This window comes from Arachis stenosperma, chromosome 9 (assembly GCF_014773155.1).
Source record: "Arachis stenosperma cultivar V10309 chromosome 9, arast.V10309.gnm1.PFL2, whole genome shotgun sequence".
Lineage (NCBI taxonomy): Eukaryota > Viridiplantae > Streptophyta > Magnoliopsida > Fabales > Fabaceae > Arachis > Arachis stenosperma.
This window is the reverse complement of record NC_080385.1, coordinates 162389218-162440289: the sequence shown is the minus strand read 5'-3', so window position 1 is coordinate 162440289 and position 51072 is coordinate 162389218. Positions and strand designations below refer to the sequence as shown.

Sequence of the window (51072 nt, the reverse complement as noted above, 5' to 3'; positions counted from 1 at the left end):
AATAGTTCAGTTTGATTTTGATTCTGAATCTATATTTCACCCACCATTGCCAGTTTGCCACCCATTGCCTACCCCTCAACCACGTATTTCCAGAAGAGGTTAATTACTTGTTTATATATTATAAAAGCAACGCGTAGGTGAAGAAAAAGATACATTATTCGGGTCAAATATTTATTTCTCTGAAAAAACTCAAAAAGCGTTCCAATCGTGCGCGTTGTGGATTAATTTGTCCCTTTAAGTAAATGTCAAACTTATTATTGTTTTTAATTTTTTTAATAAAACTTTTTCAATTACTAATTTTAATATATATTATAAAACTATATTTTAATTAAATATTCTCCATTGACAATCTTAATACGCATCTAAAAGAAATATTTTAATCAAATCCTAAAATAAATAATCACAAGATTTGATCCCATGGTGATTAAACGAAACTAACGACTAACGAGCAACAACAATGAGAGAAGAAAAAGAGAGAAAGGTCGTCATAATTAGGCAGCAGCACTGGTTGAACGAAAAGCCACGTGGCAGATCCAAAGTCATCGGTGACGCCATGCTCTCGTCACTACACCCTGGAGTTCCCATTTCCCAACACAAGAAAACACCGTAAGCTCCGTCATCGCAGTCGCAGAACAACAATTCCGTTTCCATGGAGTGGTTCGGTGATTGCTCCTTCCGTCTCGATTCGCCGCCGGACTCGCCCTGCAATGCGTACCGCCTCCTCCTCCGATCTCTCTCCCTCATCCCGGTCTCGCACTACCTCATCGCCGCCGCCATCTCCCTAATCACCTTCCTCTACAACTTCATCGAGTGCCATTTCCTTCAAGACCTCTTCTCCGGATTCGCCGGCGATGCCATCCACCTCACCTACCATCCCTCCTCGATAATCTACGAAGCTGTTGTCTCCAAGTGCCGCATCCTTCATGGCAGGTCCTTGCTTTGCTTCTATGCTTTTCTTCATATATAACAATTCGTGACAATAGTCTTATACTTGTTTGTTTCCACTTGAGTGTTGATGATTTTGCTGTTTCTTGTTTTGTGATGTGAAAACAGGTATTTGGCGACGCCGTGGTTGGCGAGTCCGCATGTTCAGACTTGTTTCTTGAATTTCTTCGGCAGGCCTCCGCGTTTCAGTTACAGAAGGTCATTCTTCATGCCTTTCTTTGGGCTATTGAATTGTTGTTGTTGTTGTTGTAGTAGTAGTAGAGAAATGTTGGGTGTATCTTTCTCATAATTGGGGTGAAATATCCGTGTTGTAAAAGCTTATTACTACACTGTTTCATAATGATACTCACTTTTCATTGTGATGCATTACTTTTTGAATCTATCATTGTGTTGTGATTGCTGAAAGATATACCATGCTGAATCCTCTATGTTATGAAGCTTATGTTCTTCCAGTTGTTTCCCTTTCCTTTTGTATTCTGGTGTTAGTTGAGGGGCATAATTACATATGTTTCAAGCCATTCCCCCACCCGGCCCCCTTTTCCCTCCATATACATCTTAGTAATGTCTCAATTTATTAATGGCTTCATCTAACAACTGCCCATATATCATTTTTCAGACAACTGTTTAATACTCCTGATGGTGGAACCATAGCTTTGGACTGGTTAACAAGTTCTGATGGTATGTATGAAGTATTCATTTAGTTTGGAAAGTCTTCAGCCTAAGACATCCTCCCCCCAAGTTTATCTTTCTGATTTTTGTGTCACGTCACTTTGCAGTTTCTGGTGATGTTCTTCGTACGAATGATGTTTTTTTAGATGAATCGACTCCCATTGTTGTAGTGATTCCTGGTCTAACAAGTGACTCTTCATCTGCTGTAAGTTCAAGGGCTTGTGATCTCTGGGTGTTTTATCCTTGTCTTTTTAGTTATAGCATTGGTTGAAACTTCGCATTCTGGTGGCTATCTGGCTGTTATGCCAAAGGCTTGTGTTTTGGTATTGTAATAGCATTTATTATTACTACATTGCAAGACATGTACTAATAGGACGTCACTGTGTTATCAATTGGGTTTTAGTTTGAGGTCCTTCATTTTTCCCAAATTGAGAGCATATGTTATTTTATTATATTTCCTCTTTTATTATGCTTCAAATAAAACTTTACATATTTTACTAAAACACCTCAAATACTACATTACGCTCATTAAGGTCCTCAAAAAGTGCTGCCTTGCCATTGCCATGTAAGTGTTTCAACTGAAGGGTGGGGACTAGGGACGTTAAAATCTCAAATGATGACCTTATTGACATTTGATCTCCCTATAGTTCAAGCTAATAAGAATTGAAACAAAGACAATACCAGGTTCACATTTGATGCATTGCATATGCTAAGGTGTTATTGCTGAAAAAAAGAAGCACTAAAAACTAGAAACAAGTTTCCCTAAATGATATTTGTCAAAATGGAGAAGCATAGTGGGTACTATTGACTGACTGCACTATCATTTATGTTTTGTCTTTTGTTAGGCATCATCTATATTAGATGTTCCTCTGTACCCTTATGAAATGTTTTAAATTCCTAATTTTCACTTCTTTTTTTATTAGGAGATTCATTTATATTATACTGACATCTTATAGTTTAATTTTCTTTCTTCGTTTTCTCTCTGTTAGTATCTCAAACATCTTGCATATCATACAGCAAAGTGTGGATGGAACATAGTTATCAGTAACCACCGAGGACTGGGAGGCGTTTCAATCACGGTTAGTTATTCTGCAAGCTGGAAATATATATTGATTAACAATAACAATGTGGATACGCTTTGAAATAATAACTTGAAAGCTTTAGTAGACTCATTCACGGCTATATGCAGTTGCCCTTGCACATCTAAATCAACCTAAATTCTTAGGCTATGTTTGGGAGTTTCATAGAGGATGGAAGGGATTGGCTCAATAGAATAGACCATCCTTATATCTGGACATATAACTACTTTGATGAGGGAATGAAACAAAACTGTAATCATTCCTTCCTTGAGACCCCCCCCCCCTTCCTTATTTGGAGGGTCAATGAACTTGAGAGCTTGTGTGACAAGGAAGAGATAAGGTTTGCCTTTGGAGCCACTCCACTCCCACCTTTAAAATCACTCACAAGCACACTTTTAGTAATAAAAGACACTCCCTTCCTTGCCACTCCCTCCATTATTCTATATTATAACATAGTCTTAACTTATTAGATGACATCATATGAATAGTTATTATATATCTACCAATTGTAAACTCAGCACCCTACCAAATATCAGTCAATTAATAATTTTAAAATTGACCAAGTAAGCTCATTAGATAAGAGATTTGGGCTAATCAATGTGCAAGTAAATAGAGAAGGGACTGCTTTTGAAAACTATAAAGAGGTTATGAGAAAACCTTAGAACACGGGATCAACAGCAGCAAAATATGGCCATTCTGTTTTTTCCCCCTGTTCCTTTTATTAGGATGTTGATATTCTTGTAAATCTAAATCTCATGTACATGCTAAGCTATAATAGTTTTCTTGTCTTCTTTCCTTACTAATGCAATCTTTTAATTTAAATCGATCCAGTCTGATTGTTTCTACAATGCTGGATGGACTGAGGATGTCCGCACGGTGGTTAAATATCTCCACGATGAACACCCCAGGACACCTTTGTTTCTTGTTGGTACTAGTATTGGAGCTAATGTTCTGGTAAATTCATTGCTTGAATCTTTTTGCAATTCTTACATCAACTGCCTTCCCATTACATGCAATTCTTAAAATGCTCTAAACCTAGAAATTTCAAATAATGACATGCATCTTCTAGTGCCATTTATACCAAAGACCTAGGAGCAACTGAATTACTGTTGATATTTCTTGCTTTTCAAATTAGTCCATATTTCTTCCAAACTATGACCTATCCTGATAATTCCTACTTTATCAAATTGGTTTAGGGTGATCATGCTCAAAATTTTGGATTGTTGTTATGATATGCTATGATCATTGATACATACTCTATCTACTTTTGAATTACTATTCACCTAGGAGTTTACATTATCATTGATTTATTCTACATTGTGTCATTTGTGGGAAGAACCTGGTTTCAGCACTCCACTGTTTGATTTGAAAAATTATTTTCAGGTAAAGTATCTTGGTGAGGAGGGTGAGAATCTTCCTGTAGCCGGGGCTGTAGCTATTTGCTCTCCTTGGGACCTTTTGGTTGGTACTTTTTTATTTGAAAGTGATTCTTTAACCTTGGACTCTGAATGGTGTGAGCTACTGCTAATATTGTTGGTTTATGGTATAAACATAAATATTTAGGACAGAGATATAAGAAAAATACGTAGGTGAAAGGAATGGGAATCACACATTTTTACTTTACTGAAGCAGTACATTTATAGGATTTTAATCCATGACACTACCACATCACCACTAAACTAGGAAGTGGGATGAACAGAAACTGCCACATACCCACTAGATAAGGAAGTGGAATAACAAAAACTACTTTTCTCCTAAAGTGCAGGAACCACTAATTGACTAAAACAACAAACTGAAACAATAATAAAAAAAAACTTAATGCAGTCCAAAAGCAAATAATTAACACTCCTCCTTGCTTTAGGATCTGCAAACTCCAATTTTCTGCCTCAATAGCTCAAACTTGCTGACAGGAAGTGGCTTTGTAAACAAATCTGCCAATTGATCTTCTGACTTGCAATAAACCAAAGTTATTTCTCCATTTTGCTGCATCTCTCTTAAGAAGTAGAGCTTGATGTTAAAATGTTTAGTCTTGCCATGACACACTGGATCCTTTGAAATCGCAATTGCTGCCTGGTTGTCGATAAACACTTCTGTCTTGTGATTCTGTTGGAGATGTAAATCACATAAGATCTTTTTCAGCCACAAAACTTGATTTACAGCTGCTGTTGCTGCTATGAATTCAGATTCTGCAGTGCAGTGGATTGTGCTACTGTCTCCTGCTTCTTTGTGCACCATGAAAAAACTCCTGAGCCTAAACTGAAACAATATCCGGAAGTGCTCTTCATGTCATCAATGGATCCAGCCCAGTCACTATCAGAGAATCCACACAACTTGAAATTTTGACAGCTCTCAAACTTCACACCATAATCAACAGTACCTTTAATATATCTCAATACCCTTCTTGCTGCCTTTAAATGCATTTCACTAGCACAATGCATAAATCGAGAGAGAAGACTTACAGCAAACAAAATGTCCGGCCTTGTTGCAGTGAGATACATTAAACATCCAATCAAGCTCCTGTAATAGCCTTCATCAACTTTATCAGCACCATCTTCTTTGCTCAGCTTCTCCTTTTGGTTCATTGGTGTGCTAACCGCTTTGCACTCCTCCATCTGGAATTTTTTTAAGATTTCCTTAGCATATTTTTTTTGACATATGAACACATCATCCTCATTTTGTTTGATCTCAATTCCAAGAAAATAAGACATAAGACCAAGATTAGTCATTTCAAAAACTTGCATCATTTCTTGCTTGAATTCTTCAACCAAACTTGTATCATCTCCAGTTACTAAAAGATCATCAACATAGAGGGAAACTATGAGAAATTTTTTTCCCTTATGTTTTACATAAAGAGTGGCCTCAGACAAGCTTTTTACAAAGCCTATGCTCAATAGGTGTTCATTTATCCTACTGTACCAAGCTCTTGGTGCTTGTTTTAATCCATAAAGGGCTTTTTTTAGTAGATAGACTTTATCTTTTTCTCCATGCATAACAAATCCCTCTGGCTGCTCCACATATATCTCTTCTTGTAAAACTCCATTTAAAAAAGCTGATTTGACATCTAAATGGAATACTTTCCAGCCTTGTTGAGCAGCAACTGCTAACACCAATCTAATTGTATCTAATCTGGACACTGGTGCAAACGTGTCAGAATAATCAACACCAAAAATTTGTGCATACCCTTTTACTACAAGTCTGGCCTTGTATTTATTGATAGAGCAATCCGCATTAAGCTTTGTTTTGAACACCCATTTAACTCCAATAACTTTTCTGTCTTGAGGCTTGTCAACCTTTTCCCATGTGTTGTTTTTTTGAATCATTGAAATCTCATCCTCCATTGCCTTTTTCCATTTTGGATCCTTGAGTGCTTCTTCACAGCAACTAGGTTCGCATACTGCTACATTGCATCTTTGATAAATGTCTGACAGCAGTCTTGTGCCTCTGATGGGATGATCATCTTCTAATTCATTTTGACACAACTCTATTGTTTGGTTTCCGCCATAATCATCTTCAATATTGTTACAAGGTCCAATTGTTTTTCGTGGGTTCTTCCAATCCCATTGTTGATCTTCATTGAAATGCACATCCCTAGACACAGTCAACTTTCCAGATTGAGGATGATACACTTTGTAGGCTTTTGAAACAGAACTATAACCCACAAAAATACCCGGAATTGCTTTCTTGTCAAGCTTGTCGCGCTTAACCTGTGGAACATGTGCAAAACAAACACAACCAAACACTTTAAGAAGGGTTAGTGAAGGCTTATATCCATACCAAGCCTCAAAAGGAGTTTTGTCTTTCAAAGCTTTGGATGGAAGTCGATTTTGAAGAAAAACGGCTGTGTTGGCCGCTTCAGCCCAAAATTCTTTAGGCAATTCCTTCTCATGCAGCATGCATCTGGCCATCTCCATTACTGATCTATTTCTCCTTTCACTAACTCCATTTTGCTCTGGAGTGTATGGGGTTGTGAGTTGATGTACAATACCAGCTTCTTCACAAAATTGATCAAATTGTGTTGAGGTGTACTCCTTCCCATTATCTGATCTTAGAAATTGTATCTTGCACCCACTTTGAGTTTCCACCATATTCTTGAACTTTACAAAGACTCCAGCCACTTCATGCTTGAATTTCAAGAAAAAAATCCAGCACATTCTTGTAAAATCATCTATGAAAAGAATAAAGTATAGACTACCTTGTAACGATGGAGTTCTTTGAGGTCCTGCCACATCAGTGTGGATGAGTTGCAGCTTTTGAGAGGCTCTCCAAACTGTTTTGGGAAATGACACTCTGTTTTGTTTACCAAAATGACAGGCATTACAATTTGGCAAATGATCAGAGAGTATTGGTAGACCTTCAATCATATCTTTCCTCTTCATGTTCAGCATCCTTTGAATATGACAGTGACCAAGTCGCTTATGCCAGAGTTCAGTGGGACTGACTTGGGTGATGTAAGCTGTCTGCTCCTCCACAATTGGATCAAATGAGAAGCTTTTTCCTCTCATTTTAACCCTTAAAATCTCCCGACCGGTAGTGTCAAAGATAAGACAATGTAGATTTTCGAAAAAAACTTTAAATCCCTTTTCTAACAATTGACCCACACTAAGCAGATTTTGGTCAATGTCAGGCACATACAGAACATCTGAAATGGTTTTCATACCTGAGCTAGTTGAAATTACAATTGTTCCTTTTCCTTTTGCAGAAATATAGTCACCATTCCCAATTCTGACTTTTGAGAATTTAGCAGGCTTCAAATCCTTGAAAAGAGTTTTATCATATGTCATGTGGTTTGTACAACCACTATCAATCAGCCAGCATTCAGAACTACTCCTTGCTGAGAAGCATGTTGCCACAAAGATTTGATCTTCTTCATTTTGCTCTACAACATTGGCATTAGCTTCATGTTGTTGAAATTTGCCTTTGCAAATTACAGCTTCATGTCCAAGCTGATTGCACTTGTTGCACTTTGCGTCTGGTCTTCTCCAACATCTGAAGGGTGGGTGACCCATTTTGCCACAATGCTCACAAGGTGGGTAATTTTTCTTTTTACCTTTGTCTTTGCTTTGGCTGCTTTGACTATTTCCAACTTCATGATGCTTGGCTGGTAAAGCACCTTCAACCACGTGATCTTGTCTCATAAGCCTTCGCTGCTCTTGGGCCTGCAAGGCATGTAACACTCCTGCTAAGGTGATTTTGGACAGATCCTTCGTATTCTCCAAAGTAGTTATTGATGCTTCATATCTCTCTGGCACTGTAACTAGAATTTTTTCCACAATTCTAGAATCAGTGAATTCGGTGCCGAGTAATCTAACTTTGTTTGCAATAGAAAGCAACCTGTCAGAGTATTCTTTGATTGTCTCAGAATCTTTCATTCTCTGCATCTCGAATTCCCTCATCAAGTTGAGCACTTGCATGCCTCGAATCCTCTCATCCCCTGCGTATTCTTCCTTTAAATAGTCCCAAATTGCTTTTGGTGTTTTGAGAGTCATGATTCTGGTGAAGATTATTGATGAGACACCAGTAAAGAGACATGATCTTGCCTTTGCCTTCCTTGTTTTTTTCTCCTTGTGCAATTTTATTTGAGCCATGGTAGGATTGTTTGGCAGCGGAGGAATTTCGTAATCCTCTTCCACGGCTTCCCAAAGGTCCAATGCCTCCAAATAAGACTCCATTTTAACTGCCCAAAGGTCATAGTTTTCTCCATCAAAGGTGGGCGGAGCAATTTGTGAGAGACTTGCTTCACCTTCCATTTTCATAGGCCCCGTAAGAAGAATACTCTGATACCAGTTTGTTGGTTTATGGTATAAACAGAAATATTTAGGACAGAGATATAAGAAAAATACGTAGGTGAAAGGAATGGGAATCACACATTTTTACTTTACTGAAGCAGTACATTTATAGGATTTTAATCCATGACACTACCACATCACCACTAAACTAGGAAGTGGGATGAACAGAAACTGCCACATACCCACTAGATAAGGAAGTGGAATAACAAAAACTACTTTTCTCCTAAAGTGCAGGAACCACTAATTGACTAAAACAACAAACTGAAACAATAATAAAAAAAAACTTAATGCAGTCCAAAAGCAAATAATTAACAAATATCATGCCATGGAAAATCACTGTAATGTAGGCTTCATCTGAAGTTAGACCCAATATAATTATTCTCATTCTTTTAACATTGAATTGAAAATTGGGAAAAGGGAAGACAGCCGTTTCTGATGAAGTTAAAGATATTCTTGGTATGGAAGCATTGGAACATGATAGAAATTATTCTGAACTTTGGATTAAGGTTGTTCTTTTAGGCTTTTAGCATACAAGTTATATGTGGTTCAGGTTTGAAATTTTGTTGTGCATATTCTCTTTGATACAACTGATGAGGTTTTGCTGAAAGTTTAAATTATTTGTTGTTTTTCCCGATATGCTATCTTAAGTAGATGTTATGTTACCTGTTTTATGTTTGCAGATAGGCGACAGATTTATAAGTCGTAGGCGTGTGCAAAAGTTTTATGATAGAGCACTTGCTTTTGGACTTAAAGGATATGCAAAACTGTATGTTTGCACCTTCTTAATTAAGTTTAAATATATCCTTGATTAGCTCTTGATTTTCTGTGTATCATACTTCATTTTCAGACAGTGGTACTAACTTACATTTTAGTTCTTAAGACTTAGTGAATAATTTGGGCATATACTCAGATGATAAGTTTCTTTGTAGTACATAACTGGACTTGATTTGACATTTTCCCCGTCAATCACTGCAGGCACCAGCCTCATTTTTCTCGGCTTGCTAATTGGGAAGGGATAGAAAAGGTAGCCATCCTCTCTATAATTCTGTATATACTACTACTATCAGTCCAATTTTATGCTAGTCAAGTCTACAGTGACCTATATTTTTACAGTCACTTTCTATTCGAGATTTTGATCACCATGCTACCCGCGTTGTTGGGAAATATGAGGTACTTAAATATCACTTAAGATTTGTTAATCTTCTACCTTTTCTTTTGAGTCTCATCTCTTCCTATACCTCCTATTGGTTTCTTAAAATAATTTTCTGTTTAGACGGTCGATACCTACTATAGACGCTGCAGCAGTGCTAGTTATGTGCAATCTGTTTCGATTCCACTTCTCTGTATTAGTGCTCTGGATGATCCAGTTTGTACTAAGGAAGCTATTCCCTGGGATGAATGCAGGTATGCCACTGTATTGTTTTGCTTGGTTCTAATTCTCATTTGCTTTCTGTTCCATATCTTCAGTTTTTAATGCAATATTCTCTTGTTAGGGCAAATAAGAATATTGTATTGGCTACTCCAAAGCATGGAGGACATCTGGCTTTCTTTGAAGGAATAACTGGATCTAGGCTGTGGTAAGTGACTCATTTTACATCTGACTCTTCAATCTTTTGTTACTTTCATCAAGCTTATCCTTTAATATAAACTACGTTTTGCGTTGATATTCATCAATGTCAATCTTATGTCTTCTGCTTGTGATGGTTTGATGGAGTGTAATTTGTGTTAGCTATCATTTAACTTTTGCTGTGTTAGTTTAGGTTGTGATTGATTTTTATTGTATTTTCAATCTTTGGAACAACCAGTTTTTAAGGGTCCAATTCTTTCATCTCTTTTAAGCGTTAGTACTTGATATCATCCCTTTATTGCTTGGTTTAAGTTGTAACATACAGGAATTTTTACATGGCAATTCTTTAATCCCTCTTGCAGGTGGGTAAGAGCTACGAATGAATTCCTTGATGTGCTACATTCTAGCGAGTATATGCACGTGCAGAAGAAGGTAAAGATAATATCATGTATTTAATCATACAAATTAATAGGTTATTCATCCTCTTGTACTGATCTATTTTTAATACAAAAACGTCATACTTGTTTTCATATTACATAGATGTACATCAGTTAGTTCTGGTTGGAAAAAGAAAAAAGAAAAGTTTATATTCCCTTTGGAGTTTGGAGCAAGACACTAGCATTTCTACTGGCTAAAATTGCTGTTTTCTCGGTTAATGGTGATACAGATCTCTAAACCAAGCACACCATTGGTAACGTCAATTGATCAGGGCCCTTATGTTAATGTTACGGACGACGGAATGGTGGCTGCATTGAACAATGAGCCAAGCACTGACAATGTAGAAGAAGTACATGCAATACAAGAGGATAGTACTCATGGCAAGGTCCTAGAAGATAAAGTTAATGAAAAAGATGATCCTGTCGCTAATGCAAAGCGGGGAGGTTCCTCTAGCATGGCTCAAACGAGTAGCGCACACGACTCGGTACTAAATGATGTAATAACACCTTTCAAAACGTACCTAGGCCCGTTAACTCGACAAAGTCGATGGTCAACGTGGTTGCTTGTTTACATTGCCATTGCCACAAGTTGGCCATTGGTTGGTTCAGCCCTACAAATTGTGTTTGGGAAAAAGCTAAGGAAGACCTCAAGGGGTGGTTCCGTCAGAAGATAAATTCATGGACACAGAGGTTATTGTTGTATTTAGAGGGTGAGTCTTGGTGTAGCAGAAAAGTTATTACCGTCTGATAAGGAGGATTATTCAACCAGTGAAAACTGAAAGCAGCCTCTCCGCTTAGAATTGGGGCAAGGATGCATATATTTATTCTTTTCAAATCCCATTGATCTGGTGTACTAGGTTGCCCTATATATAACTTCTGTAGATTTGTGAAAATAAACATACTTGTACTATTATTCTTTGAGTTGTTAACATGCTATATCTGCATTTCCATGCTTATGTTGAAATTACTCGGGCGTGTTCGAAAAGTTTTTTAACGTGAGAAAAAAATTTAATTCTATTAAGAAATGAATTTATTTTTATTTGAAATTTAATTTCATAGTTTGAAATGATTTAATATATTAGGAGAATTGAATTCAATTCTTTAGTTTGATGACTTTTAAATGAATTGAATTTTCTTTTTTAACAATTTTATCTTTGATAAAACTATTTTCATTGAACACTTATTTATAAGTACAGACATTTCAAATATTAAGTACGATTGTTGCGATAGTTGATTTGAAAATGTGGTCTGATTTATTTGTTTCAAAGCATGAAATAAAAATTTATTTTTGAGTGAATTCTAATTCTTGACAATTCAAACATATTATTATTTTCAGTGATTTATATTTGTCATTCAAGCGATTGGTTTTTAATCTGTTCTCGTGCTTCCCTTCATCCAAGAGGTACAACAATTATGGTCAAAATGATATAAGATTGTGTACCATGCTATACCAAATATGTGAATGGAAAATGTATGTCATGCAAGAACTGTGACCCAACATTTACAAAGAAGTTAACATACAAGGATAATAATATGCAAACTAGTAATCAAGTTGGGTTGGTCTAATAGTTAGTTCACTAGTTTGATTAAGTAAATATTAAGGGTTCGAATTCCGTTATGTGCATGCTTTGTTTGCTGTCTTAACCAGCAATAAACAGAGATACAACAGCTCATAGACAAATGCGGCGGAAACACATTTAAGAACGCAAGAAAGAAGAGTGCGATGATGGAGAGAGAGAGAGAGAGGACCATCGGAGGAGGGAGGCATAGCAGTGGCGATGGGATCTATGGCGGAGGAGAAGACAGAAGAATCTGGACAGAGGCAGAAGATTGATGGAGAAGGAAAGAGGGAGTAGAGAAAGGGGTTAGGATAGGGTTGAGATAGGGATAAAGGCTGGAATTTTTGAAATTAATTAGGGATAAAAGTGAAAAAAGTTGTATCTCAACTGTAAGAAGAGACACTAAAAACATGTATTCTGTATGTATCTGTGTACCACCGTATTTATGTACCAGTGTTCATGTCTAAGCAAACAAATGTAGTCGGAGTGAACATAGATTAACTAACAAGTCATTGCATGGTTTGATTTTGGGACTTGAATTGCCTGCAAAAGAAAAGGGAAAAGGCTCTACTATATAAAATTGGACTTTCTATTTAATATTGCTTAGAGAAGGATGACATATATATGCATATGTAGCATCTTATATGACTTTACGCTTTTGATTCAAGACAAAACAAAAAAGGTTCATCCTGTAAGATAAATAATGACGTATTATTGTTGCAAGGGAATCAAACCACAGCTAAACCAGTCCAAGACAAATATGACGTCCAAGTAATAATAAAATCTTTTAAAGGAATAGAAGTTTCTTAACAATCTTTTATAGAAGGACCCTCAATAAATTAATTATATTATAAGTATATTAAATTTAAGCTAGATTAGTAGTATCGCATTGTTTTCTCAGCCTCTGTCCATTGTGGAAGTTATATATATATATATATATATATATATATATATATATATATATATATATATATATTTTAATCCTTGATGCTTGGATGTATTAAATATATTCTCTCCTTAAGTTTTTGATATTGTAAGGGATCTAACTTTGTTAATCCCTCTTAATCTTTGACTGCATATATGTGAAGTATCAACATTTTTCAGAATATGCTATTTTGATTACACCCAAAATAGCATATCTCAAAAGTGAAGTATTCAAGCACAAGTTAAGCTCTATTTTGGTTTTTGAGATTTATGAGCTGTATTAATTTGATTTTTAATTTTTTAATTGTTCAAATTTAGTATTCTAGATTTAAAAAAATGCACCAATATAGTCGTCAACACCGTTAATGAGATAGCTCAAGTCTTGCCATGTTGGATATATTAAAACAACGTACATGTTTTGATACTAAAATAGCAATAAATGATGTCATTTCAAGATTTGAACAATACTAAATTAAAAGAGAGGAGTATAACGTTTTAGTATTGTTTAAATCCTCAAACAATATCATTTAGTACCTTTTTTAGTGCCAAAACGTATATGATGTCGTTTTAATATGTTTAGCGTGATAAGACTTGAGTTACGCCATTAACGATGTTGAGTTCCGATGATGGAAGATATACGAAAGATTACATTAGTGTACTTTTTTAAATATGAAACCAAATTATGACATTTGAAAAATTAAGGGCCAAAACTGTGTAGCTTATCAATCTCAAAGTTCAGAGTGGAGCTTAACTCACTCAAGCACATAATCTTGTGTTTACTTTAGTTCAAACAAGCCATTTAATTTCTAAAATGTTTTTTCTTTAAATTTACATCGAATATTACTATTTCAACAACTTAAGGTGAATAAAAAGATTAATTAAAAGATTATTTAAGACACTATGTGTCTAATGCAAAATATGCGATACTAAGTATGATTTAATTTTGTTAATTACATATGAGAGATATATACATGTTTTCAATAATTCAAGATTAATTTACATACTAAACTTTGGTGTGAAATTTAGATTTTTTTTGAGAGAGAGTGATTTTTGGGTACTTCTTCCAACATTCTAAGAGGTTATGGCTTCTTCATATATATATATACTTATTCTTACATTTTTTCAGTTTTCTTATCTCTCATTAAAAAGATAAACAGAAAATTATTAAAAGAAAAAGAAATGTTATTCAGCCTTTCCTGAGTTTGTCAAAATAAATAAAATATAAAAACCTGGCGTGGAATGAGTATTGATTATCTCATATCAGTGAACTAAGCTAGCTACTACAATAAATCAAGGGTTTTTTTTTTTAAAATAAATTTTACATTTACACTTATACAGTTTTAAAATTATTTGCATATTTATATTTTATTACTTATTTCGTTTACGTTTATTATAAAAAAAATACAAATACCTTGTTTACACCAAATTAATTATAATTTGTGTTTTATTACTTTGAATTTATTTTTTAATCTCATTATACTAATAAAAGTAATTTTTTAAAAATTTAATTTTAATATACTGTCAATATAAAAAAATTTTACACGTACATCTAATTATATAACGTCATATCAATAAAAATAACTATTTTTTATATTGACAGTATGAATAAGAATAATCATTCAAAAAAACAAATATGATTAAACAACGGTATAAAATAAAATATTTTACACCATCATTCCATCCAAATTAAGGCTAATTTTTTTTATATGAGGTTGACATGTGAATTATGCTGAATTATGGAATATTGGGGAGATATATACAGTTGTGACGGCGTTCAATTTTTTGTTTTAGTGGGAAAAAATCAGACCGTCCGATTTCATTGTAGAGAGAGACACAAATCAGACAGTCCGATTTGTATAGAGCAGAATTTCGTGGATACTGAAATCGGACTCAAAGTTTTCTGTCAGTACACAAATTGAATCCAGGATTTTCTGCCAGTACATAAATCAGACCCAGAGTTTTCTGCCAATACACAAATAGGACCCAGGGTTTTCAGTACCTCCAATCGGACGGTCCGATTTGTCTTACGTAATCCTCATACCTGATGAAACATCATATACCTTCATAACTATGCTATACACCCTCTCTCCATATTAAAATTAAAAAGTTTCCAAATTAAACTTGTCTTTGAAAAGCCAAAAATTAAAAATATTCCAATAGTAATAATGTTGATGAGGCTGATAGTCATAGGCATAGCATCTAATGATAACACAACATAGAGAGTCATGATGATAAACTATTTAGAGAGTGTCAAAGATGCCAAAAGTAAGAGTTGGAGTGCAAGAATCGTAATATATATATATATATATATATATATATATATATATATATATATATGTATCTGGAATATCCCCCTGAAAACTTGTTAAGATCATAATTACACCCACAATATCATAACATCAATTAATTAATATTAATTTAATTTGGAGATAGACAAAGAGCTGTGGAAGCAAATAGTATTGCATCTTAGGATGCAGACAATTAACATCTGGGTGATGGTGTTACAAATTAAATAAATGAATTCTCAACACTCAAGAAAATACATACCCATGATTTCACGGATCATGTCATATGAATTTGAGGGCCACAACTTCACACATCCCTTTCACTGTTTGCTGCAAAATCACATCTATAAGCAATCATACATTTTTTTATTATTATTATTATTTTTTAATTAACTTCTTCACTCTATGTCATCATCATCATTCATGCACGCATTTTGTTTTGCTTCAACTAATAAAGATTCTCATCTTTAAACATGCAAAATATAAATTTTACATTTTTTACATAAATATTCAATGAAGTAGTATTTAATGATTAGATAATAGTGTAAACTTTTTTATGTTATCAATGTAATATAAAATTATAGGTTTTAGCACATAAAAACAAATACTATATATGATCAAGACATGCAATAACACGTGCTATTGAATCCATTGACATACATTAACATATCTTTGTTAATCATATCTCCAAACTAGTACTATGATTCTACTTAGGACTACGTACGTACTAAACTATCCAAATAAAATGAGAAATATTTATTGTTCTTTTGAAACAACCGTGAAAGATGTAATTAATAATATACATGCATATTGGTTTATATAATTTTATTAAAAAAATGTCATTTACTAATTTCTTTATTTTTAATAAACAAATATATATCTTAAAGAATATTAAAATATAAATACAATTTTAAATATTTTTACTGATAAAAAAATATGCACTCTTATTAATTAAATAGAATTTAATTCTTTATTATTATTATATTTTATATCAAGAGTTCATATCTAGATTTAGGATTTAGATGTTAAGATTGGTGTTTTATTTTTTTTATATTTTTAATAATAAGTTAATTTTAAAAAATATTGTATTATTTATTTTTCTTAGTTTATTAAGATTCGTCTTAGGTGAAAACTCAAGTGCAGTCGACTTCACGTGAAGTTGATAACTGAGAGCCGTCAGATGATTTGACTGATTTGACTAAATTTTTATCTAACTATTTTCACCAATCAACTTCACGTGAAGTCGACTGTACCCGAGTTTTCACATTCGTCTTAATATCATTAAAATCTTAAAAATTTTATTTTGATTTTGAGGAAGTAGTGATTAGTATTTTGTGATTTGGAGTAGCAAGTGGTAGATAATGAATGAAGATTGAAGAGTGAGTGAGTTACTTGCTACACTGCTATTTCTCCATCCATCAATTTTTTTCTTTTCTTTTCTTTCTGTGATGAGTGATGACTGACACGATTGCTATGCAGAACCGACCACACCTTCTTCTCTCTCTCTTTCTCTCTTATTATTATTATCTTCTTCACCTTCTTATGTTTATTATCTATGTTATGTATATGCTATGTTAGAGAGAGAGAGAGAAAGATTTCTTCTTTTTTCATTCCAGCACGCAAACATCTCATCCTCACGCAAAGGGACAACAAATACAATTCCATTTTTTTTATTATATTTTTTGGACTTTTATTTTTGTCTCTTTTATCTCATTATCTTTTTTGTTTTGTTTTAAGAAAATGATGAAACCAACAAGAAAGTAGACTCCACAAAGAATTTCTTTTCTTTTTCATTTTGATAAACAAAAATTTAAATTATTTCAGTAATTAAGTTAATAATCAAGTTATTAAAAAATATAAAGATTGATAACTAGAAATCTTAGTGAACAAAAAAAAGACTTACTTAAATTTAATTATAAAAATAATTTATTCATCTAACATTTTTTTATTTAATCAAGTAGTAATATTTTGTTTATATATTCACAATATCTTTTAATCTATCACACTTGTAAATTTTAATTTATTATTTAATAATTCGTTGTTTAAATTATATTATATATATAAAATAAAATTTAAATATTTAATATTTATTTAAACAGATAAATAAATTAAATATTGGACCAATAATTCAGATAATAATTTGATCCTTGTTTTATAGAAATAAATCGGCTCAATTTTATAGATATGAAAAGTTTGGGTGTGCAATTCTCAGATGTGGAGTTATAGTGTACAAGTCAAAAATGTGTGACAGATTTGTCTGAGCCAAAGGTAGAACAACTCGGACCATGCGAGTTTTTTGGAAATGAAATTTTGCTTCACAAATCGCATGGTCCGATTTGCAGCTGATGAAATTTGAAATCTGAAACACACAATTCGGACCCTCCGTTTTACTTGTTCTGGCTAAATTTGTTGAGCAAAACGCAACTTGCAGGGTTCAAATTCTGGTCCCTCTGATCCCACAATGAGGTGAAACACCTCTCCTCTCCATATGCGAGTCCAACACCTTGTTTCCTTCCATATTCAAATTAAAAAGCGAAATAAATAAGTATTACTAATAGTAGATATTGAATAAAGCAGAAAATAGAGAGCAAGAAGAATGAGTAAAGAAAAAACATTTTTAAGGAAGAAGAAAAAGCCTCACGTGGGGTTGTCTGACAGAAGCAAAAATATTGGCACTAACCTGAATGAGAGAGAGAGATTGAAGTTGAAGTACTATGTCCTTCTTGTTTCTAACACTCACCACCCATTCCCATCTCTTCAGTCCACTTCATCCTTTCTATTACACACACGTACCCTTTTGTTCTTTCTCTTAAATAATATAGAGAGTAGTATGTAGTGACCTCACGTGGGTTAATCTGACAAGAAGGCATGTTTTTCTACCTTACCACTTTTCCTTCCCCTTTTTACCTTTCCATTCATCTACTTGAGACAAACCGGGTTTCTTGCACTTGGGTTTTGCTCTTCTTTCTTTCTATATATTCTTACTACCATTTACTATTTTTTTAGTTTAATTATTCTGTTGATTCTTATAGTTTCGTAAAATTTTTAATTAGGTTTCTATATTTTTTTTTAATTAAATTCTTGCACCGATTTTTTTTAATTGGGTCTCTACATACACTTATTTTTCCTTTTATTTAGGTTTTTATACCAATTCTTTTTTTAGTTGGGTCCCTATAAAATTAAGTCAATTATTATTAAAAGAGACTTAATTAAAAAAAAATTTGGTGCAGGGATCTAATTAAAAAGAAAAAAAAGTATAAAGACCTAATTAAAAATTTTACGAAATTATAGCGATCAACAAAATAATTAAACCTATTTTTTAATATTGTTTTCTTTCATAATAATAATTAGAGTAAATATTATTTTCAGCCTTTGACTATTTGTTAAAAGGATAAAACGATTTTTAACAATTTAAAAAATTTTAATTAATTCACAACTATTTAAATAATTAGTTTAATCAATTTATTAAACCGTTGTTATTTAATTTTGCGACGGTTTAAAATCGTTACTAATAAAAAAAATTGCTAGGATATCTCGTATTCTCTTGTAGTGTCAGTAAGTTATTATTTATAGAGATCGCTTAATTCAATTACTTGAATAGTTAGACTAAGCGATTTTTATAAATAATGACTGATTAAATTAATTATTTAAATAGAGATCAAATAATAATTTTTAAATTTTAAAAGAGTGCGATGAAAAATTAAAAAAGATATTTACTCTAATAATTAGTATTTGAATATTTTTATTATTTATAGTATGTGTATGCTTGCTTGCATTGCATGCTCTCCCCATAAATATTGTATACTAAGCACATTATATTATGAAGGAAAGGGGCATATGTCAGTCTCAAATTGCATGAGACATAGCATATAGTAGATGATTTGGAGCATATTAATGGTAAGTTTATGTGTCCTCCATTAACAAGACAATCAAGAATTAAGAACTTTCAATTCCCATGTTTGATGTGACCTTTAGAGGATCTACGGCACTTCTCTCTATGACTATTTCAAACATCAATACCGATTCCATGCATTGATTTGAGTTAGTATTGGTTAAGTAGTTAATTTGTCAGTTAGTTAAAGACGCATTTAATGGTGTGTCTTTAGATCAGAATTATTAGTATATGTCAACTCATATGTTATTTATTTATAATTTATTTTTATGCTAAAATTGAGGTTTGAAATGGATGCTTGCATTGCCTTAGCTTAGTTACTCTATCTTCTGAAGAGAAACCCTACCTAAGTCTTAAATTCTACATTTCATATTTTATTATAACTTTAAAGTATTCCAAGTAGTGTAAAAGAGTTTTGTTTTCATATTTTATATTGTTATCCTTAAATATTCTATATTTGCTTTTGTATGATCTTAATATGATAGTGTGTCAACTATATATTTGTATCAAATCTCATCAGTACAAGACTAAATGTATATGTTATGTGTAAACTCTTTTCATTTAAACCATTAGAATATAAAAGAAATAAAAGACAAACTTATCCACAAATAATGCATGGTTGAGTTTAATTTCTATATATATATATATGTTTGAAAAAATTTAAACGCCAACATTTTTATTAAAATTTGGTCTAACATTTAATCAATAAAAAAAAATAATAACCACATACTATTAGATATAATCTTATATCATTAAAAAAATATTTATAATTAATTGATAATTGTAAATCACAAAATCTACCAATTTCTTAGCACTTCTATTTATGTTTATAGTACTTTTATTTAACCAAATATTTACTATTCTAATGAGACTTTTAAGTTAGTAATGAGTTAAGTCACATATATTTATTTATATATGTATATATAATATATTAACAATAATACGTATACATTAGGTGCAAAAATTGCTCATATATACATATATATGTTTATAATTGGAGAAAGTGTGATACTATTTGGTTTTTCAGTGTTAAAGGCTAATTTATCGTAAATTTAATTTTTTTAAATAAATTATTACATACACAATATATATTTTAAATTCTTAATATTTATTTAAATAAATAAATAAACTAATTGATTAGCTAGGAAGTGTGATATTATAAGACTAGCACATATTTTTGTGTATGATGATTGCACTGCATGCTACAAGACATAAATTAAAGATATATGAGAAAAGTTGAAAGATAATGAATTGGAAGTCATAGCATATGCTTTGTGGTTTAGAGTAAAAGCTTTTTGGCATTGAATCATGGCCCACGTTTTAGTACCAAAACAAGCAAAATCAAGTTGAAGCATGTAGATATATAGTTAGAAATTAGAAAAAAATATAGTTCTTGATCACAAGGGGAAAGTTGAGTCACTTTTTTTGTTAGCTTCCATTTGTCTTGGCATATTATGACGATAAAGCATCAAAAGTTTTTCTTGGCAGAGGATCCCTATGTACTTAAGGAATATATGCTAGCAAAGCCAAAAATCCTTGTAAGAATAACCTCTAAATAGCACCAATTAGAAAAAAAAAAAAAAAAAACTATCTTGAGATCATAGAGAGGAATAAGGGATCATCACTTTCCTTGTTTCCATCAATGGCAACATAACAAGTAATTAAAAAATATAACAAACAAGAACTTGCATTGAGATGCATCTATATATCTCATTGACCATCTATATATTATAGCATGTAGCATATATGTATCTAGCTGAATTTTTATTCATTCAAATAGAAAGACAAGAAATTAAATTAGGAATAGGAAGGTGATTGATGAAGGAGACTTGTTAGGGCAAGAATAATTAAATTAGGATTGAATTGAAAAAGTGTATAAAAGACAATTGTTACAAGGACGGTACCTTTGATTCCCCATTGACACCGCTGTCTCTTGTCCAATTCATATGGCATCTTCCAACCCTTCTCAACTACCAAAGGAAGTAATAACAAAAACACACTCACTCTCATTATGTTCTAATGGATTTTCAAAATCATCCCATTATATATATTTTTTTAATTAATATCAATTTCCTTACCCAAGACACTGATTCTAAAGAATATAAAGATACCCTCCTTAATCTCTCCGTCTTAGCATAGGAAGGGAAACAAATTAACAATCTTTAACAACAACAAAATTTTCTACTTGATTTTCTTGTACTTATTGTATATTCATTATTTTATATTATATATAAGAATTGTTTAAAATATGTGATTGTTTTTATTTTAATTTTTGGTTGTTTACGATATTCCCCAATTCCACAGATTAACAACTAATTTGTCGCAGATTTGAGCTCTATTTAAGGGTCTATTGCTGGCTAATGAATTGCTGCATGCACAAGGCGGAATTCGAACCCCCAACACTTGTTTAAGTGGATGAATGAGCTGACCACTCGATCAACCAAGCTGGTTAGAATTGTTTTTATATGTTTGGTGTGTTGATGGTATATATAGGCATGTGATGAGATGAAAGAATTTTTGTGAGTCTTACCCCATAAAAGCTAAGTCCACTACCATAAAAGTGGGTGATAGATTTATTACCCTCTCACTCCACATACACGCTAACCCTTTCTCTCTCTTTCTGATTCTCAGATCCTCAGATATGGAAGATTCAGAGGAAGATGAGCTCCTGAACCTTAGCCTTTCAGTGCCTGCTGATAGGGAAAGAAAGAAAAAGAAAGGAAAGACCATCTTAGATAACAACAACAACAACAATATCATGATGATGATGAGTTGTAGTAGTAGCACAACCTTTGATCATGAGGCCTATGAAGCTAAGATCTTTAGGCTTCTGCAAATGAGAGATCAAATGCTAAGACAACATCATAGGAATCATGATAATACAAACAAAGGACTTCTTGGGAATAACAACACCAATAATGGCCTCCCTTTGATCCATTTGCTTCTCTCAACCGCCACTGCCGTCGACGGTAACAACTTCGCCGCCGCCTTGAACAACCTCACCGACCTCTACCAGAGCGTTTCCCTAACCGGTGACTCAGTTGAGCGTGTTGTGGCCTACTTCTCTGATGGCTTAACCGCAAGGCTTCTCACAAGAAACTCACCTTTCTATGACATGATCATGGAGGAACCAACTTCTGAGGAAGAGTTTCGTGCTTTCACTGATCTCTATAGAGTCTCTCCCTACTTCCAATTCGCTCATTTCACTGCCAATCAAGCAATCTTGGAGGCCTTCGAGAGGGAGGAAGATCGAAACAACCGTTCCATTCATGTCATCGATTTCGATGTCTCTTACGGCTTCCAGTGGCCTTCTCTAATACAGTCGCTGTCAGAGAAGGCCACTAGTACCAGCCGTATTTTCCTAAGAGTAATTATATCTTACTATTCTCAACTATCATTTTTATATGAAAATATTACGTTGTTACTTATTACTATTAAAAATAATACTTTTCGAAATAATTCTTCGTTTCTTTCGTAAACTCTTTGTACCATGGTAACATAGGTAACTGGATTCGGGAAGAATCTGAAGGAACTGCAAGAAACGGAGTCAAGATTAGTGAGCTTCTCTAAGGGATTTAGCAACCTAGTGTTTGAGTTTCAAGGGCTTCTGAGAGGGTCAAGGGTGATAAACCTAAGGAAGAAGAAGAACGAAACGGTGGCAGTGAACTTGGTATCATACTTGAACACGTTGAGTTGTTTCATGAAGATCTCAGACACATTGGGGTTTGTGCATTCACTTAGCCCCTCCATTGTTGTGTTGGTTGAGCAAGAAGGTAGCAGGACCCCAACAAGGACATTCTTGTCAAGATTCACCGACTCCTTGCACTACTTTGCAGCCATGTTCGATTCTCTCGACGATTGTCTTCCATTGGAGAGTGCTGAGAGGCTCAGGATTGAGAAGAAGCTTCTTGGAAAAGAGATCAAGAACATGCTCAACAACTATGAAAACAACAACGTTGGTGATTGTGCTAAGTATGAGAGGATGGAGGCATGGAAGGCGAGGATGGAGAATCATGGTTTTGTTGGGAATAAGATTAGCTCCAAGGCCATGATTCAAGCCAAGCTACTTTTGAAGATGAGGACTCATTATTGTCCAATGCAGTTTGAAGAAGAAGATGACAGCGACGGAGGCGGCGGCGGCGGCGGTGGTTTCAGGGTTTCCGAGAGAGATGAAGGAAGGGCTGTCTCTTTAGGGTGGCAAAATAGGTTTCTTCTTACTGTCTCAGCTTGGCAACCACTTTCTCTAATCTAATCTGGGATGCTAATAATCTTCATTAAGAGTAATTAATTAATAGTACTTATTGCTGATTTAGGGTAAGTACTAAGTACAATTAAGGAACTAATATGTGAAGCATATATATATCTAATTTATAGGAATGTTAATTAATGTAACCTATTCTATTTTTTTTCTCTTTTTTAAATATATATGATGATGATAACCCTAATTTCCCTTTGTTAAGCCCTAGTTTGATTATTTTCCTACTGCAGTTTGTTTCTCTTAATTTACCCTAAATAAAATGTGATTAATTGTTATTTTTCTTATGTATATGGATCATTTAATAAGTGAAATTGAAAGTTCATGATGGATTCATCATGATGAAGGATGATCATCTATCTATCATACTATTCATTTGAATGTGTTGGAACAGTGGTTATCCTTGATGTAAGTAAAAATAAAAATTCTATAAATGGTAAAAAAACAAGAAAAAGATGAAAAGTATTTATTGCTCTGATCTCTACTACACTTATTTATTATTTCATTTTATATATGTAGGGATTTAAATGAAATTCAAATGAAGGAATAATAACAATAATGAAGCATAAACTATTAGTAACAGTTTAAACAGTAGTATATATATACAAGTGAAAGAATTTGACTTCACTGTATGTACTTAAAGGAATCTTACACATACATAAGAGAAAGCATGTTAATAAATCTATATTATTAAAAACAAAGTATAATATAATGTACATACATGAAATCCACACTTATTTTATATCAATCCATAATGATCGTCAGTGATAACTTTTAATAATTAATAATTAATCCATTAATTGATGAGTTTCATGCAGATATATAGGAATAGGATGTCAATGGCGTGGGAGATCTGTTGCCATTGCCTAAATTAAACCAACTGAAATGACTTATCCATTATTGTGTATTATTTATTATATATAATAGAGATTATTAAAAGAGATTTTTTTATTTTTATTCATAATATTTTTAGATTTTGTTGTCATTTTTATTACTTGAGTTATATATGTACTTATTGTTATACTTGCATAAGGGACCAATGAAACCCTAGCAAAAAAAAATCAATATAACCGGATGATTATTATCAATTTTATTTTCCAAAAATATAATACCTATCAATTGAATCTGCATGGCTATAATATTTCTTATTTGTCACTTGAATTGGTACATATATACTAAATAGTGCATGAAGAAGGGAAAACATTACATTTTGTTTAGTTATTTAACTATATGTTGGGTAACCAAATTTGAATAACTATGTTATCACAAGCAAGATATATATCCTACTTTTTGAATTTTTCACATTTAATTAATTAGGATCCGAGCCGAGCTCCTCTACATGATTTATAACGTAACAATAAATATACAGATTTGTCTGCAAAACTAGTCCATAAAAAGGAGAAACAAATAAGAGCTACTCTTTCAGTCTATGTGATTTATTTTTTGGTTATCCACCATATATTCTAATATGATAGGATAAGAACTAATCCACCACGAATTTGAATTCTATTTAAAAATTTGCTATTCATCAATGGATTGCTATATATATAAAATGAAATTCAAATTCCTAACACTTGTTTAAGCGACGAGTAAGTTAAACACTCAACCAATCCAAATTGGTTGTCTATGTGATTTGATAACTTATCATAAAATTATTTATTCGAAAAAGAAAAAATTTAAGGAACCAACTACAATCTAAGTCAACTCAAACTAATTCTTTATATTTTTAGTTTTGAAATTCGAAAAATTAGGATAACGAGAGGTTAGTTTTTCTTTTTTCTAATACACCTCTTATTTTTCAACTAATTAACTCTAGTTAACTACCTGCTTTTATAATTGGTTCTCTAACGAAATGTTCTAAAAATTCAAATAAATTAAATGCATTATATGAAGGTTATATTTAACACGTTGTTTTATGTAAAATTTTCCTTTAAATTTGTGTATGCCATTATTTTAAAAAACTTTTTTTTTTTATTTGTCAAAATAGGAGTAAGAAAGATCAAATTTCACATCTTTTAACCATATATATAAACTCTGAAATTATATTATGTAATAATATAATCTAAAAAATTAAATTGACATTGATTATTAAAACAAAATTATTTGCAATTATTGGACATGTATAATATGAAATTTAAAATATTTAAAAAATCTACTTCATATATATAATTTAAAATTCATTTATAGCACCTAACATAACCCAAATGACACGAAATACCTTGAATCCAAGCTCCTATATGGCTAGCTATGATTCTTTCTTCAATATCTCCTCTATATGTATATATATATAGCATGTACCTTATTTTGGTTATCCGTGTTAATAATAAGATTGGGTATCCTATGATAAGGCTATATATGAGTGTTGCATTGTTTTTTTTTCCTTCCTTTCTACATGTTTCTGAATGTGTCACCATGATTGATTGTTATATATAAACTCTAAGCCATATTTGGTAATTATTGTGTCATGTTAATTTGTGCAAAAAAGAGAATATATAATAATTAGAATGACTAGTCACACATTGATAAAATTGTGAAAGAATAGGAAAAGCAAAGAAAGAATTTTTATTGATTATTGATTGATTGAATTGAATATGTGTTGTAAATTATGAGGGTAAAACTAAATATATATAGAGCATTGTTCTATGAAAGATAAAAGTAAAGATAAGATAAGAAGAGAAGATAACATAAAGATAAGATAAGATAAATTAATAAAGACTAAAATTAGAACTGAATTTATGTATTCTATTGGACTGAATTTGTGGGCCACAAGACTTCTTTATTGTTATCATGAGCTAATATAGAAAAATAGTTTAATACACATAATAATCATAGAGATATAATTTTGGCTGCAAAGACAAAATTGGTGTTATATATGGATCCAATCCATTCATACTTATATGTAAATGTGTATGGCTGCATATATATATATATATATATATTAGGAAGATTTTCAAGTGTACCGTCATATCGGTGTATCAGTAATTTTTTACTGTTAATCTTAATATATATTTTCCATAATTAAGATCAACGATTAAAAATTATTGAAACACCGATATAACAGTATACTTACAAATTTTCCTATATATTATAATAATTGGATATATAGCATATGACACATATAAATATATAATATCTACATAGAGACTGAAAAGTTGTTGCATTTATTATTTAGTGTATAGGTTAGCTTGTAGATTGCATTTTGCTTGTTCCTTGTGTTGTGTGTGTGATCTCTTTGGGGATTGTGACCCATCATCTTCAGGAGCAGAAGCAAACACTATCCCCTCTATTTAATGTCAATGGAATCTCTTGTGGCAGCGACAAAGAACCACAACATTGTTAGCCATTTGAAGCAATGAAATAGTTAATGCATTGCATGTCTCTATACTGTATAGTACATACAACAATAACCTAAGGGCTCGGCAGAAATAATTAATGTGCTTGTTGTACTACAAGCTAAGGAAAAACTAACAAAAAAAAAAATAATAAATAAAAGATTTAATTATTCGGTTAATTTTTATAATTTAAAAATATTATTTGTATATTAAAATTAGTTATTAATGTATTTGTATATAAATATTTATGTGGTTGAATTTATGTTCAATATATATTTGTATTTTAACATATATTTTATATTAGTGGTTGATTTTGATAGCTGATTTTAATGTACATATAGCATAACTAATTTAAAATTAGGTCTCTGTATTTTTTCTTTTAATTAGATCCATAGACTGTTTCTAATTATATTTTTTCTAATGTAAAAAATATTAGATTTAACTAAATATTTTTCGCAAATTGAAGATATTCATAATTAAAAGCCTAATTTAATCTTTAACTGCATGTATTTTGGTAGAAATGATATGAAAATGACATAACTAACCTAATTAATAATTTAGTAAAACTATAAAACTCAACAGAATAATTAAACCTAAATACAATACAATGCCTTTAGTAATTTAAAAAGAGGTTTAAATTATATTATTTTTTATTATTCTTTTTTTTTTCTGAAGTTAAGAATGACGAAGGTCGAATCCATAACCTCTAGATGAATATAAAAAAATTATATCATTTGAAGTATAGTTCGTTGACTATTCTTTATTATTATTCTCTCGTTGAATTTTTTAGAAAGTTATATAAAACTTTAGTATTTGTTACATATAAGTAAATGGTTACATTACAATGACTAGTTTGGAAAAATAGTTAAGCCTAAAATGAGTAGATTTCTCCAAAGACCTTGGACCCTCAAATCTATCCCACCATAATTATAGAGAATGAATATGTCATTTTTGCAGCACATCTCAGACGTGAGAGTATGAATTTATATATCGAGCATATAAGTTGGCGTATATATGCATATAGATCTGACCATTTTGACAGCTGAAATTCATTTCCTTAAGCATCTATATGACTATTGGAAAGAAAAGTAATAATAAATTTATATTTAATGGGGCTGAATTTTTTTTTTTTTTTTTGGGATAATCTATATAATAAGGATGATTTTTAAAATAGTCTATTTCGATATTTAATCTATAACTAAAAACTAAGTTGTAATTTAATTTCTATTTAATTTTTATAATTAAATATGAGTATCCAACTCAAAAATAGATTATTCATCAGACAAAGACTAACCTATAAAAAATAAATTAAATATAAAAAACAATGACACACAAAATCCAAACATCAGTGCTGGTCTAGTTGTATTTATCCAACTAAGATTCGAAACAATTATATCTTTTAATATAAACATACAAAAGAACATGCCAACGGGCTATAAGTATAATCTTTTTATACTCATTTAAAAATTATGAGTTCAAATTTTAAATTTATAAAAATAATATTGAATTACAAAAAATATGTCATAATACGGAAGCATACTTTTACAAGGCGGCTTTTGGTATATGGGGACCGAAACTCTGAAGGTCTATTTATATTTGAACATGGCACTCATTAAACCCTAAAATCCAAATAAAATAGTATCTAGTTTAAAAGATAATATATCTAAAATTTAAAAGATAATTATCTATGGAACAAAAGATAATATCTGGTTTTATTCTCATTTAATTTCAAATCAAAAACTTATTCAATTTAACATCTATAATAATAAATGAGATCATCACCATTATATAAGTCATTTAATTTGAAATAACATAATTTATAATTATAATTAATATATATTGCCCACAAATAAATTAAAAAATTAAAATAATTTCCTAACATAATATTCTTAATATCTTCTATAAGATAACTTCTTAACTATTGATGATTTTTTTTTTTGCTAAAATTTTCAGATGTTTGTACTTTTTTTTTTTTTATCATTTCTCTTACTCTTCTTTAATCTTTATGAGTGAATAGGAGAATTAGTATATGGTATTTTTGGATTTAATGACAATGAGTATGTTTCAATTGCATTGACTTTGGTTCTTTTAGAATTCTCTCTTTAATGTCAAAAAAAAAAAAAAAATTCTCTCATTTGTATTGATAGTTGGCTTTTTTATTTTATTTTAAATAAAATATATTTCAATACATCTTAAAAGCAAATTTTTTTACCATAATTTATAAAATAAAATTTATATGCCACCTCTTTTATATTATTAGAGTTCGAATAACTACTTTTTATGTTTCGAGTAATTTGATTATAGTAATTAATAAATTGTGTACTGCTTTGTTAATCTTTTAACATCATCATTTCTTAGTTGTAACTGTCTTTTTTTTATGTTTGGGTTAAATTTTTTTACCGTAGTCATGAATCCAATTCCAAAATATTTGATCTTTCTAGTCAATACCGACTACAAAATTTGTTAAAACATTCAACTAGACACTAATAATAAGCATCTTATCTTCTTTTTATTACCAATGTTAAATATTATATTGTCTACGATTTTTAATTTTATTATCATTGAAGTTGATAGTATTTAATCCACGAAGATTCACAAAATTTGAATATTCTAAATTTGGACTAAAAAGAATATGAACATAATTTTGGTTGGAGAAATTTAAAAAAAAAAAGATAGGAGAAGATTGAAAAAGTTATTAAGAATAAAAATGTATATAAATAATATTTATAGAGTAATAAAATATTATTTCATTAATTTCAACGGTCTTATAATATTTTTTCTGTTGAATTATGATAATTTTTTATTTCCTACTCCTAGTATCAACGGTCATCCCACTCATTAACTATTCAATATCTATTTTTATTTAATGTTTTTAATTCGAATGACACTTAGCAAAAAAAAGATTAATTGCTTCTATACTTTATGGAAATCCTCTGAAGAGGTTTTTCATTACCTTTTTTTTTTTTCCAACGGATAAATTGCTCTTTCCCTTGACACTATAGTAATTAGTAAATACTAAATAGGACTTCAAAATTGAAGTTGTTGGAGATGCTTTTAATACATACATGAAACTACATTAAAATTATAAAAACTATTTCATATTACTCGATATTTAAGTGAATTCAACCTATATATATAATTGATTTGTTCATATCATGTTTTTTTTTCTCAATTTTGTTGATAATGCTAAATAATTATCATACAACTATTTTTCTTTAATTTTTACTCATTGTAGTTGTTAAAATAAAGTAAAAAATATATATTTCTAATTTTGCTCACACTTCCTACGAAATTGAGACAAAATTACAATATACAAAACATAATTATGTTTACTATCATTTAAATTGGGAAATATATAATCTTTTATTTAAATAAGAAAACAAAAAACAAAAGAGACTTTAAAAATGAAAAGAAATGCTAATATATGACAAGGAAAATAACCCAAAATTCCTGCCATTGGCCCATTTCTCATCCAAACACAGTTAAAGTTTTCAGAAAGCATCTTTGTCTCAGCTCTAAACCCAAAACCAAATCATTGGTTTTTCGATCACTATTTGTTTTCTGGAGCTTTTTTTTTATGGAAAAACTATATTCTGAACTTTGAAAGACCAGATTGTAAATTCAAATAATCAAAAATATATCAGTTGGTTCACAAATAAAGACTAGTAACAATTGGGAGAAATAAAAAAAAATATAGAATTTAAAAAGAATTTTTGGTTTTAGAAAGTGTATCTAAAAAAGCACTTAATTATAGTAGTAACAATAATAATGATGATGCTGAACCTTATTCAATTAATAATAAGGATCATAAAAAATTCTGTAATCTTCAGCAAAAGATTTTCTGACAGAAGCAAGAGATTAAGGAGTTAAAGGAAAAATCTTTGTGGATGCGATGGTGTTGTTTTGTTGCTTGTTAGGTTTGTTTTCACTATGTTAACAATAGGGATGACAATACCATCCAAACTGACGGATATCCACCCTGCCCTACTCTTTTGAGACGGGTAATTATCTGCCCCATACAGGAGTGGGTTCTTGGGTAGGACCAGGACGGGTTTAGGTAATATTCGTCTCGATATATATATAATACATATAATTTTAATATATAATATATGTAATATATGTGAAATAATTAATAATATTGTATCATATTTAAATTTTTGTTTTAATTTATGTTATGTATGTGATAATAGTTATATAAATTTTGAAATTTAATTTTATTTATTGAATTTTAATAATTATAGGGGCGGATAGGGACGGAGCGGATTAGGATTCAACTTTTTACTATTCGCGAGCAGGAGTAGGGCGGAATTTATGCGGGTTATTATTGGGCGGGACAGGATCGCGTAGAGCAAAAACCCACCCCGTTACCACCCTAGTTAGCAAAGATAATTAAGGTTGTGTTTGGAATTAGGTATTGTATTCTTTATTTGTCTTGTAGTTTATCAGCTTCAGCCACTGTTTTTTCGGATCAAAATCTTAATAGTAAAAATTATGCTATTCATATTTTTAGGTTATTCAAAAATTTGAAGCTTGCTTGATGGGAATGGTGATTTGGGGTTGGTGATTTTTTTTTTTTAGTCTAATTGTAAGTTATTGAAGCCAATGAATAGTACTTTAGGTGCTTCAGCTTTGACATTTCATTATACCAATTTGATCATAGTTATGAAAAAGATGATGAAGTCACCATAATTGGTTGGTGTTGAAGCAAGGGATGATTTGTATGCAATGTTGCCAAGTAGCATAAGATCATCACTGAGGTCAAGATTAAAAGGTGTTGGATTCTCTGCTTGTGATCCTATTCTTGTTGTAGAGTGGAGAGAAGCATTGGAGAGGATTTTTGGTTCGATTTTACTATTGGCACATAACATGATTAGGTGGCAGAGTGAGAGAAGAGGAATTTTGAGTAAATGAACATGTTGGTTCTAAATGCCAATAGTAATGTGTTGTTGTTGACTTTGTTCTTTGCAGGCAAAGAGAAGACAGAAGCTGCTATAATTAAGAAGATGAAGTTCTAGTGAGAATGGATAATATTATTAGATAGTGGGTAGTCATTGAATCTTGTCTTTGGAATATGGTTTTTTATAAGTTGTATTTGGGTAGGTTGTGGGTTTAGTTCATGTGACAAAGTAAAAAAAAAAAAAATAATAATAATAACTCCTAAAAAATAAACAAAAATCAATTCTCAAAAAAAAAAAATAAAAATAAAAATACCAGTACTTACAAAAGTAGTCCAACCGAACCATGTTGGGATTGATCCGCAAAATACATTTAATTTTGTGGTAAATCTAACATTTTCAACAAATTTAATATGGCAACTATTTAAACCATTCATTAACATCTTATTGCGTGATCTTTTAAGAACCTAATTATTCTTTTTCTACAAAACATTCCCTTGTTTTCTTCCTTTAAAACTTATTCAAGCTAACAAATAAGAATCACAAGTAAGAACTTTATTTTATTTTTTAGTGTAATTTTAGTGTATTATTGTAATCATTAATAATTGTTTTTACTGATGTAACGAAGTGATATATAAATAAATAATTCATCGTCTATAAAAATTGCTTTCGCCTGAAGAATAAATTTTTATTTTCTTTTAAATAAAAAGAAAGAGAAAAAACATGATTGGTTGGGTAGTAAGTAGTAGAATTGAAAAAGATAGCCGTTGGTGTGTAGTAACTAATATTTCATATTTCATTCAAAGCTTCAAAAACGGTTACCAGTTACAACCTCCTTCTTCTTCGTCTTCCTCAAAATTTCGAATTCTCTCTCTCTCTCTCTCTCTCTCTGCGTTTTTGGCCATGGCAATGGCAGCTGAGAACATTGAGCAGCAGCAACAAGAAGAAGAAGGGGGAGAATTGAGAATCCCGGTTTTGACTGTTCTCAAGAACAACTCGATCCTCAAGAACATCTTCATCCTCGTCAACATCGATTCAACGGTCCTAATTGGCCGCCACCACAAATGCGACGTCGTTCTCGCTCACCCAAGTGTCAGCCGCTTCCACCTCCGCATCTTCTGCCACCCTTCTTCCCGTTCTCTCTCCCTCACTGACCTCTCTTCTGGTACCTTCTATTCCTCCTTTCTCTTCTCAAATTCTATTCTTTCTTTCTTTTACCGATCAATTATATTCTCTTGTGTCTCTCCTTCGCAGTACATGGAACGTGGCTCAATGGCACCAAGCTTCAGGCAGGAGTCAGTGTTCTCATGAACGAAGGTGACACCTTCACCGTTGGGGTTTCCTCTAGGGTTTATCGTCTCTCTTGGATTCCCTTTACTCGCGCTTTTGATTCGCATATCCCCTTTGTCTTCCAATTCAATGCAAATTTGCCCCACAATCAACAACAACAATTGGAGATGATTAAGGTACCTTTCTTTTTTCTCCAAAAGAAGAAAAGAAATTGAGCTATTGGAATTAAGTATGATGATGTTTTTTGAGAATTCGAATAGATGTTAAGGGATGCAAAAGTTTTATAATTGACCTCCATACTGCAGGTTTTAGGAGTAGTGAGCTTCTCACTTCTCAATTCTCAGCATCATTTAATTTGTTCATGGTGTTTGATACGGAATGTCTGCTGTTAATCTTTGATTGCAGGAGGTGAGTTTTTCTACAGAAGAAATTCAATCGGTGGATTTGATTACAGACTCTGACAATTCTCTGTTACTGGAACAAAGTGAAGAAAGAAATCAGCATTTTAAAGATAAAACATTTGGAGTTCAGAATGACCCTATGGAAACTGAAACATCACATTTTTCTGTGAAATTTGATAGTGATAATGAACAATTTGAACATCGGAACCAAGTACTATTACCACCTTTCATGCAATCAGTTGATGAAGTTTGCAGCACAGAGAAGACTGAAGCTTGTCCTGAAGAAGAATTGCTTGAGGAAACTAATTTGCTTTGCACATTGAGAGAGTATTTGACAGAGAGCTTATGTCTGCCTGTTGTGGAAGCACTCCAGGGGACAACAATGCAACAATTTCAAACTCCACAAAATTCAGCTAATACACAATTTCCACTTAGGAGGCAAGAGGCTTCCATAGAAGAGCATTGCTCTAGCTTTCTTACTAGTATTGATTCAGAATCTATTGATGGAAAAAGTGTAGCTTCAGTAACTGCAATATCTAGAGAATCTGAATGCATAATGGGAGTTAATGACAAGAGTGAAGATTCTGGAGAAAGATTTTTCAGTTCTGAGAATTCATGTCTGCTAGTTGAAGCAGTTGATGTGAATTCAATATCTGATGGAGAAGAGCAAGAGAAATGTTGTGAAGAATTGTCAAATTTGCAGGCACGCCAGAATGAACAAAGGGACTCATTGGATGGAATAGTTGACGATACTGGGAGCAAGTCCGCAAGCAGCGTTTGCCTCACATTAGCTCCGGTAGAATCGTTGAGTACTCTGGTGCCGCCAGAAGCTGCTTTAAATGTTACAAGCAAGAAAGAGAAGCAGACACTGCAATCGCTCATTGCCATAGCAGGGGTGCTGTGAGGTGGAAATGCTTGAAAGCCATGCAGAAGCAACAGAGTGTGGTAACATTTGTCACAAGAAAGGGCTCCCTCTGGATGAAGCAGATGAAGATATTGGAAACAAGTGTTCTTCTGGTAGTATCAATCCCATATCAATTATGGTAGAGTCAGTGACTTCTTCTGTGCCTCAGGAAGCTGATTTACTTATCACAAACAAGAAAGAGGACCAGAACATGCAATCTCTTATTGCTGCCGTAGGAAACTCTGATAATGAAGTCTTTGGAAGTTTTGAAGAAGCGAAAGTGATGGTTAAATCTTTTCATGAGCAAGTGCACTTGCCACATGAAACAATTCAAGAAGAACCTGTGGATTCTCCGGCACCTCAGGAAGTTATTCTAAAGATTACAAGTGATGAAGAGAACCGGACCCTACAACCTCTCAGTGCTGTGACAGGAAGCTCTGAGATGGAAATAATTGAAAGTGGTGTACAAGCAATGGAAGGTGCTAAATATTCCTACAAGCAAGGGCACCCAATGGATGAAGCAGTCGAAGATATTGGAAATGATTGCTCAGGTACCATCTATCCCATATCAGCTCTGAATGAATCAGTGAATTCCTCAGTCACTGATCAAGCTGATATAAAGATTACAAACAACATGGGAAACCAGACCCCAAAATCTCGCATTCCTTTGAAAGGATTCTCTGAGAAGAGAACTCTTCACAGCTGTGTAAACGCAACAGAGAGAAGTTCAGCCTTTGTTAATATTTGGTTAGGAGGAGGTAAGGCTGCTAGTTCTCCTCAGGTTCGAGCTAGAAGGAGTAGATGTATGAGCACAACTACTGAAGTTGAGATGAGTTGTGAGAAGGATATCATGAACAAATCATTACCCAAGAAAGATCTTTTCTCTGTTTTTGACACTGAAGAAAAAATATTTGCTCAAAATAAGGAAAACTTAAGCCCAAATATGCGGTTCGTGAGAAGTAAGGGAAACCATCCTAAGTCACAAAGGTCATCCTGTTCAGAGGTTAATTCTAGTCCCAACATCAATTCAAATGAAAGCATAAGTTCCATTTCATACAAAGAGAATAAGGCCCCAAAAGTAGTTCAAGCTCGGAAGTCACGAAGAAAAGCCCTTGAATGTTGTACCAACTGGAATGAGAAACAAGATACAATGAAATTGAAGAAGAAGAAAGAGAGGCCCATCCAATCACTAGTGAATTCTTCAGGCAAGCTCAAGTCAGAGTCTTCTGGTCCTGTTTCTGATGCAAAAAGCATTGATGGTGGTAGTTGTGCACCAGTTTCAGACAATTGCACTAAACCCTGTGTAAGTAGACACAAGATATATCATTGTTATTATGAATGGATCAAGAGTTCCTTCACTTAGGAATGCTTATTGCTTACATCTGTTTCTTTTTCAGCATTTTAATGGAGAACAAAAACGAAGCTGGGATATGGTTGTGGACACTGCATCTCTTCTGAACAAGGAGTCAAGGAAAGCTTTGCAGCTTTTACAAGGTCTCAATGGGACTCGTTTAATCATTCCAAGATTGGGTAACAAGTTTCTGAATATTACATGCCTTCCTAATACTTTGTTCAAGTTTAAGTACTGTTGTTGGACTGTTTCTCACAAAAATTGCTTTGCCAGTTATAAGGGAACTGGAGAGTATGAGGAGACAATTTAGAATCTTTAGAAGAGTGTCGGAGGCTTCTTTTGCATTGGAATGGATCAAAGAATGCATGGTGAACACAACCGGGTGGATTCATATCGAAAGCTCAATGGAGGACTGCAGGATGGTTGCTCCAATGCCATCTACTTCACCTCAGACTCAATTTGTTGAAGAAGAGATTTCTATTCTAGGTCCCTACATCTCAAAGAAAATGGCTTCACCAACAGTTGAAGATCATATCCTTGACTGTGCTCTTCTACTTAGAAAAGGGGATAATAACAGACAACTTGTCCTGCTTAGTGATGTTGTCCCTTTGAAAATCAAATCCATGGCAGAGGTACTGATTCTTTCATCCTTAACACCAATGTCTCTTGTCATATCTCATAGTTAATGAGGACTGAAATAGTGAAATTCTATCTAACTGCTGCAGGGGTTGTTATGTGAGACAGTACGAGAATTTCAGCAAAGTTTAGTGAATCCCTTCTCCCCGAGATTCATGTGGACCAATAGCACTCCTAGAGGATTGACTTGGTCCTACCAAGATGATGTAGTTTTGAGGGAGAAGTATTGTGGTTTGCCATCAAAGGCTGGTTTGAAACTCATCACTGAACAGTATTTGTACCCTCAAGCTTGAGATCTTACAACTCCCCTTAACTAATAATAATAAGTACTCTCAAGTTTAATATTGTCCAGGGATTCCTTTCCTTAATCCCAAGGTATTATTAATGTCATGTTAATCATTAGTGGTGATTTGCTTTATAAATAGAATAAAGTATATTTTTTGCTCTTAACATATACAATTTTCTTAAAAAATATCCTAAATGTTTAATTTAATTTAATTTTATAACGTTTTCTTTCGGTTAATTTAATTTTGTCCCTAATATTTTTTATTTGTGTCAAAAATATTTTTTATTTGTATCAAAGCTATCTCTGAACCGAATAAAATTAAATAAAATTAAATATTAAGGATATTTTTTAAGGAAAGAGAAAAAACATAGTTTATCCTTGTGAATAAAGAGTTTTTATAAATGATAAATCTAAAAGAAAGATAATACAAGAAACTGCCACACTGTTTGAATTTTTCCCCCACCTTGGTGGTCATGGTACTTAATGATTTTTAATGTGATGACTACCAAGAATCAAACTCAATTTTTTGCAAAAAACAACAATTGACACCAGTATCAGTCCCTGATCCTTGGATAAATTTTCTGATATTTATAATCTTACACTTGGTGTGGTGTGTGTGGCTTAGCATAACCTACATTTGAACAAGAACAAGAGCTTCAAGAGAATTAATTAATCTTTCTATTTTTAAGCAATAAAGAGGTACATGATATTACCCTGACTTCAAAACATCACAGAAACATATGTTTTATTCATTCACAGAGGAATAAAAGGGATAACATAGAATCATAGATATTATGCAGAGGAACTACTAGTACAAATTGTTACTACAGATTGTCAGAAGTTGATTCACCTCCTGGTTTAGGAGCATAGTTAAAAGATCCAGACATAAGAAATGAGAAAGAAGCATCTGAATCTTCAAATGGAGACTGGGAGAATTCATTAAACCCACCAAAGTTGCAACCTTCAAAGTTCAATGATGAGAAATAATTAATTGGATCATCAATGTTACCCTTCACATCCATGATGTTTTGAACTTCATTTTCATTTGGAGGATTTGATCCGAAACAGAAGTTCATATTTCCAACCTTATCACATGTGTTATCTTTGCTGTCAAGATCGGTTGGAACAGCCGGTACTTTAGTTTCTTCCAAAGGAATTGCAGGTGTATGGCCTTGGAAAAGAGCAATGTGTCCGAAAAGCTTGTCCTTCCTCGAAAATGTTGTACCGCATGAACAAAGCCATTTATCCTTACCACAGTGCTTTTCATGAGTTTTAAGGTCTGCCATGACTGAAAACTTCTTGGTGTGGCATCTGCTACAAGTGTAACTCTTGTCGCAATGCGTCCTTTTGTAGTGGTTTTTAACACATAAAATAGTCTTTAAAGGTTGGAACTTCTTGTGATCCTTATTTCGCTTGCAGCCGGCATAGGGACAGGAATACCTCTTGATGAGCTTTGGTTCGGATCCGGTTTCTTTATGCGGCTTTGCAAGAGCCGCCGGGGTTTTGTACTCATCCCCATGTCCCCGCATGTGCATGCGAAGATTCGCATCCCTCTTGAATCCCTTCCCACAAATTGTACAGAAATGTGTATGGGGTGCAAGGATTTCTTCTTTCTCTAACTGCAAAATCTCGTAGGAACCAGGTGGAAGGTTCTCTCCCTCCTCCACATCTTCTTCATCTTTTGTTTCATGCTCTTCCATGTTGTTTTGCTCCACTTCACAATTATTAGGTACATCATTCTGAGTGGACTGATCAAACACTTTATTTACATTATTATTTTGTGGCTGAATACCACCACTGGGGCCGGATCCAAAAGGAAGGTTAAGGCCACGAAGCTGGCTAAGCTGACTGACCAATGGACTCGTGTTTGCGAGAGTGTGCCTAACGGACGGGAGAAGACTACCAGCAGTAGAGATCAGTTGAACAATAATTGATGTAAGATCTGCTGTGATGAGTTGCTGCTCCTGTGTCACAAGCGCATCAGGTTGCGCAAAAGGTTGACACTTCTTATTATCAATCAAATGAACAAGACCCTGGAGCTGATGAATCTTTTCTTCCAGAAAGGAAAGGTTATTTAACATCACATTTGGATCCCAATCTTGAAGTTTACCGGTTTGCGATGATGAGTCAGTCAGTGGACAGTTCTCTATATCAGAAATCTTAATATCCTTGTTTGGCTCCGCCATAAGCAAAGACTGGTTAGTAGAGGGTTGGTTGAAGTCTTTGAAAGGCGCTTCAATCCGAACACCACAAAAAGGGGATGGATCCGATGACATATTTGTCTGCAATCCATTCCCGGGAGAGGTCAAGCAAGCGGACCTAGCCCAGTTGTTAGAACACAGGCTCCCTTTTGGATCCATGTAAAACCTACCAAAGAATCAAAGATCCTGTAAATCAAAGATAAAGGTGTAAGAGCAAGTGATGTAAAAAAAAAACTATTTCATGAAATTCATTTGAATACAACTATCTCAAACCATATGAGTGACTAATGGTATAAAATTCATGTAATCAAAATATCTGGCCAATTAGCCAAGGTTTCAATTTAGTCAACACATATATGCAGTAATTTAAACTTCTCCCAATATGAAGCAGATCCAAATGAACCCAACATCAAAACTTCACCCTTCCAATAAATATATAAATCAATATAAATATATAATCATAATACAAGCAGAAGACAAGGAAAATTGAAAACCCATTCTATATGAAGCTGCATATTCCCAATACTCCTTTACAGAAAATCAATAACCAAATCTCTTAAAAGGGAATCTATTAAAGGAAGCACCAACAATTACAAACTTAAAGATCGTCAGTTCTTCACATCCATCCATTCACATTTCTTTTGCTTCTTTAACCCCCAATCATTAACAACCCTAATTCCCAATACTTCAAAATTTGGTACAACTTAAAACAAGTTCAGATTTTTAACCCCAGAAAAATAAAAAGTACCAAATCAGATATAAACCCATTATAAAAATCCAACATAGCAATCAGCTTACCCAAAAAAAAGGAAGAATTTTTTTAAAATTAAAAAAGAAAAAAGGTTCATGCTTTCTATTTTCTAAGCAAACCCCAAAACTCAAAGTAGCAGAAGAAATCCAAATCCAAAGGTTAAGCTAGGTTTAACAGGATGGAAGAACTTACAGTGACTGATTGAAGAAAGAATGGATGCTCTAATGAAGAGGGTTACTGCTTCATATTTTTAAGTAAAAAAAGAAGAAAAAATATGGGGTGAGAAAGAAAAAATGGGAAGTGAGGTGAATGCTTATATAAGCATCTCAGTTTACCTTAACTCTGTGACTGTGTCATGTTTTTGAACACTGCATAACCAAAATTGGTCAACCCCACCATTACTACCGTCCATTTGTTGGGTCAATTTTATTATTGCTCCAAAAAGGGGTCCCACTATGGTGGGGTCACTTCTTATCACCTTGTTTCTGCATCCAATCAATCACCACCGTTGGTTTGTTATGATTGTGTTGTGCAGATGATTGGCAGATGAACGAGATGAAGACAAAAGAAATTGAAGATATGATGGATGATTTGAGAATTGAGATTATTAAAAAGGTCTAATGGTCCACAAAGCATAACTAGGATTATGATTCACTTTATGCTGTGAAATTCTTGCATGGATATTTCTAAAACTTTTAATTATAATTAAATTAAAAAATAGAGTAAAGTAGAAAAGATTCTGATTTTGGATTATTAAAGAAAAATTATTAATTAAGTCTTTTATAATATAAACGGTGGAGATTTATATTCTTTTGTCAATAGATAATACAAAATAAAATATAATTATTTATGTATTTTATTATTTATAATAGTGTGTTCTGTTGTTGTCACAAGAATATAAAAATAATATAATTCTGTTGAGTTTCTATATAACATTTATCAATTGTTCTTTATTTATTACAAATTTTATTAAAATAAGTAAAATTTAAAAATTGTCATGTACATTACGATACTTTATAAATAGACACATTATAATAGTTAACTATACATATAAATTTTATCATTAAATTTTACGTGATAAATTAATAAAATTATATTTTTTATTTTTTTACAAAATTAAAAAATAAAATATTAAAAATAAAAAAAATAAAAATGCAAATCAAGCATTTCCTTCGTTTTTTGTATAATAGAAATACGAAATATACTATTAAAAAATAAAAATATTACCAATAAATCAATTATCATTATATATATATGTCATCTTTTAATAAAAAAAGTATTTACGCAATTCGACAATGCACTAATAATATATCAAATTGCGATTAACAGAATAGTTACGTTTCATATGTAATTTTATCCTCTTAATAAAGTGATTTAAGATCTAGATTGGGTTTTGAAAAAAAAAATTATTTTTTTATTTTTTTAAATTAATAGATAAAACTTATTTCATATTTGAATAGACTTTTTAAAAAAAATTTTAATATTCAAAATGTCTTTTGTTTATATTTTTCTTAAATCAAGATATTATTAATTTTTAAAAAAGATAAATAATTGATTTTTTAATAAAAATATTTTTCTTAAAGATGTATCTAAATATATTTAAAATTTAATAAAAATATTTTATTTTTTATGAAAGTATTTTTTTTATTCAAACAAGTCAATTTAAACTAACACAATTATAACCCACATTTCTAACTTTAGTCGTAGTTCGCTAAAAAAAGTTCATTAGAGTTAAACAAAGCCACATTAACTTATTATCAGTAATTTTGTCTATCAACTATATATGATATATGAATATTGATATAGATACAAAATAATTGATGTAAGATATGTAGATATACGAATTTTAAATTTGTATAAAATATAGAGATATGGCATATATATATAAAATATAAAATATTTTTTAGATAAATTATAATAATATTTTAATATTTTATTAATATTAAAATATAAATTAATTTTTAATAATTTTTTATATTTTTTTAATTATATAAAATATTTAAAATAATTTTATTTTAATAAAAAATTATATATTATTTTTAAACTTATTTTAACAATATATATTAAAAATAAAATTATACACGTTAATACGTAATAGTATTTAGATATATTTAAATATGTCTAGAGAATAATTTTTTATTTTTTATTTCAATTAGACATAAAAAAATACGTATATTAAATAAATATCGATATTAAAATAGGACAACTCAATAAAATATCTATATTTTATGACTTATTAATAATACGTTAGCTAGATTTGTGTGTATAGTAGTCAATAATAATTTCTACTTGAGTTATGGAGATGCATGCATATGCAAACTTGACTTAGGGTTAAAAAAGAAAGCGCGTTCCATGGTTATGATTGAGCTGTTGAAGTTAGACAAGAAGAGGAAGAAGGAGAAGAAAAAGAAAAAGAAGAATTGAAGCCAAGAAAGAACGAAGGTTCTTTTGGGGATGCTTCGAACTGATGAAGGGAAAGAGAGTAAGCTTGCCAGGAAGCTACGCTGCCTATTATTATTTATATATGCATTTCATGCAACTTTTCACGTGCAAAGCTTTTAATTAATTACATTATTCAACCTTGGACTTCTAAAATAGAAAAATACTATTGTTTAATTTATGCATCTAATATAATATAATATAATATTTTTTACAACAATAATGTCTCGTTCCATAAACTAATAACCAATTCGTTGTATCAGAATTTTATTTAAAATTTGTTATTAGTCAATACATTATTATATATAAATAAGATTTAAAATATGTAAATAGCTAATAAATTAATTATTATATTAATTTAAATTAATAATATAATATAATATAATATAATATAATATAATATAATGCAATGCGTCGGAAATTATTTTATTTATGGAGGAAGTGTTGGTGAATTGGCCGGATATTGGTCAAGGAGGAGAATTACCGGAGGGTGGAGCTCACCCTCAACACGCCGGGGGCGTGGTGGCTGAGCGGGAGAAACAGTTGGCAGCATGCCGGGGGCGTGGTGGCTGAGCAGGAGTGGCAGGTGGCAGCACGCCAGGGGCGTGGTGGCTGAGGTGGATAGCCCAGGTGGCAGCACGCCGGGGGCGTGGTGGCTGAGGTGGCAGCACGCCAGGGGCGTGGTGAGTCATCACGCCAGGGGCGTGGTACGTCAGGGGTGGCAGCGTTGCGCGGAGTCCCAATGCAGCACCACGCGGGGGGCGTGTAGCAGTCCTGTCTGCATGCAGGAGACAGCCCCCCACCCCGGGAACCAGCGCTACCATTGCTCCATGTATATATATATGCATGCAGGACGGGCTTCCATTGCTCCATTTCTCCTCCCATTCATAAAATCATAGCTGAAAGAAAAGAGATACACGGGAGAAGGAGAGAAAGAAGTGAGTTGGGTAGTATTAGTGAGGAGGGTATAGTAAGTAGTAGTGAATAGTGGTGAGTTAAGTTTATATGTGGAAATAAAAAGAATATTAGTTTAAAGGATTAAAAAAAATGGTACGTAATTATCTAGCGCCTGAAGAACATATTATCAACTATCTGGATCATCCTATTTATGTAAGTAAATAAATTTTTTTTTTGATGTATTTAAATTATTTTATTTTTTATGTATTTTTTTATGATACATATATATTTTGGTGTTGAGAATATTATTCTATATATTTTAAATATTTTAAGAATATAATAATATTTTTTATAAAATAATAATAATAATAATAATAATATATTTAGTAAGTAAATAAACCCTAAATTATATTATACTGTATCGTTATTAAAAAATTTAGTAAGTAAATATTATAATAAACTAAATATGTAAAATGTATAAAAAATAATAATATATTATATAATAGTATGAATTATTATCGTATAATACATATATATATTATTATATTATTGTTATCGTATAATATAATATATAAATATAATAATAATATTGTTATCGTATATTATATACATATATATATATATATATATATTATATTTAAGAAGATAATTATTTTTATAATAATAATATTATATTATATAATAATTTTATATTATTTAATATTGTTCTCGTATAAATATGTGAATGTATATTATAATATTATAAGGATTATTATTTAATTAATGTAACATGTAATTTTGTTAATGCAGCCTAACAGGAATTTGTTGGTGCGTAAACTGGATCCACCACAGACGTGGAATCCGATGGTGGATAACCACTTACGCGCCACGGGATTCTACCACGTGGGCAGAATTGGAGTCATAAGAGGATTTCACCCCATGTTAGCTGCTCTGGTTGAAAGGTGGAGGCCTGAAACCCATAGCTTTGTATTGCCAATTGGTGAGGTTACAGTGACATTAGAGGACGTCGCTCATATATTCGGCCTACCATTGATGGAGAGCCTGTCAGTGGATGGACAGATAGTAGCAGCGAGTTTGTTCAAAGTCAGGGCATAGCGATATTCGGTCGTGAGCCATCAGTCAGTCATAATGCGAAGTCCTATATCAAGTTGGCTTGGGTTCGACGTATTAGAGATGCAGAGCCGTTGGATACTGAGGAGTTGGTGCACGAAATTGCAATAACACTTTTGCAATCCCGCACAACTAACCAGCAAGTGCACTGGGTCGTCCAAGTAATACCTTGTGTGAGCAAGGGTCGATCCCACGGAGATTGTCGGCTTGAATCAAGCTATGGTTATCTTGTAAATCCTAGTCAGGATATCAGAAATTATCAGGATTGATTGTGAAAAGCAAAAGAACATGAACTGGTTACTTGTTTTGCAGTAATGGAGAATAGGTTGAGGTTTGGAGATGCTCCATCTTCTGAATCTCTGCTTTCCTACTGTCTTCTTCATCAAACACGCAAGTCTCCTTCCATGGCAAGCTGTGTGTAGGGTTTCACCGTTGTCAGTGGCTACCTCCCATCCTCTCATTGGAACGATTCCTAATGCCCTGTCACGGCACGGCATTCCATATGTCGGTTCTCAATCAGACCGGAGTAGAATCCAGTGATTCTTTTGGCGTCTGTCACTAACGCCCCGCCTTCAGGAGATTGAAGCACGTCACAGTCATTCAGTCATTGAATCCTACTCAGAATACCACAGACAAGGTTTAGACCTTCCGGATTCTCTTGAATGCCGCCATCAGTCTAGCTTATACCACGAAGATTCCGACAAAAGAATCCAAGAGATAACTACTTAATCTAAGGTAGAACAGAGGTGGTTGTCAGGCACATGTTCATAGTTGAGAATGATGATGATTGTCACTGATCATCACATTCATCCGGATTAAGAACAAGTATTATCTTAGAATGGAAGCAAGCATGATTGAATGAGAAACAGTAGTAATTGCATTAATCCATCAAGACACAGCAGAGCTCCTCACCCCCAACCATGGGGTTTAGAGACTCATACTGTAGAAGAAAACGTGTACAATGTCATAAGGTCGCATTCGGTACTGATTACAAAGTCAAAAGGTCCTATAAGTAGTAAACTAGTATCCTAAGGTTTGCAGAAATGAGTAAATGACAGAAAAATCCACTTCCGGGCCCACTTGGTGTGTGCTTGGGCTGAGCATTGAAGCTTTTATGTGTAGAGACGTTTTCTGGAGTTAAACGCCAGTTCTCATGCCAGTTTGGGCGTTTAACTCCAAGTTTTATGCCAGTTCCGGCGTTTAACGCTGGAATTTCTGAGGCCGGATTGCTACGCAGGTTTAGGCCATCAAATCTTGGGCAAAGTATGGACTATTATATATTGCTGGAAAGCCCTGGATGTCTACTTTCCAATGCCGTTGAGAGCGCGCCAATTGGGCTTCTGTAGCTCCAGAAAATCCGCTTCGAGTACAGGGAGGTCAGAATCCAACAGCATCTGCAGTCCTTTTCAGTCTCTGGATCAGGTTTTTGCTCAGAACCTTCAATTTCAGTCAGAAAATACCTGAAATCACAGAAAAATACACAAACTCATAGTAAAGTCCAGAAAAGTGAATTTTAATTAAAAATTAATAAAAATATACTAAAAACTAACTAAAAGATACTAAAAACATACTAAAAACAATGCCAAAAAGTATATAAATTATCCGCTCATCACAACACCAAACTTAAATTGTTGCTTGTCCCCAAGCAACTGAAAATCAAAATAAGATAAAAAGAAGAGAATATACTATAGACTCCAAATTATCAATGAAACTAAGCTCCAAATTAGATGAGCGGGACTAGTAGCTTTTTGCCTCCGAACAGTTTTGGCATCTCACTCTATCCTTTGAAGTTCAGAATGATTGGCATCTATGAGAACTCAGAACTCAGATAGTGTTATTGATTCCCCTAGTTAAGAATGATGATTCTTGAACATAGCTTATGTATGAGTCTTGGCTGTGGCCCAAAGCACTCTGTCTTCCAGTATTACCACCGGATACATACATGCCACAGACACATAATTGGGTGAACCTTGTTAGATTGTGACTCAGCTTTGCTAAAGTCCCCAATTAGAGGTGTCCAGGGTTCTTAAGCACACTCTTATTGCCTTGGATCACAACTCTATTTCTTTTCTTTTTCTTTTTCTTTTCTCTTTTTTTTTTTCGAAAATTTTTTTTTCTTTTTTTTTTGTATTCACTGCTTTTTCTTGCTTCAAGAATCAATTTGATGATTTTTCAGATCCTCAATAACAGTTCTCTTTCTCCTCATTCTTTCAAGAGCCAACAAATTTAACATTCTTAAAAACAACAAATTCAAGAGACATATGCACTGTTCAAGCATTCATTCAGAAAACAAAAAGTATTGTCACCACATCAAACTAATTCAACTAGTTTCAGAGATAAATTTCGAAATCCTGTACTTCTTGTTCTTTTGTGATTAAAGCATTTTTTCTTTTAAGAGAGGTGATGGATTCATAGGACATTCATAACTTTAAGGCATAACTTTAATTTTATTAATTATGAATTAAAAACAAGACTCAAAAATAGATATAGAATGAGACTAGAAAAACGAAAAATAAAGGAAAATAATAAAAAAAACGAAAAACAGAGGCTCCTAATGATAGAGGTTTTCACAGGGTTAGGACTCAACAACCTTGATTTTGAGAAGTGGATGCTCCCTCAGCTTGAGAGGAGAGCTTTTGGCGTTTCATCTCTTGTATTTCACGCCCCTGCTTCTCTTGTTCCTTCAGCAATTTGCAGAGCATGCAATTCTGATTCTGCTGTTCTTCCTTCAGTTGCTCCATAGTCTCTTGCAGCTTGTTAATAGATGCTTCTAGGCTGGACCAGTAGTCAATTCTTGGGAATTCAGGGAGGAATTCCTGCGCCCTCCTCTTGATGGAGTTGTCTTGCACTTGTCCTTCCATTGACTTCTTGGTGATTGGGTGTTCAATGGGTATGAACTCATCTACTCCCATCTTCACCCCAGCCTCTTTACAGAGCAAGGAAATCAAGCTTGGGTAAGCCAGTTTGGCCTCAGTGGAATTCTTATTTGCAATGGTGTAGATCTCACAAGCAATCACATGATGAACCTCCACTTCTTTTCCAAGCATAATGCAGTGAATCATCACTGCTCTCTTGATGGTGACCTCAGAACGGTTGCTAGTGGGCAATATGGAACGCCCAATAAAGTCTAGCCAACCTCTTGCAATTGGCTTGAGGTCTCCCCTCTTGAGTTGGTTTGGGACACCCTTTGAATTGGTTATCCACTTAGTCCCAGGGAGGCAGATGTCCTCTAGAACTTGATCCAAACCTTTATCTACTCTCACCATTCTCCTATTGAAGGAATCAGGATCATCTTGTAGTTGAGGTAGTTTGAAGATTTCTCTTATTTTGTCCAGATGGAAGTACATAACTTTCCCTCTGACCATGGTTCTGTGGGTATGGTAAGCGGTTCCAGTCATTCTTTGCTTATCTGTTAGCCACAGATTTGAGTAGAATTCCTGAACCATGTTCCTTCCAACCTTTGTCTCAGGATTGGTCAGAACTTCCCAACCTCTGTTTCGAATTTGCTCTTGGATCTCCGGATATTCATCTTCTTTCAGATCAAATTTAACTTCCGGGATCACTGACCTCAGACCCATTATTTTGTGATAATGGTCTTCATGTTCTTTGGTTAAGAACTTCTCTTCATTCCAAAGATTCTTTGGATTAGTCTCTTTCTTTCCTCTTGAGTTGGTTTGTTTTCCCTTGGGAGCCATGATCTTGATAGATCTTAGCTTAGTGATCACGGAAAAGCACACCAAACTTAGAGGTTTTGCTTGTCCTCAAGCAAAAAGAAAAGAAAGAAGAGAAGAGAGAGAGAGAGAGAGAGGAAATTCGAATGGTGTGAGGAAGGAGGGGTGAGGAACGTTCATTTATAGAGTGGGGGGAGGAGAATTTCGAAAACAAAAGAGAGATTTGAAAGGAAATTTGAAAAGATTTTGAAAAAAATTTGAGAAAAGGGTGAGTTTTTGAAGAAGATTTGAGATTATTTTGAAATAGATTTGAAGAATGGTTTTGATTTGTGAAGATTTGAAAGTAAATGATGAAAGGTTGAAGTGCATTTATGCAGAAGATTATGGGTAAAAAGAGGAAAGTTTGAAAAAATTTGAGTTAAAAACAAAAATGTGGTCCCCCCACCTTTCTGGCGTTAAACGCCCAGAATGGCACCCATTCTGGCGTTTAACGCCCACTTGGCACCCTTTTTGGGCGTTTAACGCCCAGCCAGGTACCCTGGCTGGCGTTAAACGCCAGAAAACCTTCCTCACTGGGCGTTTTTCTGAACGCCTAGTGATGCTGCACACCTGGCGTTAAACGCCAGAATGGGTACCATTCTGGGCGTTTAACGCCCAAAATGGTACCATTACTGGCGTTAAACGCCCAGAATGGTACCCATTCTGGCGTTTAACGCCCAAAATGCACCTTACTGGCGTTTTTTCGCCAGTAAGCTCATTTTCTCTGCTTTTTGAGCTGAATCCTTCTGTAACTCTGTGAATTCCTTCATTTTTGATACTTGCCTCTGTAAGAACAATTCATACAACTTTCTAATGACTGGGTTGCCTCCCAGCAAGCGCTTCTTTACTGTCTTTAGCTGGACTTTCACTGAGAATCACTCAAGCCTCAGTTTTGAGCATTCCTGCTCAAAATTTCCTTCAAGATAGTGCTTGATTCTCTGTCCATTTACAATGAACTTTCTGTCAGAATCAGTATCCTGAAGCTCAACATATCCATATGGTGATACTCCTGTAATCACATACGGACCCCTCCACCGGGATTTGAGTTTTCCTGGAAACAGTTTGAGCCTGGAGTTGAAGAGCAGAACTTTTTGTCCTGGCTCAAAGACTCTGGTTGACAATCTCTTGTCATGCCACTTCTTTGCCTTCTCCTTATAGATTTTTGCATTTTCAAAGGCATTGAGTCTGAACTCCTCTAGCTCATTTAGCTGGAGCAGTCTTTTCTCACCAGCTAACTGTGCATCCATGTTTAGGAATCTGGTCGCCCAGTAGGCTTTGTGTTCCAGTTCCACAGGCAAATGACAGGCCTTCCCATACACCAATTGGTATGGAGAGGTTCCTATAGGAGTCTTGAATGCTGTTCTGTATGCCCACAGAGCATCATCCAAGCTCTTTGCCCAATCCTTTCTTCGGGCTATCACAGTCCGTTCTAGGATTCTTTTTAGCTCTCTGTTAGAGACTTCAGCTTGCCCATTTGTCTGTGGATGATACGGAGTTGCCACTTTATGGCTGATTCCATATCTAACCATAGCAGAGTATAGCTGTTTATTGCAGAAATGAGTGCCCCCATCACTGATTAGCACTCTGGGAACGCCAAATCTGCTGAAAATATTCTTCTGGAGGAATTTCAGTACGGTCTTAGTATCATTAGTGGGTGTAGCAATTGCTTCTACCCACTTAGATACATAGTCCACTGCCACCAGAATGTAAGTGTTTGAGTATGATGGTGGGAATGGCCCATGAAGTCAATTCCCCATACATCAAACAGCTCTATCTCTAATATCCCTTGTTGAGGCATGGCATATCCATGAGGCAGGTTACCAGCTCTTTGGCAACTGTCACAGTTACGCACAAACTCTCGGGAATCTTTATAGAGAGTAGGCCAGTAGAAGCCACATTGGAGGACTTTAGTGGCTGTTCGCTCACTTCCAAAATGTCCTCCATACTGTGATCCATGGCAGTGCCATAGGATCCTCTGTGCTTCTTCTCTGGGTACACACCTGCGGATCACTCCGTCAGCACATCTCTTAAAGAGATATGGTTCATCCCAAAGGTAGTACTTGGCATCTGAAATTAATTTCTTTTTCTGCATGTAACTGTACTCTTTGGGTATGAACCTCACAGCTTTATAGTTTGCAATGTCTGCAAACCATGGGGCTTCCTGAATGGCAAAGAGTTGCTCATCTGGGAAAGTCTCAGAAATCTCAGTAGAAGGGAGGGACGCCCCAACTACTGGCTCTATTCTGGACAGATGATCAGCTACCTGATTCTCTGTCCCTTTTCTGTCTCTTATTTCTATATCAAACTCTTGCAGAAGCAACACCCATCTGATAAGCCTGGGTTTTGAATCCTGCTTTGTGAGTAAGTATTTAAGAGCAGCATGGTCAGTGTACACAATCACTTTGGATCCTACTAGGTAGGATCTAAACTTGTCAATGGCATAAACCACTGCAAGTAATTCTTTTTCTGTGGTTGTGTAATTCTTCTGTGCATCATTTAGAACACGGCTGGCATAATAAATGACATGCAGAAGTTTATTATGCCTCTGTCCCAACACTGCACCAATGGCATGATCACTGGCATCACACATTAATTCAAATGGTAATGCCCAATCTGGTGCAGAGATAACTGGTGCTGTGACCAGCTTAGCTTTCAGGGTCTCAAATGCATGCAGGCACTCATTATCAAAGATAAATGGAGTGTCAGCAGCTAGCAGATTACTCAGAGGTTTGGCAATTTTCGAAAAATCCTTGATAAACCTTCTGTAAAATCCTGCATGTCCCAGAAAGCTTCTGATTGCCTTAACATTGGCAGGTGGTGGTAATTTTTCAATTACCTCTACCTTTGCCTTATCCACCTCTATTCCCCTGCTTGAAATTTTGTGCCCAAGGACAATTTCTTCAGTCACCATAAAGTGACATTTCTCCCAGTTTAAAACCAGGTTAGTCTCTTGGCATCTTTTCAGGACAAGTGATAGGTGGTTAAGACAGGAGCTGAATGAGTCTCCATATACTGAAAAGTCATCCATGAAGACTTCCAGAAATTTCTCTACCATATCTGAAAAGATAGAGAGCATGCACCTCTGAAAGGTTGCAGGTGCATTGCACAGACCAAAAGGCATTCTCCTATAGGCAAACACGCCTGAAGGGCAGGTGAATGCTGTTTTCTCTTGGTCCTGAGGGTCTACTGCAATTTGGTTGTAGCCTGAATAGCCATCCAAAAAGCAGTAGTAATCATGACCAGCTAGTCTTTCTAGCATTTGGTCTATGAATGGTAAAGGAAAATGATCCTTTCTGGTGGCTGTATTGAGTCTTCTGTAGTCAATACACATGCGCCACCCTGTGACTGTCCTTGTAGGAACCAGTTCATTTTTTTCATTATGAACCACTGTCATGCCTCCCTTTTTGGGAACAACTTGGACAGGGCTCACCCAGGGGCTATCAGAAATAGGATAAATAATCCCAGCCTCCA

The 51072-nt window shown here is 33.4% G+C and overlaps 4 protein-coding genes across 4 annotated transcripts; 3 read left to right on the top strand and 1 right to left on the bottom strand.

Moving 5' to 3' along the window:
- Nucleotides 1-431: 431 nt before the first annotated feature.
- On the top strand, nucleotides 432-11529 carry LOC130948517 (embryogenesis-associated protein EMB8). Its single transcript, XM_057877266.1, has 14 exons — nucleotides 432-930; nucleotides 1054-1143; nucleotides 1562-1623; nucleotides 1722-1819; nucleotides 2604-2693; nucleotides 3525-3647; nucleotides 4077-4154; nucleotides 9160-9245; nucleotides 9455-9503; nucleotides 9593-9649; nucleotides 9753-9883; nucleotides 9973-10056; nucleotides 10409-10478; nucleotides 10714-11529. Exons 1-14 carry the CDS (start codon nucleotides 650-652, stop codon nucleotides 11155-11157), a joined length of 1743 nt encoding a protein of 580 aa, XP_057733249.1. The 5' UTR covers nucleotides 432-649; the 3' UTR covers nucleotides 11158-11529.
- A 10191-nt stretch (nucleotides 11530-21720) lies between these two features.
- On the top strand, nucleotides 21721-23395 carry LOC130950380 (GRAS family protein RAM1-like). The gene is made up of 2 exons (XM_057878878.1): nucleotides 21721-22510; nucleotides 22646-23395. The coding sequence occupies exons 1-2, from the start codon at nucleotides 21785-21787 to the stop codon at nucleotides 23393-23395; spliced, it is 1476 nt and encodes a 491-aa protein (XP_057734861.1). The 5' UTR covers nucleotides 21721-21784.
- A 10832-nt stretch (nucleotides 23396-34227) lies between these two features.
- Nucleotides 34228-36516, top strand: LOC130950377 (FHA domain-containing protein PS1-like). The gene is made up of 4 exons (XM_057878877.1): nucleotides 34228-35523; nucleotides 35618-35750; nucleotides 35845-36203; nucleotides 36297-36516. Exons 1-4 carry the CDS (start codon nucleotides 34228-34230, stop codon nucleotides 36498-36500), a joined length of 1992 nt encoding a protein of 663 aa, XP_057734860.1. The 3' UTR covers nucleotides 36501-36516.
- A 632-nt stretch (nucleotides 36517-37148) lies between these two features.
- Nucleotides 37149-39837, bottom strand: LOC130948616 (protein SENSITIVE TO PROTON RHIZOTOXICITY 1-like). The gene is made up of 2 exons (XM_057877411.1): nucleotides 39638-39837; nucleotides 37149-38880 (listed from the first exon to the last, which is right to left on the bottom strand). Exon 2 carries the CDS (start codon nucleotides 38851-38853, stop codon nucleotides 37318-37320), a length of 1536 nt encoding a protein of 511 aa, XP_057733394.1. The 5' UTR covers nucleotides 38854-38880; nucleotides 39638-39837; the 3' UTR covers nucleotides 37149-37317.
- Between the last annotated feature and the right edge of the window lie 11235 nt (nucleotides 39838-51072).

Coding starts and splice junctions, on each gene's coding strand:
- LOC130950380 (XM_057878878.1), top strand. CDS start 21,785: ATGGAAGATTCAGAGGAAGATGAGCTCCTGAACCTTAGCCTTTCAGTG. Junction 22,511..22,645: donor CCAGCCGTATTTTCCTAAGA/GTAATTATATCT, acceptor ATGGTAACATAG/GTAACTGGATTCGGGAAGAA.
- LOC130948517 (XM_057877266.1), top strand. CDS start 650: ATGGAGTGGTTCGGTGATTGCTCCTTCCGTCTCGATTCGCCGCCGGAC. Junction 1,624..1,721: donor CTGGTTAACAAGTTCTGATG/GTATGTATGAAG, acceptor GTCACTTTGCAG/TTTCTGGTGATGTTCTTCGT. Junction 9,246..9,454: donor CTTAAAGGATATGCAAAACT/GTATGTTTGCAC, acceptor CAATCACTGCAG/GCACCAGCCTCATTTTTCTC.
- LOC130948616 (XM_057877411.1), bottom strand. CDS start 38,853: ATGGATCCAAAAGGGAGCCTGTGTTCTAACAACTGGGCTAGGTCCGCT.
- LOC130950377 (XM_057878877.1), top strand. CDS start 34,228: ATGCTTGAAAGCCATGCAGAAGCAACAGAGTGTGGTAACATTTGTCAC. Junction 35,524..35,617: donor ACAATTGCACTAAACCCTGT/GTAAGTAGACAC, acceptor TTTCTTTTTCAG/CATTTTAATGGAGAACAAAA. Junction 36,204..36,296: donor AAATCAAATCCATGGCAGAG/GTACTGATTCTT, acceptor TAACTGCTGCAG/GGGTTGTTATGTGAGACAGT.